The sequence below is a fragment of the Acinonyx jubatus genome, chromosome D3 (assembly GCF_027475565.1).
Source record: "Acinonyx jubatus isolate Ajub_Pintada_27869175 chromosome D3, VMU_Ajub_asm_v1.0, whole genome shotgun sequence".
NCBI classification, from domain to species: Eukaryota; Metazoa; Chordata; class Mammalia; order Carnivora; family Felidae; genus Acinonyx; species Acinonyx jubatus.
This window is the reverse complement of record NC_069392.1, coordinates 33,254,023-33,326,111: the sequence shown is the minus strand read 5'-3', so window position 1 is coordinate 33,326,111 and position 72,089 is coordinate 33,254,023. Positions and strand designations below refer to the sequence as shown.

At 46.0% G+C, this 72,089-nt stretch overlaps 1 long non-coding RNA gene across 1 annotated transcript; it reads right to left on the bottom strand.

Annotated features, from left to right (window-relative positions):
* Positions 1 to 38,578: 38,578 nt before the first annotated feature.
* LOC128312375 (uncharacterized) lies at positions 38,579 to 46,810 on the bottom strand. The gene is made up of 3 exons (XR_008291593.1): positions 46,577 to 46,810; positions 43,989 to 44,143; positions 38,579 to 40,630 (listed from the first exon to the last, which is right to left on the bottom strand). It is a non-coding gene; the product is annotated as an uncharacterized LOC128312375 (long non-coding RNA).
* Positions 46,811 to 72,089: the final 25,279 nt, after the last annotated feature.

The window sequence follows — 72,089 nt, the reverse complement described above, 5'->3', positions numbered from 1 at the left end:
GAAATGCACAATATAATGAAACAAACTTGCTTAACCTGCTGAGCGGTCTGAGATGGTGAAAAGGAGCTGGAATATCTCACTTTTTCCCACCTGACCCCCTACTGCTGACCCTCACCAGATGGTCCCATGGGGTGTGGGTGTAGGGGGCGACGAAGGAGGGGGAGGGAGAGGAGGATAAAAATGAAGAAGAAAGGAAAGAGGCAGCAAAGGAGAGGGGAGGAAAAAATAGATGAGAACACAGAGGGATGGGGGCGCGTGGATGGGAAGGGGGCAGATACGGGTGAGTGTGACAGAGGCTACAGAGAGAAGGATTTTGAACGTGTCCAGCTCTGTAAAGAAATTTAGCACACCATAAAACTCTTCTTTCTCCAAAAGCAATCAAATCAACAAATACACAAGAGCGTGACTCCCCCTTAGCCACACATGGCCACTCCCAATGCAGAGCAGAGTGGCCCGTGGCTGGGGAAGATGAGGTAAGACAGGGCCCTGGGGCTGTGGAGGCTGTTGGCCCCTTTCCGGGGAATCTAAGACTCTCCCAGAGCCCACAGGGTGGCGGGACAGGGGACAAAAATTCCTATCCAGTCTCTGTGCATTGGAGCTGGGCGTTCTGCCAAGAACGAGTTGTCTTCTCGGGCTGCTTCTTAAACAGAATTGGGTTCTGGGACTAGTGGCCCCGGGGGACGGGTGACCAGAACATAGACCGGCTCTTGAGGAGTCCTATGAGCAGATGCGGATTTGCTCAAAGTCATCAAGCACTTACCATGTGCCTGGCAGGGTCGCAAGCCCTCAGTGTGTTTTTATCTCTTTGGACCTCCTCACCCCCCCACTCCGGGGACCCTTTGGCAGTGGCTGCTGCCCCGTGTTGAGCCCAAATGGAACTGAGACTGTATTTGCCCGATTTGGACTCTCTTGGTCGCCGAATGGACACCATGACCGCAGGGTTGCGGATCTGGAAGGCAGGCTTTGGGGCTGCCTGGGGCTTGTAGCGCTTGACGTATGCAGGTGAACCAGCAAAACGGTGTCCCGAGCAGGCTGCACACACGTTAAGAATCCTAACGCAGGAGTGAGCGGTCTTCTTGGCGTTGGTGCCTCACTTTGACCAGGGTTTGCCGTCAGATCCCTGAGAGGGCAAAATGTTATCAGGAGATCAATCAACATGTCCCCTCTGCTCTGGCCAAAGCAGAAATCCCCAGTTTTGCAACATCCTTGTTCCTTTTTTGCACGCAGGGGGAGAAGGTGGGAGCTTTGCTTGGTCTCATTCTGATGTGATGGGCTGTGACCGCTGGTGGTACCTGCCGTATAAGAAATGGCTGGGAATGGTCATGGAGCATTTTCTTGATGGTATGACACAAGCCAAAAGTCTGCCGTGGTCCACCGTCAGTCCGTTTCCGGGACACCGATGAGCCAGACTGGGAGTCTCCAAAGGCCCTGGTTCTGATGCTGAATTCTGCTGGTTCCGTGGGCCCCCTGCTCCTGATTACTGGATGCAGGGATCCTCTCCTGCGTTCGGCTATGAAGGCATCTGATAAAGCCCGGCTGCTTTACTGCCTGGCTGATGCTGATCTGCGGAGAGTTTTTATTGCTTTACACGTCGGTGCTTATCCCTCTGGGCGATAAGAAACCAACAAGACTGTCTTGGCAGGAGGGGCCCAGAGCCACCAGCATTGTTCTCCACCTAAACCACTGGGTGTGACATGGGACTTTGGGTCACAGGTGGGGTCCATGTGTTCTCTGCTTGGAGGCCATGACCTCCTGTCCCTGGAGATGGGGTCCTCCAGGGCAGAGGTGCATAGAGCATTCTGGGGCAGCTGGAAAGGGGAGGCCACTGTGTTTTTTGTCCCGGGTCTTACCCCAGTGGCTGCTGGAGAGGGGCCTTGGGGGCAAGGAGATGTGGGGCAGGTCCTGGCCAAGTGGGAAGAAGCAAATTCACCTCCGAGGGGCCAGCCTCACCTCTCAGCCCTTCTCCTCCCCACCTTTCCCCCCTCTCTTCCCTGCTCGTCTGGGTCTCCCTCCTCCTCCTCCTTTTTTTCTGGCCTTTGTCCAACTTTCCAGGCACGTGATTTCCGTGTGCTCCTCACCCTGTGATATGCCACCCTCTGTGATATCAGGGCCTGTTCCCCCCAGCTCCTGTGTTCTCAAGGGGCCCCTGGACCAGCCCCACTGCCAGCTGCTCTCTCCTAGCCTGGGGGCAGGCCATTCATTAGCGGAGAGGGCCTTCCAAGGACCCATGGCTTCTTTGGAACTCACAACAAAACAGGTTCTGTAAGGATTAGTGAGGCACCAGCTTTTATGCAATAACAGCTAATCCCTTGTTTTCATAACAAGGTTGGGAGAATCTGTTTCTTGTTTCTCCAGCTTGTTTGTTGATTCTAAATAGCTGCAGTGCCCGTGGCAGGGATGGTTAAACTCCATCCATGACTCATTGGTACCCCTGTCTCTGCCTCACAGGTGTCACTGCTGTCCTTGGAGCTGGCCGTCCTCTGATCACTCATCTGTCCCCGGTCCTGGATGCATGTGGAAATCACCAGGCGCTTAAAAAATTACTGATGTCTGGTTCCGCCCCGAGGCTTCTGATTTAAGTGGTTTGGATGGTGGCCTGGGCATTGAGCTTTTTTTAAATATCTCCTGGTACTTCTCATATGCAACCATGAAGAAAACCATTGCTTTCTGTGAATCCAGGAAAGACTGAAGGTTGGTCAGGGGCCTGGAACAGGGTGGGGGAACAGACCCTTTGCAGTGTTCTCAAATGGTTTCACAAGAGTCCTGTCTCTCTAGGAGACCAACATCTTGCACTTCTCGTTTATTCACTCAACAAACGTGAGTTGAGACCTTAATAAGTGTTAGACATTAGGGAGACCCATGGAGAGGACACGAGGTGGCTGTCACAGAGTTTACCAGCTCTGGGGAAAACGGAGTTGAAAAGAGATAATTGGGACACTCTGCCATAACTATTTTAAAAGAGATTATGTATGAGCTCAGTGGAAGGAGGGCTGGGTTGGGGGTAGGGTTATAGCATGCTTTTTAGAAGTTATAATCCTTATTTGGCAGAGAGAGAGAGAGAGAGAGAGAGAGAGAGAGAGACTGAGCAGTTTAGCACAAGTTGCGTGCTCTCAGTTACTCAAGGTCAAGGGAGAGACAAGGTGTTGATTCCCCCAAGGTCTGTCTTCAGATGTGTCTGATAGGCTTCTCCCTCCACAGCTAAGGAGATGACCTACCATTGCATTATGGGATATTAGATATTATCTGGAGAATTAAAATGTTTTTACCTACTGTCCCATGGATCTGATACTCAGTTCTTAGGAATGCACTATGGGTCATTGCTATTGGACATGTGGCCTGTAGACCAGCAGTGGCAGGGTCACCTGGGAGCTTGTTAGAAATGTAAATTCTCAGGCTCCCTCTCAGACCTACTGAATCTGGATCTCTGGTAGTGGGGCCAGGAATTTGTATTTGATGAGTGCTGGAGGCAATTCTTATGAGGGCCGGTGTCTGAGAAACTCTACCAGAGGTCATTGACTCGGTTCCCAATGGGGTGATGTGATAGGTTGCATTGTTATTCCCGATCTTTCACCCTCTTGGGATCCACACCTTTTCCATGCGACTCTGCAGTTCTTGCCACTGGAGTAGAAGTATATTCCCTTGCTCTGACAGTTGACAATCTTTGGCAATAGAAAGCATTACATGTTTTTGCTGGCCCCTGTGGGAGCTTCCAGCTTTCACATGGAAAAAATGCCATCAAGAAGCTGCTGCCTCTTCAGCCTAAGGCGGCATGACTGCATGGAGCAGAGCTTCCCCAGCTGGCCTGTAGACTGTAGCCCAAAGCGGAATTTCCCTAGCTGAACTGTAGATCTCTGACCCTGAGAATAAATGCATAGTATTGCTTGCCACTGAGTTCCGGGATGGTTTGTTATGCAGCAATAGCTGACTGATACAGCTGATTGACATGGGTTTTATATATCCACACAGACAAGATTCAGCACCCCAGAGGTGAAGCTATTGGTACCAGGAAGTGAGGCCAGCGTCTGGGGTTGGGGGTCAGGGGAGGCTGTTTGTGCCCAGGGGCCCCGAGCTCTTTGCCTCATGCGTTCTCATTGGCTGTCCCTGAAGTTCCCTGCTTCATTCTCCTGGTATTATCCGTTCAGATCCCTAAGAGAATTTGATGAACTATGCCATTGGCCACAGGAACCATCATTTATCACTCACCTGAATTATGTAATGACTTCCCAATGGATCTCCTCGCTTCTACATCTTCTCCTAGTGTCTCCTCTCAATGGAGCAACCAGACCTATCCTTTTAAAATCTAAGTCAGATAGTGCCACTCTTTGGCTCCACACCTTTAAATGACTTCCCATTCTACTCAAAGCCAGAGCCCTTGCCATGCCTACATGAGCCTGTGTGTTATGGCTCCCTGTTCCCCAAGGATCTTCATTCCTATTATCATTCCTTTGTTCATTCTCTGGGCCCCTCTGGCTTCCTGAGGTTTCTTGACCAAACAAGCTTGCTCCACCTAAAGATTTTTGCAACCGTTGTTCCTCTCACAACCACACTTTCCCCTGGCTCTGGGAAATGCCCACACGGCCGTCTCCCTAATTTCTTCACTGTCTTGCTCAAATGTCACCTCACCAGAGAAACCTTTCCCTTGAGACATAGAAATGGCAATCCCTCCTTTGCCCCATATCACACTCTTTATCCTCCTTACCCTACTTTCATTTTCTGCTGAGTCTTTATATCCATCTGAGGTGTTATCTATTTATCTATTTTCATACTTATCAGCTGCTTTCCAGCCTCCAGAATACAATATTCATGACAGCAGGGAGTTTGTTCACTGCTCTATCCCCAGTGCCCATAACAGGCACATAGTAGGTGCTTAACAAATACTTGTAGAGAGGATGAATGAAAAAATGAATAAGTCATAAGCTAGACTGTGGTTTGGGTGGTCAGAACATGGCTGCCTAAATTGGCCCATCAGCCGGGCCTATGGGCAGGGACATTTCCCCTACAAGGGGCTAGAAGTATGCCAGAAGCCAGAACTGATTAGACTCTGTCACAGGAATGTTTGTTTGTTTGTTTGTTTTTTAAATGTTTATTTATTTATTTGAGAGAGAGAGAATGAGGTGGTGGGGGGAGAGGGGAAGAGGGAGAGAAAGAATCCCAAGTAGGCTCCACATGGTCAGCACAGAGCCCTACGTGGAGCTCAATCCCACAGACTGTGAGATCACAACCTAAGCTGAAACCAAGAGTAGGATGCTTAACTGACTGAGCCACTCAGGCGCTCCTTTCACAGATGTGTTTTAACTCAAAATTCATCTCATGTGATATCCTCTCCCTGTCAGTAAAACTGTATCAGATACCGAATCATAATTAGATTTTCGGTGAGCTGTGAATATGAACGAGGGACCCAGGATGAACTGGTAACTTAATAGTTTCAGGTAACTAGACAAGTTGACTGAATAATCGTATCAGTTTCTACCTCCTGGGAGACTTTCCAGTGGGAGCCAGAAAAGCTCCCAGGACGAAGCTCCCCCACCTTCCAGGACAGTGTTGGGTAGGGGCAGTGGCTGACAGTCTTGGGGACACTTATTCTCTGCTTTTGGGAAGGGCCTGTTGAAGTCTCAGGATAGGGTAGGCTTTGCTGGAGTTATAAACCCTGACGTGTCAGTGGCTTAACACAAACAAGTTGATTTCTTGCCCGCGCCGCATCTGAGGTGATCCGACGTCTCTCTCAGAGGCCCTTCTCCAACTGGGACTCAGGGACCCACAGAGATTCTCACTGCGGCTCTGCCCCCTGGGAGTTCTCTGCTTCCAACTGTGCAGATGTCAGTGGTCGTGGAGAAGGTACACCTGTTCCCCACTGCCCTGGTCTTGCTGGGGCGTTACTGCTGCTCACAGGCTCGTGAGGAAGGCTCAGGCATGCGGGTCAAACCCGACTTTCAGGGAGGCTGAGAAAGGTGTCTTCCAGCATTCCTGGACAACGGAGCTGGTGTGGGGAGCACACAGCGGTGTTTCTGTTATTCTTCTATGTACGTTAACATGTCTCTGCTGTAGGTCCATTGAATTATGTCATACTTTAGCTTTTACGTGGCAGTCTTATTTCTAACAAGGCAAGTAGCAACCAGGAACTCACTCCCGAAATAAATCAATAAAAGCTGAGCCACGTCAAGGAGTGAGGAGTGAGCGCTGGACAGTTGCTTGCAATGGCAAGTAAGCCCCTGGGAGGTGGGCATTGAGTGAAACATTCACAGATAGGTACAAACTTCCTGTTTGTGCAAATCTTTTAGATGCGTATGCAAGTCACTGAGATCTTTTTTTTTTTTTTTAATGAAATACGTGTTACCAATTCAGTTAAATGACTAGAACAGAGGTGACGTATTGCCAATTTTTGTTAGCAGTTTGCATTGCCTTAGCATTTCAGATCACTGGATCTTGAAGGATATGAGAGGTCACTAAATTGAATTCCTTGACTGTTAAATACGGGGTGACTGAGGCATGGGGATGGGAACGACGACCTCAAAATACAGCAGAGCTGGCCGGTTGACTGGCTCACTGAATCTTCCCGCCCCCACTCTGGGCTTCCTCTGGGACTTGGGTTCTTCGTCAGGTGCAAGGAGGGTTCCTGCCGAGGATGTCAAAGATGCCCCAGGGTATCGGTGAGCCTGAGGGGTTGTGCTTTCTTCTGATTTTTTAGCCATTGCCCCAAGGCGAACCTAGAAGGAGCGAGTGGCATTTGCACACACAATTTCCATGAGAGGGCAGAGACCTGTCTCCTCATCCTGTTGGGGCTCCCTTCCAGGTGGAACCGCAGGAAGCAGCAGGACCGCGTTCAATAGCCTTGGGGAAAAACACTGGGGCAAGATTTCTTTGTGTCTTTTTTGTGGCACTTGATTCACTTCCTTTGCTTTATATATAGTTTTCCAGGAATAGGAAGAGGTGCTTCTCACCACAAAGATATTAATACCCCGAGCAGAGAATTTGAAGGAAAACAACCAGGGATGGAAACATCAAGTTGGATGGAAGCAGGGTGGAGAAGGAGAGAGAGAGATTGAGAGAGAGAGAGTGTTTCACTATTGTGGAGGAAAGTTCAAAGAGAGAAGCCAAGGCCACTTTCCTGTGTAATCAAAGGGTCTGTTTTATTAGGATGGTATCCTCACAAGAATTTTCTATAGCCTACTAGGTGATACAAAACATAGCTTATTATTATTATATTATATACAGTATATAATATTATGATTATATATTTTATTATCTGCTATTAAACATGTCAGAATTAGCTGACTTTGGAAGAGCATTGGGAATAATTAGCAGTCATCCGCCATTCACCAGGCAAGTTGGCCATACCTCCCTGCTGCTAAGTCACGGTAGTGGCATCGAGAGAAGACACAATAATGAGCCCCAATAATAAGGCAGCCCAGAGTCAGAGCCGTCCTCCGGAGCCCAAGGCACCGTTTTAGGAGGACAATTTTGGGGCAACTCTATAATGGAATATCCCCAGTTCCGTGAGTATTCAGGGTTGAAATAAATGCAGATTTATTTCATCTAGGAAGTTTAATTACTAAGTGAAAAACGTAGCCTTTCTTCTGCAATTGGAAAATTTAACTAACATGGAACAAAGGAGAATTTCTTTTTTTGAAGCTAGCGAGGAAAACTACCAGTGTTTTGGTTTAGAGAAACCAGTCTTTTTTTTGTTTGTTTTTACTCTATTTCTGACAGAGAGAGAGAGAGAGAGATACAGAGTGTGAGTGGGGGAGGGGCAGACAGAGAGGGAGACACAGAATCCGAGGCAGGCTCCAGGCTCTGAGCTGTCAGCACAGAGCCCAATGTGGGGCTCGAGCCCACGAACTGAACCGTGAGATCATGACCTGAGCCAAAGTCGGATGCTTAACCGACTGAGCCACCCAGGCGCCCCGGGTAGCTGGTCTTTGACTTCATCCTAAAATGAAACCTGTCAGACCATAGCCGTAGACACGCAAACACATTTTTGCGCATCTTCATGTAAGTCCATAGAGGTGGGCTAAGGAGATATGTATATAAATGCTGGGGAAGGCAGGAATGTGGGGTTGCCGCATAGGGCTTTGCCAAAGGGATCTTAGGTACATGTGTGCATATCGGGAGAGAGGAAGATGGGCATCTGGGCTGGGCACCAGGATAGGAAAGAATATAGAGGGGGTCCGTCCCACCTCCAGGGACATCCTAACCTACAAGAGATGCTCCGTTGGGGGAGCATCAAGAGTAAGAGGGCCCGTGTTTTCTGAGGGTTTTGTGCACCTTGGAGGCATGGCGTGACGAGATGTCGTCTGAGAAGTGTTGTCACCTCTGGGAAACCTACCGCCTGGGATGTTTTAGAGGACAGTGTAGATGCCCAAAGTAAAAATGGTTTAGTAGATCTGCGTGAGCAGTACTTACTGTGTGTAGGACCTAACTTTGGCCATGTGGATGCAATGTCTTGTGCTTTTTTTTTTTTAAAGTAAAAGTTTGGATGGTGGTTGTAGATCTTGCAGAATCCCTGTGGGCTGGACAGTTGGTTGTCAGCAGTGATTGGGAGCCGGACTTGAGGAGGGCGTGGACCTTTGTTCTCTTTGGATCTAGGATGGCTGGGAAGTCACGCACCATGTGGACCTCTGAGATACAGTCAGTAAAACCCACCTGGGGAGCTTTCAAAAGTGCATATACCTGGATTCCATTCTAGCAAGACTAACGCTGAATCTCAGGAGGTAGAATGGGAATCTGGGCAACATGAGTCTGAAAGGAGCCTTCAAGGGCTTGCAAGGCCATTAAGGCTGAGAAATACTGTCAGAGGGCTTGGGGGATTGAAGCCTGTCCCCCCAGAATTCATGTTTACCCTGAACCAGAGGACGTGACCTTGTTTGGAATCAGGGTCCTTGCAGATGTAATTAGTTGAGTTCATGCTGGGGTAGGGAAGGCCCTGAGTCCAATGACTGGGGTCCTTATAGGAAGAGGTGAGCACGGAGGTGCACATAGAAGGAAAGGTCAGGTGAAGGTGGAGAGGACATTGGCATGACACCATGAACAGAGAATGCCTGAGGTCACCATAGGCTGGAGAGGCAAGGAAGGATCCTTACCCTAGAGCTTTCAGAGGGAGAACGGCCTGGCTGACATTTTGATTTCTAGCTTCTAGCCTCTAGGATTGTGAGAAAATAAATTTCTGTCATTTTAAGCCACCTAGGTTGCTGGTAGTTCCAGCAGCCGTAGGAAATGAAGGAAATGAATACAGAGGGGATTTGTAATACCTGACTTTAGGGCCTTTCTTTTTCTTTCTTCTTCTTCTTTTTTTTAACCAAGGTGCTAACGGATTTATATGCAAAGAATCTCATTAGGGACTCATGTTCCCCCAAGAGGGGAGCAGAGGCTAGGCAGCCTTTTTCTTTCTGGGTAGCTGCAGAGACTTAGTCTCCCCAATAAGCGACACTGTAGGGGTGAAAGACTGTCCAGACACGTAGTGGAAGATGCCCTTGGTGGATAAGAAGACATGTTTGGAGAACAGTCCATCACTCTGAGGAGTGTGCCCACCATTTGGCTTCTCAGAGCAAATGGAGGTGTGGCTGTGACTGCTCATCGGCAGGGAGGTTGACCCTAAAGCACAGCCACAGGTGCATACTGTAGATGTCCTTGGCCTTCTCCAGAGGGACGTGCAGCCATTTTGCAGGTGATTGCATGTTGAGGAAGGGGAACGAGTGAGACTTTGAGAGAATTGTTAGATACTGGCTGTGAAATGATACTACCTCTTAGGGACTCAAAAGGCTATGGCCCATCAGCCGGAGCAGGGGATTGTTACGGTCAAGCGATTAACAGGATTTTGACTCAGGTCCATTTCACAGTGGGCCAAGTGTATCTCTGAACCCATTCTATGCTTATATCTCCAGTTCTGGGCTACACAATTGGAAAAGACATACTCAGTAACTGGCAGAATCCCCACATTGGTTTCCTGACCCATGGGATGACCTAAGGGCTGTTATGGTGGGAAAGGCCAGGTGGAAGATTCTAGAACTGCCACAGAAGCATTACGGCATTCCTGGAGGGACTGCAGGTGTTAGCGCTACTATTAAGGACTTGAAAGTCAAAGTTAGCAAATTCGACAGTGTTTTCATTTAACTTTCCTGTTTGGCTTACGCAGACGACAGATGGATTTTAGGAGCCAACGGTGGGTCATTGTGCATTCAGTCACGTGGTGACTCCAATGGCAATTGTTATTCCACATGTGTACATTTTTCACATCTTCTAGCATCTGACATGCAGCTACCAAGATTTTGCAGATGCCTCTTCCCCTCTATACATGTTAGTGAAGGTTATCAGAAGCAGTGTGCGCTTAGCTGGCAGGGCTAACAATGTACCTTCACTGAAACAAACTCGTCTCAAGTCCTCTGTCATAATCTAATCCACAGGGCTCTTGCTCGTCCCTCTATCCCATGGGACATCATACTGATCTATTATACTGATGGCCATTGACAATATGCTGATTGGACCTAGTTGAGCGAGAAGTAAGTTGGGGGACACTGACCTAGACACTTCGGTGAGACATATGTGTAACTGAGGGTGGAAATGGATCCCATAGAAATTTAGGAGCTTTAGCTCAGGGAGACTTTCTAGGCGCCAAAACACGCTGAAAGAGAATTCTCCATATCTTGCGCTTCCTCCACGAAGGAGAAGACACAAGTCTAGTGGGTCTTTTTGGATGTTGAAGGCAGCATGCACTTCATTTGGTCATGTCATCTGCATCATTCATTGAAAGACTCCACAAGGTACCAGTTCTGAGTGGGTCCCCCAACAAAAGAAGGCTCTGTGGTAGATGGCTTGGCAAGCTGGGTTGCCAGGTTGACCTTGCGATAAAGGATATTCTATGACGCTTCATGTCTCTGACACATGGATGCTATCCTGAAACTTTGGCAGCTCCTTGTGAATGAATCAGAGAGAAGCTCTTTAGGATTTTGGAGCATAGCCATGCCGTTCTGCAGATGGCTCTTCATTTGAAAAATAGATTTTGGCTCATTACAAGACTCAGTCTCTATGTCTTTATAGAGCAGAGACTGAACACTTAACCACGGAATCCATACTGTCCATCATGAACTGAGTGTTTTCTGACAGACCAAGTCATAAAGTTGGGCAGGCACAGCTTTCTGTCATCAGTTGGATGTAACATGTACAGTATCAGTCTTGTGATAAGCCACATGTAAATTATACAAACAAATGGCTCAGATACTCATGGCTCCCAGTCCTGTTTTATTGCCTCTTCTTTCTCAGCATCCACATATGGCATCACTGGGGATTCGTTATGACCAGGTTAATGAGAGGAAAAAACTTCAGTCTTACCTTATAAAAGATTGCATGACGTGGTCCTCCAAATATGGATGAAGTAACAAATAGGATTTTGTATGCTGCTTTAGGGAGAGACTTAGTCTGTCGTTGGTCATGTGATGGTAGTTGCATCATTTTGGGCGAAAACATAGTTTTGTTATCATCCTTGCTTGGGAATTAAACATGATCTAAGGGGTGCCTGGTGGCTCAGTCTGTTAAGTGGCCAACTCTTGATTTTGGCTCAGGTCAGGATCTCCTGGTTGGTGAGATTGAGCCCCGTGTTAGGCTCTGCACTGACAGCATGGAGCCTGCTTGACATTCTCTCTCTCCCCCTCTCTGTCCCTCCCCTTCTTGTGTTCTCTCTCTCTCTCTGTCAAAATAAATAAGCTTAGAAAATGATTTCAAAAGGTATATATGGATGTCTCATTGAAAAAGGGTGGCCTGTGGTGGTTTTGTGCGGTGTTAACTTGGCTAAACTGGAAACATGTTCCCAAGGGTCATTGTGTGGATGTGAGTTAGACACACTCAAAGAGAAATCGTGTGATGTTTGAAAGGTGGAAAGAAAGCAGCAGCCATTACTTTCTGAAGATAGTTGTGGTTAGATGTGTTTAGAGACAAATGTAGAGACACGAGTGGATTCCGGGCTGTTCTTTCTGCTCCTCAGTGAGAGTCCGTCAGACCGTTGCTGGTGGGGCCCACACTATCCTTGCTGTGCCCCACTCCACATCCAACTCACCTTCCTGACAGCTGGCCCTGCTGGCCACCAGTGAGCGAGACCTGCCTTCCACAGCCTTCTCCACGGGCTCTTCTCTTGGGAGATGGGCATGCCTGGTCCCAGCAACTCTGGCAAGTACTGACTCGTCCATTGGTGCCATCCCTCTCCAGTTCCAGTTAAAGAATCCCTCTCTTGGAGCCTTATTTCCCTGGTTTTCCCATAATTGTATGAGGTGTTGTTTCTCTAATAAATAAGAATTGTTGGTGCCTCGAGCTTGGAAGGGAAGGAGAAAGTCCCCAAATCCTTGAAGAAATGAGGACAAATCTGGCCATTGTCAGGGAAGCACAGCAGGAACCAGGTCATTGACCCGTCTGCCTTCGCCACCTTTGCTGCTCTGCAGGCACACACCGAAACACATCTCAGTAGATGTCTTCAGCGTGAAGTTTCCACCTCAGTGACCTGAACCTTCAGTGTACACGTTTAGGCTGAGAGGCAATTGTGAATCCAGACATATTCACGGCTACACTTCAGAAGACAGTAGGAGCCCCATGCACCCGTCTTGGCAATCTGAGTTTGAGGGAAGTTATGTAATAGTGTCAACAGTAAAATCTTGTGTGTGGGATGGAGAGGGGAAGCTTCCAGAGTATGTCAGTGGGCGGGTTGTTGAGGTCGAAATCTCAAGCAGTCATATTAACTCACAGTTTAGCAGTAAGCAACATGTGAGTTGGGAGCCTCAGGGAAAACTGTCGAAACATGTGTCTGGAGTCTCCAAGTGCCACGAGGTAATCATTTGAAAACTTTTCACCCCCTAAAGAAATGCTTATGGAGCTGGGATCACAAAAGCAGACTTCTGAGATAAATTTGGAAATATTTCTTATCTAGACCCCCAAACAAACAAACAACCAAACAAACACAAAGCCCAGGTGCACTATGGGATTCTAGAAGGTCTTAGTTGCAGAGATCCTTAAACCTGGAACTTTTAGGAAATTAATTGAGCACCATTAAATGTGGCTATCTTTCCAGGGGGACTTTTTAATGGTTAAGTCATGGGGAGAGTTAGTTACTAAACCAGAAAGGTGGTGCTTTTTAAAGAACTCTGACAAAATCAGGAAATTTAAGTTCTCATCTGGGTGTTCCCAGAAGAGTCACTTATTCTCTTTAGGTCAAAGTTTATTCATCTGTAAAACAAACAGGTTGGGCTAGATCAGAGGATAGATTAATCTCCCGATTCAGCTCTAATCAACTGGAGACTTCAGGGCTGAGGGGAAGTGTTCTGGGAATGACGTCTGCCTTGGCCAGGCAGGAGCCTGTAATTGAACGAGAACCAAGCCTTTAGCCTGGGATCTTGGATGTTCAGCCTCACCACTTACCCAGCTTTGTGACTGAGCTTCCATTTCCTCACTTTCTGGTTCCCAAATGCCACTCTGCTCTGATGCCACAACCAACTGGGTGCATTTAAAAAATACTGATTTCTGAATTCCAAAATTGGAATTTCAACAGATACAGTTCTTTAGTTCAACAGATCCCGTTTGGAACAGGGATCTGTGTTTCTAGAAACCTTTTCAGGTAATAGTGACTGGTAGCCTTATTTCAAAATCCCTGCTCTAACCAACACACACACACACACACACACACACACACACACACTCAGGTTATTACACACTCCATGTATGTAATGAAGTCCATTTAAACACAGAATTCTAATTTGAAAAAGAGAGAATTCCTTAGTCTCATTAATAAAATGAGTTTATTCACTTATGTCCCTATCTCTGCTAAAGGGTTTGAAGTGCAGAAAGTCTCAGTTAGAAGTTCTTCATCTAGGGACACCTGGGTGGCTCAGTCGGTTGAGCCTCCGACTTTGGCTCGGGTCATGATCTCGTGGCCCATGGGTTCGAGCCCCGCGTTGGGCTCTGTGCTGAGAGCTCAGGGCCTAGAGCCTGCTTCTGATCCTGTGTCTCCCTTTCTCTCTGCTCCTCCCCCACTCACTGTCTGTCTCTCTTTCTCAAAAATAAATAAACGTTAAAAAAAAAACAAAAAAAAAAAAAAAAAGAAGTTCTTCATCTGACTTTCCAAAAGACTACAGGAAAGGCTCGCTTGGAGGAATACAGTGGAGACGTCCGGCATCTGGACATTCCTTCTGCGTGATGGCACACATCTGGCTCTTTGGAATGAGCAGGACGTTTCCTTTCCAGTTTCCCTCCAGATGTGTGAGGATGTGAAGATACAGCCCAAGAGGTGAGCAATTTATCAAGCGTCACTGACTAATTAAAAGCCAGGGCTCGGCAGAAACCTTGCCGGCTTCATTATCCTCATCATGTAAAAATGCCCAGGCTTTTTCATGCAGACACACGCTTCGGTCAATCAGACAGTGGACTTGTTTGCTCCCTTCGCTTTATCCATCCAGGCCTAAGAGGCCCACAACTAAGTGAGAGATTGGCGTGCACGTGCAAACGGATGTCCTGGAACAGAGGGGTGAAGAGGGGTTCTACAGAGGGGCTTCTATAGAATCCAAATTAAGCTAATGCCATTCAAACTCCTGCCCAGCTATGTTGGGCCTCCTCAAGGTTGCTGAAATTGAATTCAAAAGCCAAAAATGTATGCTAGCCCGGCTCGCAGAACAATTGCCGATTGCAAACACATGGTTTAGCAATGCGTAAGATGCTCTGGGGTGACACTTGGGGTTGTTGATTAAGTGGGATAATCAAAGAAACATCATTCCATACCCTTGCCCTTGCACACCCGCTCACATCCAAAATAATTTTTTTTTTTAGAAAAAGCACTAAGAAAAAAAATCACTAAGTGAAATAAAAATCTCTGATGAAAATACTTACTGGTCCCAAAGATGGAAATTAAACTTTGAATTTGATTTTTATAGATGTCCGCGGAAATGCCACATAAAGCAAGATGCTGTGCACTTAGGGATTCTTGCAGTTTTGGGTGCCATGTCTGAAACGAAGGAGGTTAAGATCCTCGGCCATGAAGAATCCAGTACAGATGTCTTTAGGGGACAGCAAAAGAAACAAACAAACAAATCACGCTGGAGACATGTCTGTTTCATCAGTCAAGGACGCCTGTGGACACTAGGCGAGGGCCAAACCAAATGCCTGCGCTCGGAAAATACACACTGGGCTGAGGAGGGGCAAGGGAGGAGGTGGTCAAAGATAGCCTGTAGGCCCCCCTCCAAAACCCCAGCTTGGAAATGCTTTGTTACAGGCAAGTGTTGGTGGCTTAGGTTCGAGTGGGTGAAACCTGGACCAAGAAGGTGGTCCTTCCTGCCGAGTGGAGGAGATGAAAATGTGCAGCACAGAAATCCTTATAAAGGGTGCTGGTGCTCAGGCAATTTCAGCGTTCTGGAGTATTTTCTTTTAGTGCGTGCTATTAGAAGAACTCCTGGCTGTAAGAGGCTGTGCAGATAGGCAGAGAGCACCCTGGCTCGGCTCTCCGGGTTTTGTGCTCAGCCTTGCTGTTAACTCCCTGCAACTTGGGGGACTCACTCCACCTTCCGAGTCTCCGGTTCTCCTTATCTTCGTCAGCAGATTCCCTTTGCAAGAGGAATTCCTGGCAGAGTTCTGCTTCTTTCCCCTCTCCTTCTCCTTTGTCTGTAACCACGTTCCTGCTGAATAAATCCGTCCCCATATCCTCACGGACACAGGCCTGAAACCCTTCGAGATGTACTAACAGCAGGCAGAGTGTGTTTGGGGAGGGGGTGGCTGGGTAACGCTGCTGCGTGTAGATTGCAAGGGGGACAAAAAACCGTGTAGACAGATGCTTTTCTCTTTCTGTTCTTCTCTGGTGGAGGTTTCCCCCAGGCTTGGCCTGGTTGGAGCAGAGCTGAGAATCAGGACCTTCTGAGTTCAGAAGGCAAGAAAGAAAATGCAATCGGCAAGGATTTTCTCTTGCTCACACCCCATCCTGAGTGCGGCCTGGTGGCGGGGACTGTGGTCTGAAGCAGCGCTTCCCAAAGTGTGCCCCATCCCCTCCACCTGGTTAGCAGCCAGCATTGCCCAGATTCAGATTCAGGGAAGGAGTGTGGGTACAGCGGCAGCGGTGGGGGGGGGGGGGGGGAGGGCATGCTCAGTCTTAGTTCATTTCCCAGTGGATTCTTGCTGTGTTTCTCAATCACTTTTTTCATTATCACCTCCCTTAGGAGAAAAATTAGCTTCGATTAAAGTTCTGCCTATTGAAGGAAATGAAATACTGAGAAGTAAGCTTTTGATGGGTAGCATTCACCTTTGGAAAGCCACAAACCGTGATAATATCTGTGGTTTTCGGCCCCCGAGAATTAATTTGTGCCCCATTAGGGGTGATGTCTCCCACCTTGAGAGGGCATGCTTTGGAGGTCCAAGCAGGTGTTTCAACAAAATTGCCTGGTTTCCAGAGGCCATACCTGGCGTCTCCTTCTTCTTTTCCTGGGACAGATGGGAAACTGTCCCAGGAAAAGAAACTCATTCCTAATTTGCTTGGAACCCGATCAGGTGTGTGATAGAGATAACAGATAGAAGAATTATTAGTGTATGGAGGGGATTTGGAATAGGTTTTAAGAGGAAGGGTTTACATTTTAGTTCTGCCAGTTGTTGGCTAGTTAACCTTAGGCAAGTTATGTAACCTCCCTGGGCTTCACTTTCTCAATCTGTAAATTGGAAATAGTATGACCTCACTGGGTTTTTGAGACTCTTTAATGATAAAGTACATGACATGTGCTTAAGAGAGTGCCTGGCACCTATTTACCTTTTATTGGAGTCCCCATTTGTTCATTTTCATGATTAATTTTTAATCTGATTACCCAATTTCAGGCATGTGAAGTGATAATAAGTAGGTGTTCCCAAATAACACTTTTATGTTTTTGCTTATTGGAGGGTGGAGTGGGTGGGGTGGTGCTGATTTCTCCTTTAAGGAATGATTAATGGCAAGAATTCTTGGCTCTTGACTTTGGTGAACAGGAGAGTAGCACTTTTCTACTCTCCCATTTAGGTCATCTTGTAAGCCATGAAGTTATTAGGAACCCACGTTTTAAATCTTGGCTCTATTGCTTGAAACCTGCGTGAGCCGAACAAGTTCCGAGACATTGCTGTGTCTCAGTTTCCTCTTCAGTGAAATGGGAGCAATCGTGCCTACCTCACACGTGGTGATTCGATGAGGTCATCCGTGCCAGATGGCAGAACTTGTTAGCAAGGGTGTCTGTCTAGTCTCGTTAGAAAACCGTCCAGGGAAGTCTACGTGTCTTAAGTGGTCTGACTTCACCCCTAATCGCAGTCCAAGCTGCTGTTGTCCGCAGGGCACTTCCCTGGGATGCGTGTAGGGAAGTGTGCTATCTCCCGCCAGGTTCGAACAAAAACACCCATGACCCCCGTCGCGGCTGGCAGCCGCTCTCACAGCCGTGGGGCCACCCGCTTAGGATGAAGCCGGCCGGGTGGGTGTGGGACAGGGAGAATAGGAAAGGCTTGCATTGCTGGTGGCTGTGCTGAGTCACTTATCAACCAGCCCTGATACTGTCCCTCCCACTGCACTTCCGGTTATGTGTCATAATAAGAAACAGCCTATTTCTTTATTGCGTGAGGAAGTCTGAGTGCAGGTTAAAAGCCCCCCAGTGAATACATCTAGTTTCCAAAAATCATTACAACTTTGGATTTTATTTAGCTCCTCTTTTATTTATCCACTCTTCTTTTTTTTAATTTTTTTTTTTTTATTTCTATTTGAGAGAGAGAGAGAGAGAGAGAGAGGAGAGAACATGAGCGGAGGGGGCAGAGACAGAGACAGAATCTGAAGCAAACTCCAGGCTTGGAGCTGCGGGCTGTCAGCACAGAGCCCAATGCAGGGCTTAGACTCTCGAGTGGTGACATCATGACCTGAGCTGAATGGAGTTGGACGCTTAACCGACCGAGCCACCCAGCTGCCCCTATTCATATTCACTTTTCTACTCATGCATTTAATTATTTTTCCTGAGCCTTTGTGTGAATAGCACCATGCCACGCAATGGGAAACACAAGAACTTAATGCTCTGCCTACCTCCCCAAGGAGCTTAGAGTAGATACGTACCTTCCTGTGAGGAGGAAGGTCACGGATGGAGCCACTAGTTGAGAAGACCCTTCAGGGAGGGGCTCCCACGAGACACGGCATCGAGGCAGGACCCCCTGGTTGAGTTTCTGGAGGACAATGGCCGGTCAGTTTGGTTGGAGAATTCATAGAAGACCGTTAAGACAAGAATCTAGGGAGTCTAGAATTAGCATGGCATTAGCCTAAAGAGTTTGCGTTGTTTTTTAAATACAAATAAGAACTCACTGAAGACTTGAGGTCTAGAGTGATAGGATGCAAATACCATTTTCGGAGGAGTAAGTTGACAGACTTGTGGAACCGAGATAAGGAGGTTGGAGGGAGAAGGGCCAGTTCGGAGGGTCTATTACCTAGGCCTCCCGCACCCACTCCTTTCAAAGTGACAGAGGTGTGCGGGACCCCCCAGGGGAACACTGGTTCTGTGTGTCTTGACTCCAGTCTTTCTGGAGACAGTCCCAGGTTATCAGTAAGACCCACTCTGGAGCCAAAGCGGGATACAAGGATGTGAGGTATTTTGTTTTGTAATGTGGGAGATTGGTGTTAATTTTATTTCATTTCTCCTTATGTCCAGTGCACAGAGTTGGGTTCATCACACTCCTCAGCTCATGGCCCCTGAGAGGATTGAAGGAAGGTTCTCAGTTTAATATTCTGAAGTAAACCAGCCCATAATTCAGATGGTTGGCCTCTCGATGGTCCTCATCTTTTCTGTTTTCGTCCGTATTCTTAAACATGTGAGATAACCCAAAAGTATTTAGACTATTGGCTCTGCCTTTAGTGAGGTGGGCCCGAGTCAGAACAAGGTCTACTCTTCCAGATCATCAGATCTTCAAAGCCCTGAGTATCTAATAATCACCTTCTAGTGTACTTCGTGGTCTGATTCGCTGTATTCATTATAAGTATGGGCGACTTTACTGTCATATCACTAAATAGTGTTCATCTGGTTTGGAAAAAAAAAAAAAACTCGAGGCTTTTCTGTAACTAATTAGCGATTGTAAATATGCCCATCTCCCACTCTTTTTAAAAAAATTTTTAATGTTTATTTATTTATTTTTTTCTGAGAGAGAGAGAAAAACAGAGCATGGAGCAGGGGAGGGGCAGAGAGAGAGAGGGAGACACAGAATCTGAAGCAGGCTCCAGGCTCTGAGCTGTCAGCACGGAGCCGGATGTGGGGCTTGAACTCGTGAATTGAGAGATCATGCCCTGAGTCGAAGTTGAACGCTTAACAGACTGAGCCACCCAGGCACCCCTCCCAGTCTTAATATAGACGGTCATATATTCAGCAGTGACAATAGTTCTACTTGCTTCTTTCCAAGTGTGTATTTATTCCCTCATTTACAGATGCAACAGACATTTGAGCGCCTACCGTGCGTTGCATTGTTTACCAAATGTGGCGGCCATTTGGAATCCACTGCATCCCTTCCCTTCCCTATTCAACATGTCTATAGTGCCTCCTGCTCCCCTGAGACCGCTCCCAGCTCTCAGACCCCATGGCATCCTTACCTTGCACCATGCCTCAGTGCTGCTGGGTTCTGTCGATCACCCCTCCCTGAACTGCTTCCCTTGACCGCTAATTTTTGCTATTCTTCTCTCCGATGACTTATCTCTTAGATGGAATTCTTCAGACTTCTGGCCTTGCTACTCTTTCTTTCTGAAGCCATATCCCTAGCTGGTTCGTCTCATCCTGTGTGTCCATGACTCTCCCATCTGTCTCTCAAGGCTGACCTTTCCCTGGAGATCTGTCCTCTGCCTCCACTCTACCCCTGGGGGCCACTTCTCAGTCTTTATCTGAAAAATGAAAACGTCATCCTCCCCCAGCCCCCTCTTTTCCCATATTTTTGCCCTGGCTAATGGAGCTCGTCACTAAAGTCAGCTGACCCACGTGGGGTGTATCCACAAGACAGAGGCTGCAGAAGATTCTTGCACCTCTGTTAACTTGCTTCTATTGACTGAGGTGTGGGTCACAGAGTTGTTCAGAGTAAAATGCTGAACGTTGGTCTCTTCTTATACATAAGAATGATTGTTCCCAAAGAACATGTCTCCTTAGCTTGAGATCTTTCTGGATGGACAGAAAAAGGGGTGGGGCTAAGGCCGCTTTGTCAGCAGTCCATGGGCGGTTTGCTTCTTTGGGTGACCTCTGTCCTGGATGTCAAGGAAGAGGAATATTTGGGAACCAGTCCCATTGTGGCTGTTCCTGGGAGTTTAATCAGATTAAGCACACTCAGAAGATGAAAACGGTGGTTTTTCAGGAGAGCTCTTGCCCCTGTGGCCTCATCTGTGGGTCCCCCAGAGGAGCCATTCCGAATAGCTTCTGACAGCACAGTTACACGGGCTGTGCTGTGCTTTAGTGCCTTTGCACAAATTGGAGTCTCTGCTGACAACGGTCGTTCATTCATTGGTCCCTCAAATATAAATGGAGAGATGACTCAGCAGCCCCACTCCTAGGTATATACCTGAAATAATTGAAAGCAGGGACTCAAGACGATACTTCTACACCCATGTTCATAGGCGCCCTTTTCACAGCAGCCAAAAGATGGAAGCAGGCCAAGTGTCCACCGACAGACGAACGGACACACAAAATGGGGGCGGGGGGGACGTACACACAAGGGGAAATTATTCAGTCTTAACAAAGAATGAAAATCTGATACATACACAACATGGATGAACCTCGAAAGCCTTATGCTAAGTGAAATAAGCCAGACAAGAAAGGAAAAGTATTGTGCAATTCCAACTTACATGGAGTATGTAGAATAGGCAAATTCAGAGAGACAGAAAGTGTGTAGAGGTTACCAGGGGCTGGGGGAGGGGTGGGGGAGCTATTGCGTAATGGGTACAGAGTTTCTGTGCAGGATGACGAAAAGTTTTGGACACAGTGGTGATGATTGCACAACACTGTGGATATAATTAATGCCCCTGAATAGAACACTTAAAAATGCTTAAAATGGCAAATTTTGTTATATATATTTTGCCACAATAAGAAAATGTATAAACGGAGAGAGAGCGTGCGCCAGGGTGCATTCACCAATGTGAATTTCTAGGGCAGGAACTTTGCCTGATCTGACTGTGTATCCTCTGAGCCCAGCACACAGGAAGCGCAACTAAGAAGGACCTTGAGGTTGGGTCTTGAAAAACTGAGAGATGAGAGGCAGTGGCACGTAAGTACATCTAATCTTTCTATTTTATTATCCCGGAACTTAGGTACTGTGCTGATTAGGTCCCTTTTTGCTCTAGAAGTTGTCCCCTTCTGGGTGGTAGGGGCGGAGAGAAGGATTGGCCGCAGCTCGGTGAAGTGTCGTCTGGTGACCCGCTTTGGACAAACCTGGAGGATACAGGGCATGGTTTGTTGGGGGCGCATGCGGGGACTGGATTTGGAAAGTCACGTGAAGAGGGGTTGGGGATGTCTCGATTCACAGCTCAGAGCTTTGAGGTGGAGAGGCCGAGGGCTCCTGGGCAGGGGAGTGTTATAAGAGAGTGTGGGTTGAGAGAGGTGACCTCTGGGGACCAGATGCACTCTTCCTGTGCAGGCTGGGCTCTTCCAGGCAGCCTCCAGCAGCCACATGTAGCCTTGTGGCTTCAGCGCACAGCTAGGCACGGCCCGTGCAAAGGTTGTGATTATGTGGATCAGAACCGGCTTTTCCCTGGGAGGAGGGGAAGGATGTCTCCTCTTTTTCTTCTTCAGTTTTTCCTGAAAAAAAGAAAACAACAACAACAACAACAACAACAAAAAACAACAACAACCAAACCCAAAAAACAAGGAAGTACTCCTCCCTGTGTCCTTCAAAGCGCTGTGGCATCTTCAGATCTGGGTACTTGAAAGCTAAAGCTGGTCATAATTTCCGATGGACATAATGTGCGTTTGAAATTCTTTTCCACATCAAATTAAATCTGTCTTGGACTGATTTCCTGGAAGTGTTTTTCATTAGAATAATAGTCCTCAGCTGAGAGATCAGATACCGCAGAAGGGGAAACAGGAACAGGGGACCATCAAGTACATCCTTCAGGGAGATACCCAGTGGTTGCCTCTGGGGGACTATTCGGGAGAGACCATCCCATCTCTAGGCCTGTGCCAGGGAAGACGTGCTGGTCTGGTGGCCCACCAGTTACTCCGGTGATACAATCTTTCTTTCTTTCTCTTTCTCTTTCTTTTCTTTTCTTTCTTTCTTTCTTTCTTTCTTTCTTTCTTTCTTTCTTTCTTTCTTCCTTTCCTCCTTTCTTTCTTCTTTCTTTCTTTCTTTCTTCCTTTCTTTCCTCCTTTCTTTCTTCTTTTTCTCTTTCTTTCTTTCTTTCTTCCTTTCCTCCTTTCTTTCTTCTTTTTCTTTCTCTTTCTTTCTTTCTTTCCTCCTTTCTTTCTTTCTTTCTTTCTTTCTTTCTTTCTTTCTTTCTTCCTTTCTTTCCTCCTTTCTTTCTTCTTTTTCTCTTTCTTTCTTTCTTTCTTCCTTTCCTCCTTTCTTCTTTTTCTTTCTCTTTCTTTCTTTCTTTCCTCCTTTCTTTCTTTCTTTCTTTCTTCCTTTTCTTTCTTTCTTCTTTTGAGACATAACCAGCAGGGGAGAGGGGCAGAAGGAGAGAGAGGGAGAATCCTAAACAGGCTCCACACTCAGCACAGACCCCAATGCAGGGCTCGATCCCACGACACTGGAATCATGACCTAAGCTGAAATCCAGAGTTGGACACTCACCCAACTGAGCCCCCTAGGCACCCCATTTTTAACTTAAAGTGTAAACAAAAAAGGAATTGGGTTCAACTGGGAAACCACCCACTAACCCCACCCCCACGCCCCCCACCCCCACCCCCAGCCAACTAAAATCCATTGTGTCCCTACTGGCTGCGCATCCTTCTGTGGTGCCAGGAATATAATGGTTAGTAAGACAAAGTCCTTGAAAGAGAATAAAGCTCACAGGAGGAAACCCCAGGGACCAAGACAAAGCTCCGGGAGTATCTGATGACTCTTTTTTCTGGTCTGAAATGTATCCTTCTGTGGAAGGCAGATATGCATCCTCTGTCTTACCTACAGAGGGTTCCAGACTGATGGAGGAAATCCTTCTGAAATTCTTTCCTCCTCCTCCTCTCTGAAACATGACTTGTTTACTGCAGGCTGTTAACGGCCTTGAGAGTGTCTTTAATCCTCAGCCAGGGTCTTTAAATATAATACATCAATAACAGGTAATTATTCTCTTTGAACTTTTTGCTCCTTTCCCCTATACCCTGCGGGGTGAGCTTGGAACTTTTAAGCACTGTAACAGATTCTTCCTATCAAAGTGTCAAAACTCATAAGGCATATGTCAAAGAATTCGTTTGCTTACTTTAATCTGCCTCCCCTCCTCCCTCCTTGTACTTCTAAGTCTCACCACAAGCTTTGTGGATTACTGTGCTGAGGGCCAGTCTTCAGCCTTGAAGCTTTTCTTTAAACCAGGACCACCTCGGACCCTGAAGAATTTGCCCCCACGCACCCAACCTCGTCGCCCTTAAGAACCTCATGCGGTTGAGTTTGTTGCTCCTGGCCTGTCACGTTATTCCTGTTTCGAACGTGTCCAGGAAAATCCTGTCAAATTCAAAACTTCCTTTTGCCCCAAACCTATCTTTGATCTGAGAGGCCTGGACACAACCGGCTCTGAGCAGCTCGCTCTGTGCACGCTGGGGCCCAGGAGCTCTTTTTGCAAGCATCTCAAGGAAACAAGAAATGGTTTATTTGTTCCGTTGGCCGGGGTGAGTGATGGATGGCCTGCTCCTTAGCTCTTGTGAACTCCTGGACCAGCCCTGTCCTGAAGCCAGCTTTGTCACCAGGGAGCTCTTGTCATCTCCTTGAGTACTCTCCGTGGGCTGTGGATTGGTCTGCTCCATGGAAGCCACTGGCACAGTTTTCCACTTTTTTTTTTTTTCTAACAGGTTGGAGTAGCCAAGTGACTGCTCTAACCTTATTGCTACATCATTGTGTTAAGGGTGTCAGTTTGGTTCTCTGTTCAAATAAACTCTTTATTGCCCACCCAAGGCTCTCGTGTATGTGTGAAGGGGATTTCCAGACATCAGCTAAAGTGGTACACAAATGAATATAAATGCTGTTCACTCAGAAATTGAATGCTTAGGTGTGCAGAGCAGATGGTCAAGGGGTTCTGTCAGAATTTCCTATCTCCGGCTAGCCCGAGGGAATGAAATCAATAGCAAACTAGGAACTCATGTTAGGTGTAAGGAATTAGCCAGATTTAACTAAAGAGAAACATCGAGGCTGTTACTTGACAGGGAGAAAGTTATCCACATTTCTATACCCCAAATAATCAAATTGGGTAATTGAATTCTGCGATGTTACTCAGATGGTTTCCTTGCTTGCTAAGGATAGAAATTCACTTTGAATGTAGACATAACAAGATCTAACAGGATGTTCTGGAGTCTCGCTGGGGAATAATGACTAACAAAGTGGAAACTTTCACTCTTAAATCTGATTTCATCCCTGACCTTGCTAGTGACCTTTGGCCTATGGCCTCCTCTTTCGATATCTGTTTCCCCATGATTATGATGGTTATACAGTATCAAAGGGGCCTTTACATGTCATGAAGAACTCATACGATAAGCAATACGTTTATAGTGAAGAACATCGAAGAATTTAGATTCTGTCTCTCCAGGATGTCAAAACGTCCTTATTTAAATCAATGTGGTTAAAAAAAAAAATCAGTGTCGGGATATCATGAAGATCAATGAACTAGCGAGCTGACTGTAGTTTTCCTTTATCCAACAGTTACTTTGGCAAAATGTGATAGAGCTTGAGTGCGCCATGTGCATAATTAACAATGGCTGAAAAACAAGGATAACGTTGTGCTAGTAACCTTCAGGGAGGGGCCGCGTGTTTGCCCTTGAATGAGCTCAGCCGGGAGGGTGGGCTGGGAGCTCTGTAAGGAAAGAAGTCAGATTGAAAGCTCCCGTGTTTTTGAAACTTCAGTGAGCAGAGGGACATCTGGTAGAGAAGATATCAACAGTTTCCTGTTCTCGGCTTTGTTATTTTTTCCCCCATTCTGATTACAGGTTAGGCTTTCACGGGCTGGCCTGGCCAGGGGCTGGGAGACGGAGAGTTACGGGAGTGGGTAGTTGATCACTTTAATTACAGGCCCAAGGGTCTTTGAGGGTATTTTTTTCCTTGGGATAATCTTCAGCAGCTTTGTTAGCATCTCAGACCCATGGATTCTTGTCATCACCACACTGGATTCCCACAACTGGCTAGCTTTCGAGGGAAAGAACTGTCAAAAAATGTGTAATTCATCAGCATGAATTCCTAAACAAGTATGAAGAGTAGCTGTAAATATTGATTGACTGGTAGTTTAGCGTCAAAATGAATTCCTTATCGCATTGGAATAATCAGACTATAGGGTATTAAATCAAATAGAGAGTTTGATAAATTTTAATCATTCAAGTTGATTTGTGAATAGAAAGACAATTCAACATAAACAGAAGGTAGCAGCATCTTTTTTTGTTCAGTAAAAATTGAACGAAGAGGTTACTAATTGCTTCAGGATGAATGCTTTTGATGAATCTAACTAGAAATAAGTAAGTATACATATTAAAAAAAATCTTCGGCTCTACATAGTGAGTACGTTTAAAAGGCAAGAAAAACTGGTGCCAGCTTCATTGACATGAAGGAATTTTAGCAAATCATAGGCACACTCCATATTGTAGACCCGGGGCTCCTTAGCGTCCCACACATTTGTAGGACTCAGATCACAGGAACGATGTTCTGGGTGGGTCAGACTATTGTTTCCAACTCTAGGTGCCATGTTTCTAGATGGATATTATGAGCTGGAGCGCAACAAGAAGGCGCAAGATAGTGAGGAGGTCTTGAGATCATCTCAAATAAGGAAGAGGTTGATGTATTCTGTGCTGGAGAAGACTGTGGGCATATCACATATTTGCCTTCAAACAGTTAAAAGACTCTTGTAGAGAAAGGAGGAGGCCTTTTTCATAGGAGATTGACTAACATTTCAGAAAGCGGCAATTCCTTTCAATATAGGAAATATCTGCCGAAGCACGTAGTTTCCCAACTTTGGAGTGGGCTGTCTTCTAACTAAGTTCCTGTTCCCTCATTACTTCTATAGGTAGGGATGCTGGACAAGAAGTATCATGTAGTATGAGGGAGTGCGTATAACGTGATTGAATCTATGTATGGGTTGGTGGTTCACTGTGTCTCCTTCTCCACTTGCTGGAAGGCCCCCATAAACCCTGCTCCCATCATTAATAGTACTATTCCAAAGATGAGATGAGTGTTAAAGGTTAAGTTTTAAAAGACAATCAAACCAGGACTCCCATATAATTTCAAAATGAACATGTCTCAAATTTGGACTTAGCTCATAGACACATGTGAGATTCACCGGATGTTAGGACTGGTTCAAGGGGCACACATCTAGGATCAGATAAGGAGCAAAGAAACGAATTTACAAATGGATGCAAAGCTGGCAAAACTGGGCAATATTCACGGGGCTGTAATCAATGGCATTCCATGGGATACAAGCTACATTTCTGTGGATAGGAATAAGTTGCGTTCCTCTCAGTTAATCTTCATCTCTACTGAGTCGTGAAAGAGTCTAGTCAAAGTCAAACATCCTCAGAGGAGTGTCTGTTATTCTAATGAAAAGGTGTTCAGCAATCTCTTCTGACTTCTTCAGTAATCTCAAAATCTTCCACAATGGTTTCCTACGTGAGTTAACATAGAAAAAGTTCTCCCTAGAGTGCCTGGAAAATGGTGAGTGTTCAATCAACATTACGTATTATTATCATTGCTGTTATTTTTACCCAAGTCCTGGGTAGATGAATCACCTAGTGGTTGATGTGAAAAACTCTTTGACCAAGGTCTTGACCACCATTTTTTTTCCCCTTTCCCTTTGGAGGTGACACACATCAGCTGCCATCTTTCATCTCTCACGAATCCATGCCTTTTGTGTTAGGAAATTTTTTTTTCAATGTGCACACCAAAAGCATCCTTATCCTTGATTCCTTCCAATTCCTAGTTACCTTTGGTAGGAAAATTTCTCTCTGACTCAAATGTGTAGTGAGGTGTAAGAAAAATTCTAATGACGTTCCTAAGTTAGGGAAAGGACAGACAGTAGGGTTTTACTAAAGTTATAAGTGATAAATTTTAGATTCAGTTGTCTCAGCAAACAGAAGCCAAATATCCATTGCTTAGGGTTGTTGAGTATTCAAACATAGACACAGGAATAATATAATTTAGACAATTTACACATAGAGTTGGCCCTTGAACTATGTGGGGGTTAGGAGTGCTATGCACCTACTCAGTCAGAAATCTTCGTATAACTTTTGTCTCTCCCAAAACTTAACTACTAAAAGCCCACTGTTGACCAGAGAAGCCCCACCGATAACATAAAGTTGATTAACACATATTTTGTATGTGATATGTATTATATTGTTACAATATAGTAAAGTATTCTTACAACAAAGTAAGCTAGAGAAAAGAAAATGTTAGGAAAATCAAAGGAAGAGAAAATACATTTACAGGACTGTAGTATATTTATTGAAAATAAAGTCTGTGTTAAGTTGACCTGTGTAGTTCAAACCCGTGTTGTTTAAGGGTCAACTACATATACGTATTATTTAACTTGCCTTTGTATGTATGTATGTATATATGTATATATGTCTCTATCTATCTATCTCTATCATCTATATCTATCTACCTATTTATCTCTATTATCTATCTATCTATCTATCTATCTATCTATCTATCTAATCTATCTATTTCCTAAGGATACCTGTCTATCTATCTATCTATCTATCTATCTATCTATCTATCATCTCTCTATATCATCGATTTACTAAGGAGATCTATCTATCTATCTATCTATCTATCTATCTTTATTCTATTCTATCTATCTATCTATCTATCTATCTGTCATCACATGTACCCACACGAGTATTTAACTCATCTATAGGCAAGTATGTGTATATGACTTGCCACCTCCACCTGAGTCCTGTCATCCATGGTTCTGAACCATGTTTTGTGATTGGAGGCACTGCTGTTGCTCGTAACCATGGTTCACAGGTGATATGTGTCCAGTCTTTCTCAAAAATCCAGACCCAGGTCAGGGGAGGCAACAGTGGGGAGGACAGAGGGAGCTGGAGCCAGAGGAGAGTGATAGCATGAGAGGATGGATGCCACACAGAAACAATTGCTCTGGAAAGATCGCTACCAAGAAATTTGGACAATGTTTCCCATTATGTCGATTTATCCAGAAAGAAACTCCTGCTGACCCCCATGGAGATATGCCATTACTAGGAGAAGTAAAATGTCTATGGAGCAAAACAAAGTTGTGCGAGAGTTGACGTGTGTGTGTGTGTGTGTGTGTGCGTGTGTCCACGTGGCAGGCAGACCAGCCAGGTGGCCTGAGGCAGTATTGACTGTTATCTTGCCCCAGAGAGCTTGTAGCTTCTGTTGGTCATCCTGATGAAAGTTGCAGCTTTTCATTGTTGCAAAACAATAGAATGGGAAAGTACATTCTATGATTTTTGTAACTTATATGCCTTTGATAATTCTATCCCATTCCTGACAATTATGCATGCTTTCCTTATCGGGCAGCTTGGAGGAAAGTACATCCCTGCTCCCCTGAGGCCCCATCTGTCACAGGTTTGTGTCCGATCTCATTGGTAGAAGCAGAGACCCTCCCTTGGGAACCTCAGGGATACATTGGAAAGATCCTAAAAATATCTGTAGGACTATGTAAGAACAGTATATAATTATGTGTTTTAGTGTTTAAAATGGAAGATGATTAAACTCTTAATCACCAACTTTTGGTTTAGGACTTATCTCTCACTTGAAAATATTTTAGGGGCACCCGGGTGGCTCAGTCCGTTAAAGTGTCCGACTTCAGCTCAGGTCATGGTCTCACGGTTCATGAGTCTGAGCCCTGCGTCAGGCTTTGTGCTGACAGCTTGGATCCTGGAGGCTGCTTCAGATTCTGTGTTTCCTCCCCACCTCCGCCCCACCCCTGCTTGTGCTCTGTCTCTCTCTGTCTTTCAAAAATGAATAAACATTAAAAAAAATTTTTTAAATAAAATATTTTAACAATGCTTCGTCTGTTGAAAATTTTCACAAAACATTTTCATTTGAAAACTTGCACATAAAATTTCCTGGGTCCAAGTCTAAATAGAAGCACTATGGCTACTCGTGTGTCAAATAAAGATCTGTTTATGTTCTTGTACTTTTCAGTGAGGACGTGTGTGTTTGGCTTGGGGGTTATTTTATATCACCCCCCCACTCCACTCAATTGCATATGAAAAATCACAGGATTAACCTCTGGGTGTGGATAAGGGCCAACTCAAAGGCCACTCCACCTATAAATCAGGGAACTGGAGGGCTTTATTTGATGTGCCCAAACCTCTCCCAGAGAGATGATGTGTGCATGCACACAGAGCAGACACTGAATGCCAAAAATGCTTCCCAGAGTGCTTTGGGACTTGGCCATCTCCTGAAGAATTCTAGACATCTATGTATTCTTTATTGAGCTGTGTTTATTTACTTTTCCATGGCAGTGAAATCTCTTTCAAGACCTTTAATGGCCTCAGCACCCTCTGTCCGGTGAGCTTTACGTGTGATCCTGGCTGGGATCTGCTGAGCCCATAGCACCTGGGTCACATAACTGTTCCTGGTGCCAACACACGTTTTCTTTCACATCGCCATTAACTCAGCAGTAAAGAAGGGAGATTGGCTGGTGAAAGTGTCCTGGGTCCTTCAAGTTTTACTCAGGTTTCACAGTCCCTGTAATCTGAGCTCCCTGTACTGAGTTATGGTAAGATGACTGCTTTATTCTGACCTGTCCACTAGACAGTCGTGTGTGTGTGTGTGTGTGTGTGTGTGTGTGTTTGCACAGCCTTATAATTGTTCTGACGGAGCTCAGAAAGGTCCCATGGAGGATGCCTCTACGTGGATAGGCACACACAGCCAGAATCTCCACCTGACACATAGCCAGCTTGCCCGATGCCCAGGCCTCCTGGTCACCCCGACCCCCCGCAAGAGAACGACGGTTCAGTGCATCCACAGCAGAAGCAACGCTTAGGTGGGCCACTGCCTCTACCTGGTCTGAAAGCATCATAGCTATCTTAGGGACATTGCAAGAAGGGTGTCTGTGACAAATAGGGGAGTTAGAGACCTCCCCTCTCAAGGCCTGGTGGCTGTGGAAGACACAGAGTTGTTCTGAAGTTTATGGAGGCAGCTATCTTGCACCCCACAGGCCATGGGCTGGGGAGGAATCAGAATACATGGAGGGTTTCATGCTCCTTTTAAGTAGTGCGTATATGCACATTTTTGGTGTAGCTATTTATAAGTACATTTATGTCTTAGTCGCTGTGCTTATTAAAGACATAAATATTTTACCTCTTAGCAAAGAAGAAAATAGTTTTCACAGATTTCCTGGCAGGCAACACCACCACCTCGCCAGCCCTTTTCATCTGCAGATTTCAACCTAATAAAGTATTGATCTAGGGAACAGAGCTTGTCTCAGTGTCACCCTCCTGAAAAGTGCAAAACCAGGTTGATCAGGGCGCAGGGGGGCTTGCCTCCAGCTGATGATGTTTTAAAATGTTACTGGGGAGATGTCAAAATAGAAAGCAGAAGTCGAATAACAAAGCTTAAATTCTCCAAGGTGTGAGAGTGCTTGACTGATGGGAAAACATCTTTCTTGCAGGTCGTCCGGTTACTCGTGTTAATTAGGTATTCGCCGTGTGGCAAAATTCTTCTGGCTCCAAGACCTCATAATGAGTTAGTTCTATACCCAAGCCTCAGAGTGAAAACCCTTCGGGTATTGTAGACACCTGCGGGCAACTGTGGGAAGTGGCTGGGTCTGAAGGCAGAAGACTGTCTTTAGGGGCACCTGGGTGGCTCAGTCAGTTAAGCGTCTGACTCTTGATTTCTGGCTCAGGCTATGGTCTCACGGTTCGTGAGTTCAAGACCTGTGTCGGGCTCTGTGCCGACGTGTGGAACCTGCTTGGGATTCTCTCTTTCCTGCTGTCTCTGCCCCTCCCCTGATCACATGATCTCTCTCTCTCTCTCAAAAATAAATACATTATATATAAAAAAAAGAATATTGTGTTTAAAGAAGGATTCTCCTGGGGGAGCTAGGGAAGGGGCAGGGATGACAGGAAGAAAGCCTGGGGGTGGATGTGTTGAAGGAGATGGTTGCTTAGCCAGCTGGGACTTACGAAGAAGGCAGACTAAGGAGGGTACTTCAAGGAGCAAGAAAGATAATCATCACTTCCTTTTCTTGACTGGGTCCCAGCCACTATGCTGGTACGTTTTTGGTTTCTTCTCACCAAATCCTCTCCACGACCCATGAGTGCGGCCTGGCAGGTGCATGGCTGCCCTCCTGGCCCACCCTCGCCCCACCGTCCTGCGGTGACACGGTTCTCTTTCTCTCCCCTCCGAGGTGAGGCTGCTTCTTTTTCTTCTCTGGCTCCGCCCACACGGGAACTGCAACTCCCTCTTCCCAGGCACTGCTGACACAGGGCATTGTGTGTAATTGGCTTTTATCACCGATTTGCCCATAGCAGCGGACAGAGATGCCGCACCCTTGCACAGCGCCCAGCCTCGGGTCGCCGACCGATGCTCCAGCTCTTAAAGCCTCCTGCCGCTTCTGCTTTTGCAGACTGGGCTCGGCTCCCTCTCATCTTATCCTTTGCTGACTCCTTGTCAGCTCTCTCACCGCAGCTTCCCTCTCTGAGTTAGAGAGAGAGAATCCTCCAGCTCCACCAGCCCTTATCCCTAAAACCAGGGCCTGGGGCTTCACATAACCGAAAGCCCCCAATTCCCTCTACTCCTCCATGGGGTCGGGGGCCTCCGCTTCCCCACCAGGTTGTCTTTCTGGAAGCGACACTTCTCAGTGTGTCAGTGACAGCTTCCACACCAAGTCCGGGGGTGGGGGACAGGGCCCAGCAGGCTGCTGAAGAGGGACGTAGGACACATATGGCCCTGGACCCTAAGTGTCTAACTTGGATAATAGCCAATTTGGTTTCAGGGAACCGGGGTCGCCTCCCATTGTCTGTTCCTCACCAGGTCTCACCAGCTGAAGACCCAAACAAATTCACAGTGAAGTTCCCACCGCAGTAATTTGAGGTCATTAACCCGGGCATTCAGCTGTTCACTTAAGAAACAGATAACGGAAAGTGGTGTAAGGGGGCCAATGCCATCGTTCTGCCATGCCAGCAGATACAATTATTATTGTTTTGTTTTGTTTTCCTGACCCATGCCTGTTGCAATTCAATCCAATTAGTGCTTCAATTACTAGAGAATGTAATTTTGCAACACACGCAGGGTAGGGCTATCCTCAAAAATCAAGGGCTTTTTGCCACCCCACCCCCCACCCCCCACTGGTTACCCTACTTTCCTCAGCCTGAGTCTGTTTGCTGCCCCAGGACCTTATGTTGGTCTGCGTGTTAGTGACAGAGAAACTGGCTCATCACAAACCCAAACCCAAAAGCTGGGTCTGGGAAGAACCTGAGAGTGAGGGATTTCCGAACGTCCATTGCCCTGGGATAAGGGCCCAGCCCAGCTATGCGGTTGATCACGGACTCTGAGAAAGATGCAAATTTCCAGAGATTCTTCCTCTTGCAAGATAGCTTAGACTCACTGAAAACAAACTTCTTGTTTAAATTGAAGAACGACACCCCCACGGAAAAGTGCATGTCTGTTGGGCGTACAACACAAGAACTTGTTACAACTGAACTTACCTGTGTAACCAGCTCCAGGATCAGGGAACAGAACATTCCAGAAACTCCTAGAGTCTCCTTTCAGTCATTACTGCCTTCCCTCCACGTGGCCACTGTCTTCCTTCTCTCACGTCATGCTTTTGTGATTCACCTGAGTTGCTGAGGTACATCAAGGTTGCTGTTTGGTGTACAAGTTCGCCATTTTTCATTCATTTATAGGCAGAATTTCATTGTGTAGATATACTATAGACACCCTATTAATTCATTCTCTAGTTGCCGGGCATTTTGATTGCTTCCTGTTCTGGAATGTTATGAATAAATTTGCTTTGAACATGTCTGCGGTGGTCATGTACACGTATTTCTGTTGCCTATGTATCTGAGTGCAATTGCTTGGTCATAGGGGATGTGCATGTTGAACTTCGGTGTGTATATCATCACACAGCTTTCAAAGGTCAGTTCCAACATATACACTCACTCAGCAGGGGTATGAGAGTTTCATATGCTCCATAGTCTTGCCAACCATTTGGCACTTGGCATGTCTGTCTTTAACTTTAGCCATTAAGTGGGGGTATGCCCTTAGCACCTCCCCGATTACTACTAAAATTCAGTATCGTTTTACAGGCCTAGTGACTATTTATATATTTTTTTCTGGTAGAGTGCCTGTTTAAGATTTTTGCCTATTCGGGCGCCTGGGTGGCTCAGTCGGTTAAGCGGCCGACTTCGGCTCAGGTCATGATCTCGCCGTCCGTGAGTTCGAGCCCCGCGTCGGACAGCTCAGAGCCTGAAGCCTGTTTCAGATTCTGTGTCTCCCTCTCTCTGACCCTCCCCCGTTCATGCTCTGTCTCTCTCTGTCTCAAAAATAAATAAACGTTAAAAAAAATTTTTAAAAAGATTTTTGCCTATTTAAAAAATAATTGTACTATCTTCTTTTTTTTTTTTATTTACTTGTAGAAGTCCTTCCTATATTCCAAATTTAAGAGTCCTTTGTCATATAGATGCATGAAAAGTAGCTTCTCCCACTCTATGGCTTGACTCCTTCCTTATCGAAACATTGGTAAAATGATTATTTTCTATTAGGCAAACTATTATGAAATTCTTCTTTATCTCTGGGAATGTTTCTTGCCTTAAAGTCTGTAATATTAAGACAGATATACCAACTTTTCTTTAGTTATTGTTTGCAGGCTTAATCCTTCCCCTCCTTTCAGTCTTTCTTTACTCATTTAAGGCATGGCTCTTGTAAGCATTAGTATTTTTTTTTCCCATTCCAGCTGATAATCTTTGTCTTTGAATTGAAATGTACATGTACATTTAGTGTAATTACTGATACAATTGGCTAAAATCTACCCTTTTTCCTATTTGTTTTCCATTTGCCTTCCTGTGTATGTTCCTTCTTCTTTCTTTTATTGCTTTTCTTTAGGTTAATATGTTTAAAAATTCAGCCCTCTCTTTTGTTAGTTTGTTAGTTACATATTGCTTTAGTGTTCTTTTAGTGGTTATTATAGAAATGATAATACCCTTCCCTGACTCACTAAAGTCTAATATAAATGAATTCTTTAGCCCTTTCTGAATGGAGTGCAGTCAGGATACTTTAACTCCATTGTTGTATGGATCTTAGTCTATTAATAGTGGCACTCTTGGTTATGGATGCCTGAGGACCTCATCTGGGCCAGTACGTCTGGTGGTGAGCTCTCACAGACATTTCCCCAGCTGCAACCAACGTTGTGGCTGGGCTGGCCCTTATGGTCCTTTTTAGGATTGCAAGATGCACCTCAGCAACAACCATCAGAAAACTTCGAAACATCAAAGTTTATTACTCACAAGTCCTGAAGGATGCACAACACGCCTAGGGCCACACAGTGAGGTCACTGGTGGGGAGGAAGAGGGAGAGAGGAGGGGAGTGAGAAATATAGAGCAGAACTGGGGCTCTACTGTATCGTCCAGAGGAATACTAACTATGGGACAGACACTCATACTAGGTATATACGCCTCTCAGAGGGAAAATGACAGGTAACAAACATCAAGTCAGTATTTTCACTTGGAATCGCAAATTCCCCAGGCCATCGGATTTTATTCCGTGGATGCTCATGTTTCTCAGGTTGAGGGTCTGGGCCTCTTTGGTGGGGGGGGGGGGGGGCAGCTATTCAGATTCCTGTTGTGTGCATCACCTGTGGTCATCCGGGGCCACACGCAGGTGCTGTTAGCCACGCCCTCCGCGTTGGATTATTTGCCACACGGACTTCTCTTGGAGGAGAAAAAGGAAAATGATGACTCTTGGTCTCTGAGTGACACCACGTTTCATGTCATTTTCTCTCCAACCGTGAGAGTCACCTCTGATCCCCAGTGCAAGCTACTCTGCTTCCACAGTGCATCTCCCAAGAATCTCCTTCCGGAGTCAATTTGAATCCTTACCTGTGCCCTCCGTACGTTACCGCACTAGGGAGGCAGGATGGCCAGATGCCAAAGTGCACATTCTGGCGTCAGAGAGACCCAGCTCTCCTCCAGCTCTGCCAGCTAATGGCTGTGTGAGCATGCGAAACTTACCTACCTCCATAGGCCTCAGTTTCCTCATCTGTTAAATGGGACAGGAATTTAGCATTACTGGAAAGTCTGATGAGGTAACAGTTGCAAAAGACCGACTACAGTGTCCCGCACAGAGTCAATGCTCAGTAAATAGTAGCTGCCGCTGTCGGCGTAGTAGTGTGAACCTCATTATCGACCTAAACTCAGATACTATTGCAGCCAAGCAAACAACTCTTTCCCCTTAAGTTTTGCACGAACACGTAAAAGTGTTTCAAGGCTGGCTCCTCTCATAACCTGCTCAGAACTTGTGTAAACAGGAGCCTGGGCTGCCTTCAAGTCTCCTCTCCTGATATCATCACTGGACGGCCAGTTCACATGCTCTCTCTTTGGAAACTTTCTTGGTAATTCGAGCAGACAGGCTCGTCCTCCCTCTTGAGCACTACTGTGCTCATTTTCCACCCCATCACAGGGAGCTGACAGTTTATGGGTAGAGCTCATTGCACAAGCAGACTATAGACTCCTCTCGGGCAATGGATTTTTCTGTAGGATGTTAGCGGGGTTGGATTCCTTCAGAACAGGCATTTTCTTTTGTCTTTCCAACAAGATGATCATTTAAAAGAGAGATCATGGTGGTTACAAATAGCCTTGATTGTTAAATGCATCTTAGATCATATTTATGTTCGGAAACAGACCATTCTAGTGGTTGGGGTGGAAACTTCCCAGGCGGATGATGGTGGGCAAAGGGTTGGGGTTGAAGCATGGAGTTGGGAGGGGGGAATCCTTAGGTCACCTGCTTCCTTTTGTAGGCCTGGAGTCAAATCCTATCGTGTCAATTATTATGTCTTAAAGAAGTGAGCTTAGGGTGGCTCCATCCTTGAGTGTCTGACTTGGGCTCAGGTTGTGATCTCCCAGTTTGTGAGTTCGAACCCCACGTCAGGCTTGCTGCTGTCAGCACAGAGCCTACTTCCGATTCCTCTGTCCTCCTCTCTCTGTGTCTTTCCTCTGCTCATGCCCTCTCTCTCCCAAAAATAAATAAACATTCAAAAAAAAAAGGTGAGCATAATGGTTCCTACTTCTCAGTGGGATGCTGTGGGGATTGAACAATAACCTGCAGGGCTGGCCACAAAGTAAGCGCTCAGTAAATAGTAACTAAAGTTAATAAGCATTGATTAATTAATTGCATTAACAAATTAATAGGAACACCTAACCTTTTGGACATTTCCTTTTAGGGTTTGTAGCCTAAATGGCAGCTTCCCTTTGACCAGATCCTATTCATCAAATACCTAAGTGAGCACGTGTTTAGCTGAGTGTCATCCAAGAAGAACTCTGTAGACCGGGCCTTTCCCTGCAGCCCTCACAGTCATTAAGCAAGTGCAAATGAATTAGCAAGACACCCTTATGAAAAACAGACCGGCCAAGAGGGGCCTCTCATGTTTAATACATTGCAGACCCAGTGAACTGTAAAAATAAATTAAGACCCACAATGCTATTGTTTTTTGAAGCCCTTAATAAAATTCCTTCCCTTTTTACTAAGGGGCGAGGACATATGTTTTAAAACTACGTGATGCTTTAAACATCACGGCACCTTCTTACAGTTTTTCTGATCACTTGCACCCGTCTTGAGAGCATCACAGGCATTTTCTTTTGTCTTCCCAACAAGATGGTTGTTTAAAAGGGAGATCATGATGGTTATAAACAGCTTTAATTGTTAAATGCATCTTAGATCATACTTATGTTCCGAAATGGAACATTCTCGTGGTCAGGGTGGAAACTTCCTGGGGAGGGGATGATGGTGGGCAAAGAGTTGGGGTTGCAGCATAGAGTTGGAAGGGGATTCCTTTGGTCAACTGCTTCCAGACTTTTCCTTTGGTGGCCTTGGACGTGGTGGTCTCAGTCTAGTCTGGCACTTCCCTTCAAGAGACAAGCTGCCCAAGATGGCTTGGCAATGCCAACAGGTTCCCAGACTTGGGACACAGTGATGAGGAGCTCTGTCTGCTTCCATGCAATAATAAAGGTCCCTAAGTTACGCTGCTTCTGAATTGGCCATCTTAAGTTTGTCTCATCCCACTTCCTTTCCTGCACAACCTGCCTATGTATCCTCACTGCCTGCCTCCAAATATATTGGTGCCATATAATGACTAAACGAATCCCGGTTTTAGCCTCATTTAGACATAGTCTGTGAGATGCACTTGCTATCAAATCACATGGGGAGATTTTCTCTGCCCCTGTGCTTCAGGTCTCAGGGGCTGCCTCCTCTTTCCTTCTTCATGCTTCCTTATCACTTCCGCTCTTCTCCATATCACTGGGCCAACATGAGCAGCATAAAGGATGATGGATTCGAGAATTGACCTTGAACAACAGGAGCGTGGACTGCGCGGGCCCACTTATACATGGATTTTCCCCATAAATATAGTACAGTGTTGTAAATGTATTTCTTCTTTATGATTTCCTTAATGACATTTTCTTTCCTCTACCTTACTTACTGTAAGAATACAGTATAGAATACGCATAACACACAAAATACCTGAGTCGACTGTTTCTGGTGTTAAGTAAGGCTTCTGATCAAGAGTAAGCTATTAAGGGGCACCTGGGGGGGCTCAGTCAATTAAGCGTTTGACTTCGGCTCAGGTCATGATCTTGCGGTCCGTGAGTTCGAGCCCCGCGTCGGGCTCTGTTCTGACAGCTCAGAGCCTGGAGCCTGCTTCGGATTCTGTCTCCCTCTCTCTGCCCCTCCCCTGCTCACACCCTGTCCTTCTCTCTCTCAAAAAGAAACATTAAACCAAATTGAGTAAGCTATTAGTAGTTAAGTTTTGGGGGGAGCCAAAAGTTAGATGCAGATTTTTGAGTGGGAGGGGGTTTGTGCCCCTAACCCCTGCGTGGTTCAAGGGTTAAGTAGTTAGAATCCTCCAGGTTATGTTCATTCCCTGGACACTGGAAAAGTGAGTGATATGAGGTGGGGACTTCTTAAATTTCCTCTAGCCAAGTCTGGTCTCACTTTTGTGTCTTTATAGCTGTTTTCTAGAGATAGCTCTCTGCTTCTCCCTGTATTACTCTTTCAGACCCACTTCATATCCTGTGTGTGCAATCTTGAGTGAACTCTATTCCTTCTCCATTCCATCCAGTTCAACCCTGTCTAGTTCAATTAATCCCAAACCAAGTGCTGTCAGCACTGGGAGCCAGCCACTGGGGCTATTTGGTCTCTGCCTTTGGGAGCTCAATTAACCATTGTAGCAATTTGTTAGTATGAATTTAACCCATGTTAATTTAGAAAACCTGAAAGCTAGAGCAAAGCACACCAAAAAATGGAAATAAAAATCACTTTTAATCACATTCAGAGATGACACCATGATAATTTTACTTTATACAGATGGGCATGTATATAGTACATACACGCAAATTTGGATTCTGATGTTCTAATTACATGTTCATTACACACGGCCTTGCATCATTTCCTCTTGCTTTATTTGTAAGAGTTCTGTCGGGACAAGGAGGCACAACACATTCTTCGCTTTTTGGAGTCTCAGTTTCTCCCAGGTCCAGGGCGTGTTGTCGGTCCACACAACCACGCAGGGGAGACTAATCATCCCCTACAGCCTGGCTTGCTGGGAGAGCCATCCTGTTAACCAGATAAAGGGTTAACCAGAGCAGAGTGTCAAAGGGCTCTCAAAAATGCAGCCCCTTTGCAGAGGGGCCTCAAAGCCTCTTCCCGAAGGAGGGAAGGAGCGGGCAGTTAAGAGGAGCCTTATCTGTGAGAGCGATCATCAGGAAAAGTTGTACGTTTTTTGCACTACAAAGGCGCTGCTTTCTTCTCTTAGGCTCTGACTGGAGCTCTTGAGATTGAAGAAAACTGTTGGCCACAGTTCTAAAAACTCCAGATAAAGGCTTTGATTTGTTAATTAAATTTTTACTATCTGCATTTGATATCTCAGCCAAATTGTATCCGCCGCAGGAACAACAAGAAAGTCCCTCACTTCAAAGGGGCGCCCACTCGGTGACCTGTAATTATGGAATTTACTGCGGGGTGAAGCGTTGTCTGGGGTGCACCTGCCTTCCTAGAGCCCTCCACGCGGCCCCCCAGGGACAGCCGCTCTTTCTGGCCCTGGCTCCTAGCAAAGGCACGGGGGCGGAGCCAGCACACCTGCCCGCGCTGGGCGGCGGGACCCTAGTGAGGAGCAGGTGTCAGCCGGGGTGGGGGGGCCCACCCCGCCCAAACCCGTCTCGGCCCCGCCCACAGACAACCCCCGCCCACCCTGAAAGCCTCCTGGACGCCTTGGTGAAACATGGCTTGTTTAATGAAAAAATTGAAAGGCCGGAGCCACTCTGGCTGCTGGTCCCAGGCAGAGTCTTTTCCTTTCCTGTGAGCTTGACCAGAATCTCCCTCTGCTTGGCAGGGGCCACACCACCATCAGGCCCTTTCATCCCCTCTGTGGCGTGGATATTATTAAAGGATATTTAGAGGTCCCTATACAGGGCTGCTTCCGCAGAACTTTCCCATTCAGCACTGGTCATTTCTTACACGCATATAATCGAAACCTGCAGATTTCCTTTATAGGCGGCCCTCTCCGGTGCTTGGCATAAGCTTTGCCTTGGCCATAAGCAGAGTAGAGCCAAGTTTTGAGATACCTTAAGCAATCCTGTAGGACTTTCTAGTGGACCACTTCCAATGCAAGCTTTGGTTTTACTAGTTTTTCCTATTTTCCTTCATTTTTGTTTTTAAAATTCAACGTTGGTACCATTGTGTTAGATACAAAGTGGCCTCCAACCCATTTATGAAAGATGCAGAAGTATATGGTAAAAAGTACAACGTTCAATTAAAACTACTTGGGGTCCATACAATTTTCACACAGGGGGTTCGGATAGATTTTTTTTTCCCCTCTCAGATGAAAGTCCTGGTTGTTTTGACTCAGGGTGGACCCAATCATGACTGCAGACTGATCTGTATAAGGGGGAATTTATGCCTACAAGAGGAAGGAAGGGGGAGGAAAGGACACTTTCTAGTGACCGTATGCTTTATCAAAGGGTGCGATCTAACCTGACATAAATGGACGTTGAGCTGTTGGCCTGAGTTTGAAAACGCAGGCTTGCTGATACTCAGACTCGTTCCAAGTCATCTTATCTCTCTTACCAACGGGTGCTACTTACCAGCCTCCATTTGTTGCCTGGGCTCTCTTCGGAGGAGGAATCTGCTTTCGTTCGCTCCTGCCGGGCTCTTTCTGAACAGTGGCATCTGAGTGTCACTGGAAACGTTTCACCAAAAAAGGATCTTAATGGTGTCAGCATATTCTAAGGTAGACCTTGCCACTCTGAGAACCTTCTAGAAACCACGAACTCTTTGTTATATCCTTGTCTGGAAGCCTAAAAGAGAACACATGGCACCACGTCAGGGAACCACAGAATTTAAGAATTTATCACGAAGAAGAGAAACCAATGGCAAGATGGCAGCAGTAGTACTGGGAAAGGGTGTGTATGACATCATGACATTCAATGTCTTATAGACCAAAGCCAATAATAATCTTTTTCGGATCATTAAAACGGTGCTTTCACTTCTATTGTTTATTAACACTTATACATTGCAGGCTCCGTACTGAGGAAACTCCTCCTGTATATTACTCCATTTAATCCTGACAATAACTTTGTGAGCCAGGTGATATTATAGCCAACGAACAAACAAAGGCTTGGAAAGGCCGACTTCTGACAAGGTCGCATGATGCCAAGGTTTGATCCCACGTATAGTCGGTACCTTTCTCTTCCATATTACACTATTCCCTAAAATGGACAGAATAGCCTTCATGGGAAATAAGGGTGTCTTTTGGACGCAATAAAATGTCAGAAGGTTGAGTTCCTCTTTGCTGAATGCTTTCTGAAGTGTTACAGAATGTAGGAGTAGCCAAGGTCACATTTGACCCAATATTGGAGGACACGTACTATTATTTTCTAACGAATTAACTTCATAAGCCCAGGAATTTCTGCTCCTCTCCCCCAGATAATAATGTTTATAATTTGTCTGTAACCTACGAGAGATTTCTTTTCGCCAAGGTCAAGAAATAATAGATAACTTCAGATCTAGAACAACAAAAATCACAGAAGGACTACTTACAGGAATGAAGAGAGGAGAATACAACAGCCCCACATTCAAAAGCTCAAGAGAAAAATAAACATGTCTTTTTAAAAATGTGCATAGAGTTGAGAGGCCATAAGGTAGAGAAATGAAGATTATGCTATAACATTTAGTCTATTGGTGGTCCCCAAACATCTTCCTGTAATTATTGGAATGAAATGAAGAGTGCCTTCAAAACCACATATGGAAACAGATGTATCTGGTGTGCTTTGCATCGTGAACGTTTCTTGTGGCTCTGAGTCCAGAGGTGGGTTAACTAATTATGCCTGTTGTGAGCTAAATGTAAATATTAGAATTGTGTTCATCCAAAGCCTGCCCATACGCTCTTACACACCACCCTGCATGATTCAACAAGGACGCATGGCATGCAGACAAGGTCAAGGACGCAGGGACTCCTGAGGTGAGGCTCTGTCTCCAAACACCTGAAAAGAGACACTTTCTCTAGAGGATTTTTACCATATGACACCACCCAGTGAAGGGGACAGCTGGCTTTTCCTGGGTCCCTTTCCCTTCCATTTGTCCCTAAAACAAATATGGACAAAACAACTCATAACTGAAAATTGTCACGTCTTTGGGCAGGGGAGGTGCTTTATGCAAACTGACCTGGTCTCCTGTATTCTTTTGCGACCACCACGAGGGGAATTGGTCACATATTCATATTATTTCTAATTTATGATCTTAGGTGACACTGTGGTTTAAGAGGAATAAGAGATCAGAGCTGCTGCAGAGTTAAAGTATAATCGTAGCGATTATTCCCATTATCTATTTGTGATCCCCGTATTCTACTTCTCACTCAACCCTGGGGGATTGAGGAGGTCTAAGAGTCATGTGATTATCTCCTGCCCCATCAGAGAAGAATCTGCTTTAACTGCTGTCATTCATGCTTCACAAAACGTCACGAAAACTTTGGGGTTATTTGACATGAGTTCTGGTTTCTTACGGGTCTGGGGGCTCGGAGATAACAACAGACCACTCGATTAAGATTTGTATCCTCCATAAGTGCTAGAAAACAAAGTTAAAAGTCCTTTGAAATCTGTCTAGTCATCAGCTCTTGAATGGCCAGGATGACAAATTAAGACGGATACGGATGGTCCAGGATCAATGTCAACAGGGCTGATAACCTTCATCCGCTCTCTGTGTCTCCAGGGTCTTTCATGAGGTGATCTGAATGTTCCAATAAAACGTGGCAGTGGACTGCTTCCAGATGCTGTTCTTCCAAGTTAAAGGCAAGCTGGAGGCTCTATCCTGCAGAGGATGTACCTAGCACAGGACTTCTTGACTCTCTTTTTCATTCTAGGGAACAAGTTAATGAAAACCGCATATGTGTGTTTTGACAGATCCTTGCAATTCACATCAGTTTGGCATATGCGGACTAGAGGTGACTCAAAGCTCCTTTAACACGAGGCTTGGGGAACTCCCCATCTTCAGCCTTCGTTCCTGATGACTGTAGAAAACAATTAGCCGATTGGACAGGAAATTCCTGGACAGACCATCTGAATGGGTCAGCGCAAATGGGAGGAACATGCAAACTTGGTTTGCTCATAAAAAAGAGAACAGATCACAGTGGAGGCATACGTGTGGAGAAGCCAGGGCAGTGCTGATGGGAGAAGGCGTGAGGTAGCACAGCTCTGAGCTTTCAAGGGAAGGAGGATGAGAGCATTAAGGCACAGAAGGTGAGCTAAGCAAGTTGTGCCTCCCTGGATCAGCAATGACGCAGCCCAGTGTCCTGGAGAAGCCAGGTACCCCTGGCACCCTCTGCCACACGTGTCTGGGTGGGAATCCCTACCCTGCCACTTAGGTGTCATACGACCTTGGGCAAGGTCGTCAGTGGTCAGATTGAGTTATTTCCCTATCTGATAAACAGGGGCTGGTGTCAATGTCCATTGCATAGTGGTTATCAAGAGGGTTAAATGAATTAGTATGTATATGTCCTGAGAAGACTTTCTGCTGTGTGCTTGTCGCTTTTGTGTTCATTATTATTACCAGATAAGAGACTGAATCTGTTTCTCGTGAACTTTTAATATCTCCTTAGCATGCCCTTCCGTTGATCGGAGAATCAATAGGGTAAAAGCAGGCCTCTATGGCAATCTGCCAAACGCACCACCATTGTCCCATCTAGATTTGGAGGGAACGACATGAGACAGGTGCACTGCATGTTGAGCGAATACGGGGTATGGAGTGTCTCCACCAGAGGGTCTATGTGTGGACCCTGAGAGGCCATCAGGACACAGACTTTGGCTCTCCCTGGAGCCAGTAAGGTGAAGAGCAGGAGTTCACATCTCAACTCTAGCTGTGTAACCTGGCACTTTACCAGCCAGTGCTCTAGGCTCCTCACCAGGAAAATAAGAGTAATAAATAGCGTTTCCCTCCGGGAGCACTTAGGGGGATTATGGGAGTTCATACACGTAAAACACCTAGAATAGTACTTGACATACTGTAAGCACCGTATGAATGTTAAGTATCCCTATTATTATTTTTATTAACGGCAAACAGGGACCCAGGTTCTTGGGGACATAGCCTCTGAATGCCAAGTGGGAGAGCTAGTATTCACTTATTGATCAGCCATTTAAAAATCTAACATTTAAAAGTATTTACTCCACCAGACACTCTGCTGGGCTGTGAGTACAGAAGTTAATGGGACTCGGGCCTTTGAGTAGCACCGGAGATGGGCGGAGAGGGTAGAGCTGGCTTCACCTAGGGGATGATGAACTGGTTCTTACACAATGGCAGGTGTGCACCAGGCAGGGAGGCTGAGAGAAAAGAGATGAAAACGATAGAGCGCATTAGGGTTTGAGGAAAAACAATTGTTTGTTAGGGCCAAAGCATGGAGTGGACGATAAAAGGTGATGAGGATGGGGAAAGAGAAGAGCCAGCTCAGTGGAGCATCTTTTTTTTTTTTTAATTTTTAAAAATTTTTTTTAACGTTTTTTATTTATTTTTGAGACAGAGAGAGACAGAGCATGAACGGGGGAGGGGCAGAGACAGAGGGAGACACAGAATCGGAAGCAGGCTCCAGGCTCTGAGCCATCAGCCCAGAGCCCGACGCGGGGCTCGAACTCACGGACCGCGAGATCGTGACCTGAGCTGAAGTCGGACGCTTAACCGACTGCGCCACCCAGGCGCCCCCAGTGGGGCATCTTTATGCCACATAGAGGTTGACCTTGTCCTGAGGCAATGGAAAGTCATCAAGGGCATTTAGAGGAGAGACATCAGATGCTCAAGGTTCTGACTTGGAGTTGGTGCCGAAAATGAGGCTGGAAGCAGGGAGAAGCAATGAGTCTAGGAGAGAAGGCAGCCTGACTGGACCAAGGCAGTTGCATCAGGGGAAGGGGGCAGATTCAAGAGATATTTATGAGAAAAGGGAGGTGTGGTTTCATGAGTAAGACGAATGAGAGAGAGACAGACAGAGACAGAGAGGGAGGGAGAAATCAAAAGTAAATTTCAGGTTTATAAAGAGGGATTAGTGAGTTTGTTTATTTATTTATTTATTTATTTATTTGTTTATGTTTTTATGTTTTTACTGCGTGGTGGCATTGGGGATAATTCAGAGGCAGTGAACTTTCAGAATGCTGAGTCTGATTAAAGTAGGCATTAACATCGGATCATCCTAGACTGGAGAACTACTTTTCAGTTCTTGAGTCTCCAGTTCTTAGGGGAGCCATTCTCCTGCCCCCATGAAGTATGCATGGCCATATGACTTCTTCAGGTTAACAACAGAACATTTTACTGCTGGCGCTCTTGTGTGTTCCTTTCCCTCTTCCTGCCATGGGAATGATGAGAGCCAAGAAGATATGGAATGTCCTAAGATTGGGCAAAACATGGGGGGCAGCTGCCGTGGACAGTCACCTAGACCTGCAGAGGACTTTGCATCAGTGAGAAACAAACTCTTGTTTTGTTGAGCCATTGAATGGGAAGGAGGGAGAAGATTTTTACTGCGGACTTAGAGCTGGCCCGGAGTCACGGGGTTCTTTTTCTCTCTGTGTGGAATCAGTGGGATTTCATAAGTTTGCTGATAAAGTTATAGTATTTTAAAAATCCTCAGAGACTGAAGTTTTTACCCCTAGGAATAGCAGCCAGGTGGTAGAAAAATCTGGAACACAGCAGATTCTCAACAAACGTTCCCCCCCTCCCTTTTTTTTCCAAGTTCCAACTAATACTTATCTGTTCTGACCAGAGAGAAGTACCTTTCCTCCCTTTGCCCAGACGTAACAAGTGCGGATTATATAGTCTTTATTTGTATGTTTCCATATATTTACTGTTTACTATCTCTGGCCTTCCATCTGGGAATATTTCCTTCTGCCGGAAGAGAGCCTCTCAGTATTTCATTTAGTGTGGGTCTACTTGCCACTTGCATACTTTGGCATCTGTTGGCATAAAAGTGTCTTTATTTAACTTTTACTCTTAACGAACATTTTCCCCAGGTGCAGTGTGCTACTTCCTCTCGCTTTTTGTATATATCATTCTGCCTTCCATTGTTTTTGTCAAAAATCAGACGTGAGTCTAGTTACTGCTTGTCAAAAATTATTTTGCCTTTTTTCCTCTGGCCGTTGGTCAGATTTCCTTTTTGTCTTTCTGGTGTTCTGTAGTTTTAGGGTTCATAAATAATCACTAATTAAGCAATTCATCATTCTCTTACTTAAAAAATATTTACTGAGCACATCCCCCACAGCTTGGCATCTAGCAGGGAGAAAAGACCAGACGGTCGGCAAGCTTAGTGTGGAGGATCACCGCGACCCTGGGGGCAAGCCCGGGTGCTTTGGGAAGATATGCTTCCGGGGTTGTGTTTTCGCCAAGCTCTGAAGGACCCAGTAGGGGATCAGCAGGTAATAATCAGTAAGGGATGAGCAGAAGCTAGAGAGAGAGAGAGAGAGAGAGAGAGAGAGAGAGAGACAGTGGTTCTGAATGTAGGGTCTGGATGCAAGGCTCCAAAAGAAGAGGGCCCGAGGGGCTTTGTGAAATTACAAGTAGGTCGGAGTGCCGCACAGCAAGAGGGTGTGGGCCATGAAGAAGAGTGGCCAGGCACGAGGCTTACTTATCAAATGCCCCCCTCTGGCTGCAGTGTCTGTTTTTAGCTTTAGACAGATGTTTACTTTCTACATGACATCTCTCCTAGGATGATTCAAACCCTCTCGAGCTCAGCTTGTCCAAGGATCTGGCTGGTATTTCCCCAACCTCAACCTCACCTGGAATGCCAGCCATGTTGGTTCAGTTGCGTGCAATGGAGAAGAGGGCATCGTTCTCCGTGTGGCCTGGGGGCCCGGTGGCCCGGTGTGATTTTGGCCCTCCTCATCACTGTGGTCTTAGCTCACACCGAACATCGTCTTGTCCTCTCCACTCCAGCTGTGGGGGCCTTGTTTTCAGTTTCTCAAGCACATGCTCCCTCCTAATCAGATAGATCTTATAATTGGTGTTCCCACTTTCTGGAAAGCTCCTCCCTCCACCTCATCACTTCCTTGGGGAAGCCATGCAGCCCTTCCCCCACCCCCATTACTCATTCTCATTCTGTATCACATTTCCGGTCACAGTGTACCACAGCTTGGGATTGGGCGTTGACGGGTGTGGCTCTGTGTGTGGTGCTGAATCCCCCGCTAGCCGAGTTTCAGGAGGGCAGAGACCACATGTGCCCTGTTTATTCTCAGGACCTGGCACGGAGAACCTACTTGATAAATCCTTGTTGAGTGAGTGCCCCGTAGCTCTATTAAGGAGTCTGTGTGTTATCTGTAGGGCATGGAGGAACCACCAGCGTTGCAAAAGGGAGGATGATTTCATGAGAGGTTTTGCACTGGGAAACCCACTTTTGACTACCCAGTGGACCAAGCATTGGATTGGGCCAAACCGAAAGGGAAAGAGCCTTAAGGGTTGTGGTATGGGTACCTGTCTGAGAGACAGTAGCAGTGGCTGTAGAGAGGAGGCTGGCAGGTGTGAGAAGTCCTAGCAAGCCCCACATGATGAGATCTGGGGACAGAATGGAGGGGACAGGATAATAGCTGGATCTCTGGCTTGAATCCATGGGCCAATGGCGGTTCCATTTATAAAACAGAGAGCAAATGGCAGAAGGAAGAGGAGTAGGAAAGGAATGGCTTATTGACTTGTTGAATCAGAATGTAGGTGCTTAGGAGGCCTCTGATCTTAGTCTCAGGTGAGAAACTGACCTTGAAGGTATGGGGTTGGGATTTGTTATAAAATCCATCATAGGATGCTTCATTTACAGTCTGCCTTAGCTCTGAATAGCTGACTAACCCCAAGGACTTACTCAAGAGTCACTTTATAAATCCTGACAGTCAAAATATATTTCTTGGGGTGTTTGTTTTTTTCATTTTTATAAGGAAATAACAGCTAAAATAAGTCAGAGGTCAGTCTTAATGTAAAACTTCCTGAAGTGATTTGAGCCTGGGAGCTCATTTGCCTTTGACTGATTCTGTCAGTTGAATATAGACTTTTCACCAAAGCTGGAGTGGGGCTGACAGTGGGGGTCAGAGAAAACTGGACTGGCCAAGTTGGCAAACACCATTCTCACCCAGTGGGACCCCAACCCCCTGCCGAGAACCGTCTACTTAGGCCACTCCGTTTTGCAAATAATTGCTGTTTGGTTTTCAGCTTTCGAGATGAAAGCACCTGAAAGATCAGTCATAGGGCAGATTCAACAAGGGAAACATTAACTAGATATCGACCTGGATCCCCTTCATGTTTGATGAGTAACGTATTGAACGGTCAAGCAGAGTTGTAACCAACCCAGAAAGTCGATACTGACTTTCGGGGGCGCTAATCAATGAGAAACGGAGACGTCCTAAAGGGGAACTGTTTTCACGCAGGTGGGTGAGTCAACTGTTCTGAGTACCATAGCTAATATGGCCAATGGACATGGTGACACCCACCCTGATTGGTTTGCATCAAGCAAGGTGAAGGGTACAGAGGCGTTCGTTTGGAAACAGCCGAATTCTCTTCCAGGTGCTGCTGCTGCTTAACATCCAGAGTTCTTGCTCTGTGAGAGCTCAGAATATTCGGCTGGGGTTTGAGTTAAAGGGAGAGATTTCATATCTTGCAGGGCGGCGGGCGCCCAGACAGAATTCTCACTGAGGAGGCACAGCACCCGCACGGGCACCAGCCACTCTCCTGGGAAACCAGGAGGTCCCGTCGATTTCCCAGAGTTGGATTTATCAGAGAAAAGTCATGCTAAGGAATCCTTTGCACATTCCTGGAGTCTCCCGAGACTTGGCTCTCCTCCTTGGGATTTTTTTTCTACTCAGTCCCTCAGGAGGCCACCAACACGCACCTACTCTGACTTTCCCACCTCGTGACATTGCAAGAGGTATCAGCATCTTGAGTCTGCGTATTGAGCACGTAAAAGGTTCCACTTTTTTTCTCATAAACCTTCCAAAAGTCACAAACTGATTTCATGACAAGATTCTCTTCTCTACTGTACTTTCTTTAGTTCCCAATTCTTCACTTTTATCGCTAGGGTCCGATAAATAATTCAGATTAGCAGCAACCATCGTATTTGGGCAGCTCAGAGAATTCTCACTTTCAAACCGCTTACAAGCATTGCCTGCTTGTGGTGAAGGAAAACCCTCAGAGCCCAACGTGATCGACACGCTGGTATTTTTCAGGTAGTGACATGGATGCAAATAGCCAAGTCTTCCCATTGCTCTGAGCCTCTCCCTGACAGACAATGCAGTCATAAAGGCTATTATGGTTTCATTGCCCAATATTGGAACATTATTCACCATCAAACTCACTTGGCTCTTGGTTGCGTTATTGAGAAATTTGAAAACAAGTTGCAATTAAAATTTATTTATCCATTGTCATCTATCTATTATCTATCTATCATCTATCTATCTATCTATGAAAGAGCTCTGGGTCATTAGATTTAAAAAGAACAACTAATCTGAGTTCCGACTTTTCCTTGTTTCACGGGACTAGTCATGTAAGCACGTGGCTTCAGTTTCTATGAAATGTAAAACAAAAATTGAGCATGTGATTTTTCAGGGTGATTTCCAACTTCTTCCGCCCCTCCCCAGTTTTGTGATTCTCAAACATTCCTGCTGCCTAGCCCTTGCCTCACCCCGTTCTCAAGCCCTCATCTTGCATTGGCCCAGCCTTTAGGGTTGTGCTTTGCCTGGCTGCCCTTCCTTGGGGTCTGCCCATTCAGGCAGCCATGGGGCCCTTTCCCCTTTATAACATGGGCACTTTCTCCTGAGACCACGCTCCTGGCTGAGGCCCAGTCACAGTGTTCCCATCACCCCTACTTTTGCAATTGCTGTCTCCACTTCTCCACTCAGCCAGCATAGGAAAAACACTTCGAGTAAGCCAAGTTTGTGTTCCACACCCCTGCACCTCGCCTGGTATGTTCCCTTTCCGGCCACCTCCAGCCTATCTTCCAAGCCCTGAGCCAGTGATCTTAATCTGCACAGACCCTCTTGTGAAAGAAGAAATTCACATGATGATCAAATTCACATGGAAATTCTAACAACAGTGCTATTTCCTCCTTGGGAGGATCTCGCATCTATTGTGCATCTCATGAGCACCAGGCTCGCCTAACCACGTGATGGGGTCAGTATTCTTGTCATAGCTCATATGATTGAAGCCCTGGGCAGCCCCCTCAGGACTGTTGTGGGACTCAACCAGCAATGATTGGACAGGGCTTTAAGATAAACCGTGGACTAATGTTTATGCAAGGTGTTCCTGGAGTGGTCCTTTGACACTTGGAGTCATGTAGTCTTAATATTAACATGACACAGAGGTGGCTTTCCTAGTTCTCTTTCAGCCTCTACCATTTAGTTCAGTCTTTGAGAGACCAGGTTCCCTGTAGCGTCTTGGGGGCCAGCTGGCTTCGCAGCGTCCTCCAAGATCCCTGGACGGGTCTCACGTAGCACAGGACCTGCTCCCCACAGTCAATCAGTCTCTTTCTGGTATGGCGAGTCCCTCACATGATTTTTAGTGTCGTTAGCTTTGCTAAGGTTCATTATGTTGATATCATAACTCGCTTCTGTAAAGCGAAGAAGAAAAGCATTCAGATGCCAAACATTTATTAGGTTCCTACAATGACACCTAAATATTCACTGCAGAATCTAAAAATGTGCAAATCCAAAATGGCAGCCTGCCAAACCAAGTGCGTTTGTTGGACTGTTGCTTGTCAAGCCAAGAGTGGATTCTGAGGCCATCAGTTTCAAGCCGTCTCTCTCCTTGTATTCGGATCTGGGCCGGGGCTGGTGCAAGCTTCCCTTTGGATAGCTACATTTTTGTGGGAAAGTGTCCTTAACTCAGAAGGGGGCACTGCTTTTCCAAGGGTGAGAGAGATCTTCACCACTGCCATCCTTTGCCAGATGGGTTGGTTTTGCCTGGTTTTCGACAGAGAAGATGAAATTGTGTCTGGGCATCTTAAAATCTACCTGGCGTGAAAAACAATCATTTACTTTGTTTTATGCCAGTTTTTAGTGAGGAGTTGCTATTTGAACTAACAGCTCGGGCTTGAGCAATGTGTTTGAGGGAAACAATAAGTAATTTGGGGAATGTGGGAAAGTTAGAAATTTTCATGTTACAGGAGGACCACCTGTTTTACTGGGGAGGCACAGAGAGTTTCTCCTTTAACCCAGTGTTTGAAATGAAAAATGAGATTAAATATGTCTGTTCGGGGCATTTTGAAATGAGTCTTATCAAAATAAGGGAGGTAACAGGAATGGAAGGGAGAGAGGAAAAAAATTTCTTGATTTTCTGTATCTCGGTAGGAACTGACATGCACTCAAATTAGTTGGGTCACAATGTTAGATGCCTTCGTGGTTGTTCACATCATAAGGAGACACTGCCGTGTGTGACACTAACCACATGCAAGTAATGTGTGATCAGATATATCCCAGGCCACAGACCGTCTGAAAGCTTCTGACTCATTTTGTTAGTTAACCTCTTGGAAGGCAATTTGGAAGCTACATTCGATTACAAAAAGCCCTTCTCTACTTAGGTACTTCAGTGGGGATTTGAAATTCTTTTGGTTTACTTCCATTTTCATGATTAACTCTTGATACTCGGGCGGTCGCCTTGTCCCAGCCACATGCACAGGTGCATTGAGCGCCAATTGGCGAGGCACCGCTTAGAAATTGGGCAAGGGACAGAGGTGAAATAGAGGGAGGCCAGTGGTCCCAGGAGACGTTAAGTCCTGAGCCCCAGCCTGTAGTGACGCTCAGAGGCAAGCATCTGGGCGCTTAGGACATCTGCAGTAGTCAAATCTGGTGTAAGTATCTACCAGCCTTGAAAAGGAAAGGTGCCGTCCCAAGTGTGCACAGCGGTCGTGTAGATGTCCCTCCTGAGTCTGACTGTGATGGCCACTGTCCTAACTGTTGGTCATTTGCTCAGACACAGGCCTGGCCTCGTAAGGGCAGAGGTGGGGAGAGGACATTTCAGTAAGGAGGCTGTCAGGTCAAAGTGAGAATCTTTCATTTGGGGTATGATCCAAAGGGCTCTCCCAGTCCCCGAGGCCAAGCTCCAGGGACACACTGCCAGCACATGCTGACATTTAAAAGCAACAGACAGCTTGAATTAATTACACATGAATGAAATCACAGCAGGCCTCAGAGTTGATACCTGAGCTCTCCTTTGGCAACTGAAGTCATAAAAAGCACACTGAAGAGGGGCCAAAGAGAGTGTTAAAAAACCTAAAAGGAATAAGAAAATGTTTTGAAGAGGAGTTTTTTGAAAAGGTGCCTTGACAAGGATTGGTGGATAATGAATAATCCAGTTGGCCCCTTACGTATCGTTCAAATGCAGGTCGTGAGCAAATCTGCTTGTAGTTAGTGCTATCCCTGGGGAGAGCAAATTGGGAGTGATTGCGACAGGCTAGTGCTTCTCAACCTTTCTGACTATGACTTACTCTAAGAAATACTTTCGCATCTTATCCTGATACACACACACGCGCGCACACACACACACACACAGTCTCTGTGTTAAACACATGCCGCCTCAAAAAGAATTTCATGAAACAATACTTGCCCTTCCTATACACTGTGACATTTTCTAGTCTAGTCTAGTCTTTTAGTCTTATCTCTTCGTGAAATCATTCAACAACTGCTGTGCAGCATTTTATCAAATTCATTTCCAGTGTATTTCACTGTCTGTTAATGTTTTGAAACCTTCCTTTGAAAATTAGAGTCTTGAGTGCTCAGACTCATGCACCCTGGGTTTACATCTTCTCCCACGGAAACGATCACTGGAAGAGATGGAGGGATCCGCAAACTAAGGTCCAGGGCGACAATCTGCCCTGTGGGCTGTGTGAGTTTCAAGGGCACACAGCCACGCCGTGCCTTCACCTGTTGTCTGCGGCCGCTTTTGTGCGACAGCTATGGTTGAATAGTTACAACAGAGCCCGTGTGACCTGCAAAGCTGAAAATATTTACTGTCTGGCCCTTCACAGAAAAAATTTGCTCACCCGCGTCAGTGCCTCAGAACGTCTGCCTCGAAACCACTCAGCTTAGCCCTTCTACAACTGTATCTCAGGCTGCAGGCTGACCTTTTGTGTTCTGTCTCCCTTTCTGGCCTTGAGGATAAGTTACCTTTTTTTTTTAGTGTTTATTTTTGAGAGACAGAGACAGCGGGGGAGGGGCAGAGAGAGAGGGAGACAGAGGATCTGAAGCGGGCTCTGTGCCGGCAGCAGCGAGCCCGATGTGGGGCTCAAACTCAGGAACTGTGAGAGCATGACCTGAACCAAAGTCAGACGCTTAACTGACTGAGCCAGTAAGACGCGCCAGTCAAATTGAACAACAACTTTGGGGTCAGTGGGGGACACCGAAGACAGAATTCCCCTCCCTGCTTCCCATACTCCTGCTAGGTGGCTACTGGAGTAATAGTTGGCCATGGGAAATCCAGTGACCGTGCTGCTGTTGGGTGATCGGGAAGCCGATGCTGAGGAGGAGTCTGGGGTGCAGGAGTAACATCTGTGGAAAGAAAGGCAAAGAAACAGGTGGGCAGAAGGAGTTGTTGAACTTCAGGGTAGGCCTGATGAAGCCTCAGCCAACCTGCCAGGGAATGCAGGAGGCAGAGTTGTCCTCGGGCAGGCGGGGTGCTCATTTCCATTCCTGCTTTGTCTGTTCCATGACTGGTGACCTCTGAATGGGCATGACCTCAGGTGAGGCCTGCTGACCTTGTGGATGGGAGCCCTTCTGGAAGGGCGATCCGGGCTGTGCATCTGTTGTTTCTCTGTCTACCTCCGTGCCACTCGATGGACCTGCCCACACTCTTGGGGGGCAACTCCTGCACAATCCGGGGCTCCTCTCTTTCTCAGGCGAAACAGAGCAAGGAGGCTCATGGGACATATTACAGCACCCACTGCCGCATTCCTTCATTTTCTGGAGTCTCAGCCACCACCTCTGTAGTCTTTGTGTCTCACCTGGGGGCTTGACTCTTAGAGACTCATTCCCGAGGTCCCGGTCACCACCTCTGTCTCCAGCCGGATTTGCTATCCTCGTCCACATCCAGTCACACACTGAGGGGCCAGACTACTCTTCTCGTCACCACTGTATACCAGCAACCTCACCTCTGCCTATGATCAGGCCCGGATGGTGACTCCTCTCCTTGACTGCGTAGGTGGCTGTTGAGGTTACGATTCACGGAGACTCTTGCGATGGTGTCCAAGTAAAAGTGCGCTCCCTGGAAGACCAAGACCCGTTGCCACGCAGAGCCCAGTGTTTTGGGCATGGGAGACAAAACCTCCCCTCGTGGGTCATTGGGGGTGATGGCAGGTGGGGCCACTCTTGCTATTATCCCTTGATTCCTGGACCCATATATTCACCCTTTTAGGGGTGCAGTGCAATATCAAGGTCTTTGATTCTGTGTGTATCCTGTGTGCCTGGGGTATGGCATGAGCCTTCATGAGTGTTGCTTCTGAGCTGGCCCTTCAGCTATGCCTTCAGCAGGCTGACCTCTGGGAGGGGAGATACGGGATGTGGACGCGGATCTCAAGGTCACGGGCCCAGTCCCACACCTTCTTTGCTGCAATGTGGGTCTCCTGGCCTGAAGCAATGGTGGATTAAATCTTGCATAAACGCTGGCACAGTAGTCTGGCTGAGGCTCTGAAGGGCAAAGCTAAACTCAGAATACTGGTTTATTCTTGTGAGAACAAGGTAGCTCAGCCCTGGTACTGTTCTATTGGCTTTTTGTCTGGATCATTCCTTGCTGTGTGCTGTTATGGATCGAATGTTTTCATTGCCCCAAATTCATATGTAGAAGTCCTCACCCTTGATGTCATGGTATTTGGATATGGGCATTTGGGGGGTGGCTAGGGCTGGATGAGTTCATGGGGATGGGGTTCTCATGATGGGATTAGCAGCCTCACAAGAAGAGACATTAAAGAAGTTGTTCTCAGGGCGCCTGGGTGGCTCAGCTGGTTGAGCTCCCAACTTCAGCTCAGGTCATGATCTTGCGGATCGTGGGTTTGGGCCCCGTATCAGGCTCTGTGCTGACAGCTTGGAGCCTGGAGCCTGCTTTAGATTCTGTCTCTGTCTCTCTTTGCTCCTCCCCTGCTCACACTCTGTGTCTCTCTGTCTCTCAAAAATGAACCAAACCTTTAACAATTTTTTTAAAAAAGGATTTTTAAAGAGGTTGTTGTCTCTCTCTGTCTACCCCCTGCCCTCTCTCTCTGAACCATGTGAGGATAAAGTGAGAAAGCAGCTGTCTGCAAGCCAGAAAGAGACTTCTCACCGCAAACCAAACCTTGTGGTCCCTTGATCTTGGACTTTTCAGCCTCCAGAGCTCTGAGAAAATAAATTTCCGTTGTTGAAGCCCCACAGTCTGGGGATTTGTTATGACAGCCTGGGCTAACACAATGTGCATTATTGGATGTTTGGCAACATCTTTGGTTTCTACCTACTGGATGCTGGTGGCATCCTCCAATGGTGACGATTAAAAATGTCTCTGGACCCTGCCAAATATCTCTGGGGACAAAATTGCCTCCAGTTGAGAACTACTGGGGTGCAGCCTAGGACTGTGCCTCTCACTTGTGTTCTTTAGCCTCTATGAGTTTGGGTTTGGCAGATTGGGGATGAGCGGAAGGGGGGATTCATTCTGGAAACTGGCTCTCACTTGGTCGCTTCTGGAGTCTCATTCTGTGACACTGTGATAGCCTGCAGGTAGCTGAAGAAGAAATGTCTGGGAGGAGAACAGGAACTACAATGAAACTGGTCAGGCTGGCACTGGCCCTTGGAAGGCACCTTTGCAGCTCTACACCACTTTGGAGGGACAGAGCCCTATGGTCCACCCTGGTCCTTTAACTCCTGCCTTCCTGAGTGTATTGCCACACTGGCTGGCAGAGAAACAAAGCTCAGTATCATTAATGACCTGATTTCTGCCCAAACTTTCATAAACGTTGTCTTGATTTGGCCATCGTTACCTGGAAACTTCTGACAAATGGATTTTGGAAAAGCACTTTTTTTTCTTTTCTTTCTTTCTTTTTCTTTAGACAAGCTTGGATGAGACAAGCTTTCAAATTTGGACTAAAATCAGAGAGAAGACTCTGGTTAATTGCCCTTACCTTACCTGGGACTTTTGAGATGCTGAAGACAGAAAATATTCCATAGCCATATACTGAGAAACCATTTCCATCTGAGGTGGTTTGGATGAACCATCTTTCCAAGAAAGGGATGATGTGTCTATTTCCAATGGTACTTTCCCCCCAAATGGACACAGCAATTGCAATATTTCATAACTTCCCTCTAGATATTAGTTTTAAGCATGCCCCTGCTCTTCTCCAGGCATTTGTGGAACCATTAGAAACACAAAGTCACATTCAGAGTTTATGGATGGGAAGGCACCACACAACACATGTGGATTGTTACATGGAGACCCCTACAAGGTGACAGGTGCCTGAGTGCAGACCCCACCCCCTCACAGCCACTGTGAATATACACGTGGGACCCAGGGCTGTGCGGATCTCCCTGTGCCAAGTTTCTTCATGGTCTTTATGGCAGATGTGATGGGTGGGAAGTGGACGGGAATCTTGTTCCACTGTCTTTCCTCTCCGCCTCCCTGGCTCTATGGAGCCATCAGCTCTTTACTTTTCTCAATAACTGTGTCTTGTCTGAGTTATTCTCAACCGCAGCCACACATACGGGGAGCTTGCATTGATGGGTTGCACCTTGTCTCTTGTGTTTGTCATTGTTGTTTGCTACTGATTTTTACTGCATCCTTCCTGGGTCCTCCAAAGACTGTCCCAGATTCCTCCAGCCCATCTACAGTGCTGTGTTGTCCCATCCCGATATACAGGCAGATGCTTTGGTGAGTGGCCCAACACGTCATGACCATCAGCCACCGTGCTTCCAGTACCTTCTTGATTTCTATTCTTTGACCTTTTCCTGCTCCACGGCCTCAGGTCTCATGTGTTCTGGGCATGTTTGCTCTCCACGGGCTGCTGCTTTGACTTGCCCCACTTCCTTTTCCTCCAAGACTTTGTCCTCGGTCATGTCACTGAGTCTGGCCAGCGTGGGCAAAAGTGAGGCCTTCCCAAATGTGATCCAAGCTCTCTCCTTCTGTCTTTTGCTGACCAGACGCAGGGAACCCTGGGGAAGACTCTAAGAGGTGAAGAGGGAGATGAAAGATGGAGGAAAGGAGGGACTCTGTGAGTCAAACGACTCAGACCATGCCTGCCTCCTCCACTGACCCACATGGGAAGAATATAAATGTCTGTTGGGCTGAGCCTCTAAGATCTGCTGGTTGTTTGTTACATAATTAGTCTACCCTGTTTCATGCCCCTTCATTCCCAGTCACCTGAAGCCACTGGTTGCCTTTTCTTAACTGTGGGCCCTGGACTAGCTCCCTGGGGTTCCCGGACACTGAGGGAGTTCTGTCCTCTGTGAGTTCATATCCATGGCACTTGGGTTCTATATTGGTATTTGCCCATTTCGTCAATGCCCAGAGGCGAGATATCTCCTTCCACCACTTTTCTTCTTCTTCTTCTTCCTTCTTCTATCTTCTTCTTCTTCTTCTTTTTTTTTTTTTTTTTTTTTTTTTTGCTTTATACCATTTGCATTGGTAGCATGCACATAGATTCCAGTATTATCCCCCTAATCCAGAGCCTGCCTCCCTCGTTCCAAATGTCTATTGTGGCTCCAGGCTGCCTGCGTGACTCTCCAGTTGTAGAATGTTGGAGGCTCCTGGACGCCCTGCCACCTGCTGGCCTCCTGGGAGCCTTGACATCAGCCTGCCGTTGCCATGAGCTGAACACCTCACAGTCCAGCGCTGTGCCCCAGTGCCCCAGCACTGCCACTGTCTGATCTACTTCCTGTAATACCTGGCTTTCATAATGGCGTTCACTCTCCAAGATCAATCATTGCCCCTCACAGGGGGACATTTGAACTCTAAGAGGAAGGGGGGAGACTTCTCTGGAAGGGCTGAATCACTCTGCATGGAAGGTCTGGCATCTGTGTGGTGGTGTCTCCGGGTTTGTGGTTGTGGAGGTGTGCCCTTGGTGTGTTTGTGTCTGTGTGGAGGTACCTCTGTCCATGTGGAGGCGTCTCTGAGCATGCTGGGGGCCTTCACAGCCACTCTCCCTCCTGGGCTCTCTCCTCCCCCATCAGCTATGAACTGCCACTTTCATAATACCCCAGATTCATTACAACTCTGAGTCTTTAAAGACATTTCCTTTTGGCCCATAATCCGATGAAATCATTTTTTATGTTAAATCTTGCTGTGTGTAAGTGTTGTGTCTGGTGTGGGAGAAACCAGATGAGAAAGCCCTAGGCCCTGTCTTTGAGGAGTTCACTACCTAGTGGAAGGGAAAGAGACACGCACACTAGCAACCTTTATGTAATGTGGCTTGTAGAAAAGTCAGCACGAAAAACAGAAACCAAAATACCATAGGGAAAAGCACAGTTAGATAGATAGGGTCTAGATGCACTTCCGGATTTTTGGCTGCACTTCTGGATTTTTGGCTGCATTCCTTTTGAGAGCTATCTGACCGCTCTCTCCTGGATCATGGTGGATGGAGTGGGTTTTTTGTCGTCCTTCACTGTGGTCTGGCCTTGCTCTTCAATGCACTCTTTGCGTTTCACTCTGCACCTAGGCTCTGCTTCCTTAGGCTTCGCTGGAGTAAATGCTTTGGTGAAACCATGCTTCGTCAGCAAGCAACTGGGCCTGTGCATTCCAGTCCTCCTGGGGATGTAAACTTGCTCACCTGCCTTTGATCCTGTCACCTGCTCTCCAACACACTCAGCTCGGCTGCCTTCAGTGTCTGTGCCTGCTCAGATCTGTGTGTGGACATCTGTTTCCCTGGCGAAACCCAACACTGGCTGCGGTGGTGAGATGTGGGATTGGACAGGCACCCAGAAAAGCGTAGAAATCATGTCAGTAGTAACCATAATAATAATTAATAGTCTGGATAGTAATCATCTAGCTGCATGGGCAATGCACTTGAAAGAATATTCTTTGGGTGTTTTTTTTTTTTAAATGTCCCAGATGGGACAGGAGAATTGGGCTTTTGAAGATACAAAAGAAACTCAAAAAGGACCAGTCTGGGATCTATGTTGATTTCACTCATGTTAATGACTATTTGGTTTCCAAACTTGGAGCCATTGAACTTTCTGGATTTTTTTTTTTTTTCTGAGATGGTCGAAAAGTACAACTGTGGAAAATGAAGTGATGAGGACAGACTGTGGGGCCCAGCTTTACTCACAGACTCCACCATGTCTTTCCTTCGAGATGGGGGGCACATGGCCTCTGTTGGCTCTGCCCTCCTGAGTTTTCAGATCCACACAGAAGATTTTAAGAAAATGTCAGTCGTGGGGCACCTGGGTGGCTCAGTCGGTTAAGCGTCCGACTTCGGCTCAGGTCATGATCTCACGGTCCGTGAGTTCGAGCCCCGCGTCGGGCTCTGGGCTGACAGCTCAGAGCCTGAAGCCTGTTTCAGATTCTGTGTCTCCCTCTCTCTCTGACCCTCCCCCGTTCATGCTCTGTCTCTCTCTGCCTCAGAAATAAATAAACATTAAAAAAAATTAAAAAAAAAAAAGAAAATGTCAGTTGTGAACTTTGGGTATGTGCCTATCTGACTCCAGATTTGGGCTTCCCTCCTCATAACCCAGCTGTCTCCTTGCTGCTGGAACCAGCTTCCACTTTTCAGGAGTATCGGATCATATAGGTGTCTGTCTTTCCCTCTGCATTCCTCTATTCTCGAAACCCTAACATTTATTCCAGTCTCTCTAGCATGGAAAGCTTGTCCTTTTTACTGCAGTCATGAGTTTATCCGAGCCTCCAGCCCATGATTCCAGAGAGGGGCCCAGCCACCTGCGGACTGACTCCCAGGCTGATGGCGCTCCGCCCCACCTGGCTTTCCACTTGCCCTGTTCCACCCGTCTGATGGGACAAAGTCAGGACAAGAATAGATGCTTGGGTTAGCCCCTGTTGACTGTGACTTCATTCTCTAGGTGTTTGTCTGGTTTTTCAACTTCTCAGCTTCTGCAGTTAAGCCTAGGTGACGGTCTGTGGGTTGGCTCCAGACTTTATACATTCCCCACTTTCTATAGTGATAGAAAAGTCCCAGTTTCTGATGGAACATGGCCAGAATAAAGACATTTCCTAGCCTCCTTTGAAGCTCTCATATGTGCAGAAGTAATATGGGAGACCTTCAGATAGTGCTCTAGACCGGGAGCTAGCAAGCTTTTCTTTTAAGGGGCTAGATAGTAAATATTTTAAGATCTGCAGGCCATACAGTCTCTGTCGCAGATACTCACCTCTGCCACTCTCGTGAGAAAGCAGTCAGAGAGAATAAGAATACAGAAATGAATGAGTATAGTTGCGTGGCAATACAACTTTATTTACAAAAACGAGCTGCGGGCCAGATCTGGGCTTATGGTTTGCTAATCCTTACGAGTACACCAGGCAAGATAGAGCAACAAGATAGAAGGGGTTTCGTTCTCCGACACCTTCAAGTTCCACATCCTGGAGTGCTTCCATGTAGACTTCTATGAGAAAGAAATAAATGTTTATCTTCCTCAAGCTACTGTTTTCATTCTCTGTAGTGCATTAAAGAGGGCTCCATATTCGTTGCTGCTCCTCCCACTGAGAAGTGGGGTCTAATTCCATTCCTCTCCAGTCTGCCCACATGACTTGTTTGACTAGTTGAGACTCTCTCTCTTGGATCCTTGAGCTATCACGAAGGAAGTCTGACCACCCTGATACTGCCATGCTGGTGGGCTTTAATGGGAGCTTAGGTGGGCCAGCTGAGCCAGCCTTCCACTGACCCTGCCCAAAGCCAATTTGTTCCCTCCAGACCAGCCCATCCACCCCTGAATGACCTCTGTTGATGCCCCGTTGGAAGGAAAAGAACAGCCAAGCCCTGCTTGAATTCCTGACTCACAAAATCATGAGATATATAACAAAATGGTTTGTTTGAAGCTATCTGAAACTTTCCTCTAACTTTTAGAGTAGCGACGTCAATGCCTCCCCTATCCTAGTTGGGCTGATCTTACCTTCTATTTCATCCTTTCTGTTTCTTTTGCTTCCTATTCCTCTTTTGCCACACTTAGATACTTAAGAAGCTAGAGAAAAGATTTGCTGTTTAAAATGCCGAGGGAAATGATGGTTCAATTGGGTCCTAATTATACAGAAGATGAAATTAGACATCTTCTAGAGGAAGTAACAATAGAGCCATAAAGCACGATACCAGTGCTTACTAAATAGTGCTTCAATGTCTGATTTGTTCTTTTAACTCTAAATTTCCATATGGGAAAAAGTAGAAAAGCATGGGCTTTGGAGTTAGACATAGTTTTGAATTCTGTCTAAATCACTCATGAACCACATAGTCCTGGGTCTCTTATTAGACTACTCCAGACCTTAGTGCCCTAGTTTTAAAAATGGGGATAACGTGGGGTGCCTGGGTGGCTTAGTCAGTGAAGTGTCCAACTTTGGCTCAGGTCATGATCTCACAGGTCGTGGGTTCGAGCCCCATGTCGGGTTCTGTGCTGACAGCTCAGAGCCTGGAGCCTGCTTCATATTCTGTCTCTCTCCCTCTCTCTCTCTGCCCCTCCCCTGCTCATGCTCTGTCTCTCAAAAATGAGTAAACATTAAAAAAAATTAAATTAAATTAAAAAAATGGAGACAACGTTATTTATCTCATAGTAGTGTTATGAGAATTAAGTATGCCAATTTATGCAAATGTCTGGCAAGCCAGTGGTCAATGAACATAATTTTCTCTACATCCCATTTCTGTGCTGTCCACCAGCCACATGTGGCTACTGAGCATTTGAAATGCAGCTAGTTGGAATTACAGTGTGCTAGCAAGGCAGAATGCATACTGGATTTTGAAGACTTTGTACAAAGAAAGGAAAATATTTAATTTTAAAATATATTGATTGCATAATAAAATAATATTTTGAGTATATTGGGGTAAATACAATATATTCTTTTTAAAATTTATTTATTTATTTTGAGAGAGAGAGAGAGCAGGGGAGGGGCAGAGAGAGAGAGGGAGAGAGAGAAGCCCAATAGGTTCCACACCGCCAGCGTGGAGCCCAATGCAGGGCTCGAACTCACAAACTGTGAGATCATGACCTGAGCTGAAGTCAAGAGCTGGAGGCTTAACCAACTGAGCCACCCATGTGCCCCTTCAATATATTCTCAAAATTAATCTTATTAGTTCTTTTTTACATTTTTCATATGGCTATATAGAAAGTTTAAAAGTACATACATGACTCACATCGATAGCTTGCATTATATTTGTCTTGAACAGTGCTGTTCTCGATGACTGGAAATCGAAGCTAGTTTTAGACACTTTTTGAGTGAGGGTATGATGATCTCATTTATACGCAATTTTATTATTTATATGTGGCAGATTTCCGGGGACCTTACATATCTTTTTCTCCTCCTATCCCCAACACACAAGAAGACGACAATTCTATGCAGCGACATTCAATTGACTGTGAGACCTTCTACAACTTTTGTATCCCTTGCAGAGTTAGCGACAGAAGTGTCGTCTCTCAGCCTGGAGTATTGAGCCACTGCGTGAAGGTAGATGCTCTGAAGAGTTGCCTGGATCTGGAGTAGAATTTGCATGAATGAAAAATAAACCATTGTCTTGTTAAGTCATTGAAGTTTGGGCGTATTTGTAGCCATAGCATAACCCAACGTTTTCTAATACGTGTGTTTTCTGATGAACAAATTCAAATGGTCAACTTGCTTTATTTCTAATTTACCTTGTGCACATAGATTCAAAGAGAATTTTGGAAAAGCAAAGAGAATTTTTTGAAAAATTGGATTAAAAATTATTTTGTAGTGTAGTTGACATCTGACATTATATAAGTTTCAGGTGTACAACATAGTGAAAAAGTCGATTTTTGATGAGTAATATTTTATGGGGAGAAAGCTTGGCTGGGACTTTGAAATCTATGGACAAAAAATAGAGCAAAGGGTGAGAAGCATTGTTGTCTAACCAAAGGAAGAGTGTTTAGCTCAAGTCCATCTTGTCTCGTTTTCAGACTTTAATAGGCTGATAGAAAAATCACAGGACCGAGTGATGTATGTTCTAACATGTGACACCCAAGTAAGAAGTTTACAGGTAGTGTGAAAGATAACACAAAAATCAGAATGTCTAGGGATGTGGCAGATTGTCTCTTTGGAAACAGTGTTGGCATCTCCACAGGGAGAACCATAACTGGCTTTCTGTGCAGGTATCAGGTTCGGGAATCACTGGAGATCAATTTTGAAATAGGCCACGTCTATTATAATCCTCCTTATGGATTTTACTTTGTCTTTTTCCTTCCATGTAGGAATGTCAGTTGGTCCTCAAAAGGTACAAACTTCCAGTTATAAGATAAATAAGTACTAGGGACGTTGCCATGGACAACATGGTCACTGCAGCTAACACTGCTGGGGGAGATGCAGCAAAGTTGCTAAAAGGGTAGATCTTGAGCGTTCTCACCACCAGAAAACAATACTGATTTTTTTCTTGCTTCTTTTTGTATCTGTATGAAACGAGAGGTGCTAACTAAACTTATTATGGCGGACATTTCATGATACATGTAAATCGTTACACTGGACGCTTTCAACGTCTACAGTGCTGTATGTAACCATATCTCAGTAAAACTGGAAAATAAAAAAATGCTGCTACTTGGAATTCCTTGTGTGGTCTGGAATTTGGAGCCAAGGATTAGGACTTGAGTTTTAACACGGAAACCTTCCCTACTCCGGTTCCTTACCGTATCTCCTTCCGAAGGAGAATGCAGGCCCTGGGAGCTCTTCAAAGAGTGGGGGCAGGGGTGAGGATGTTATTCCTGTTGCTTCGGGGTGGAGTCAAGAGGGCTGACCGTTCTGGATGTGAAATGAATGCAGTTAAGTCTCCCTACTGATGGCAATTGTGCAGAGCTTGGATAATATGTAAGCCAGAGTTCAATCATTTGTAAACACAAATCCATGAAGCACAAGAATGATGTAATCAAGGCAGTTATCAAATGAAGTTATAAATACTCCTGTTATTTTTAAGACGCAAAAGGTCGAGCAGGATGTTCCCAATGGAGAAATGTGAAAGACACCATCGAGCAATCGCAGTTTGTTTACAGGGTCCTTTTTGAGAGAAAGGAGTGCCGTCCTCCATCTGATGAGTGTTCATTTCTGGTCTTGTGAGAAACATCAGCAGAGCCAGTCTATAGGAAGTCATGTGGCTTTAGGACCATTAACATGAGGGTAAATATTGCCTTTCTTAAAAAGGAACCACAAAAATGATGGAGTCCTTCCTAGTAATTCACATGGTAGCAGGGACGTTAGAGTCTAAAAATGCAAATATTTTGTCAATAACTTTTTTATTTAAAGCAATTTTTTAATGTTTATTTATTTTGAGAGAGAGAGAGAGAGAGAGAAAGAGTGTGTGTGTGTGAATGCGTGAATGAGAGGGGAGGGGCAGAGAGAGAGGGAGAGAGAGAATCCCAAGCAGACTCCATGCTGCCAAGGCAGAACCCAATGTGGGCCTTGAACTCATGAAACCGTGAGCAAAATCAAGAATTGGATGCTTAACTGACTGAATCACCCAAGTGCCTCTTGTCGATAATTTTTTTTTTAACGTTTATTTATTTTTGAGACAGAGAGAGACAGAGCGTGAACAGGGGAGGGGCAGAGAGAGAGGGAGACACAGAATCTGAAACAGGCTCCAGGCTCTGAGCTGTCAGCACAGAGCCCGACGAGGGGCTCGAACTCAACGGACCGTGAGATCATGACCTGAGCCGAAGTCGGACGCTTAACCGACCGAGCCACCCAGGCGCCCCTTGTCGATAATTTTTAAAGTCCATACATTTCTTTTTGGTATTGGAACAGTTTGATTTAGTGAATTTACTCTTGTGTATTTTTTTTATTGTTGTAAAAGTAATATTTTAAATATTTAAAGCAAGAAGTTAAGATTTTTAAAATGTTTTTGTGTTCTGTTCTAGTATTTGTTCACATGCATACTTATTTCTAGATGATTGTACAAAAACGTTTGTATTTTTTCTTCACACTTATCATAAAGATTCTCCAGGGTTCCTTAATATTTATAATTATAATTATAGTTTTCAATGGCTAGACAGCAATGGTAAAGTACATTTACCGCAATTTATGTAACTGTTGTAGACACTTAAATTGTTTCGCATGTTGTGCTGGATAGGAAACTTCAATAAACATCTCACAGATGACTAAAATTTGTTTAACATTCTCTAAGCTCAACTCCCCATGGGCCCCATATACTGACTTATCCACCATAAATTACTGTGGGAATAGGCCACATCTAACTACTGTCTCCCCATCAAAGTGGACTATTCCTATGCTCTTTTTCTTTGGTCCCGTTTTTGACAAGAGCCTTAAGACAACGTGGACAGACCTAGAGGGTATTATGCTAGATGAAATAAACCAGACAGACAGAGAAATATTGTGTGCTTTCACTTATACGTGGAATTAAAAACAAAGAAAGAAACAAAGAACAACGGAGAGAGAAACAGACTCATAAACACGGAGAACAGGCTGGTGGTGGCCAGAGAGGTGGAGGGTGGGAGGATGGGTGAAATGGGCGAAGGGGATTAAGAGGTACAGACTTCCAGTTATACAATAAATAAGTCACAGGAATGAAAAGTACAGCCTAGGAAATATATTCAATAATACCCTAATACACTTATTGTGGCGAGTGTTTCATAATGTATATAATTGTTCAATCACTATGTTATACACTTGAAACTACTGTAATATTATATGTCAGCTCTGCTTCAATTTTTAAAGCAGAGCCTTCCTATACCAGTTTGAGCTAAGATACCTATGTTAGTCAGCCTCTACTAGGCAAGCTGTTCTAACAAGTAAGCCCCAAACCTCAGGGGCCTTCAGCAACAAAAGTTCACTTTCGCTTATCTTACTTTTGATGAGGTAATAGATTTAGTCTCTTTTTTATTTTACAAAAAGACCAGAGAAGGAGTGCGCACTAAGAGAAAGAACGTTGCTTCTCTGCTCCTCAAAGAAACGATCTTACCTGGTTTGTGTCTCAGGACGGTGTACAAAAAGATGAAAAGTACTATTGTTAGGTGATTTGGACAAATGGGGTCGCCTGCGCTTTGTGTTCTTTGAGGAGCAAGAAGAGTATGGCGATCCCTTCTTTCCTCCTTTTGCCTCTGTACCGAGGTGACCTCAGGGGTACAACAGCCCTGGCCATGCTCCAGACCCACTGTGGAATCCTACCCCAGGGGAGGATACTGGTATGAATGAGCTCAACTTGTATCAGTGGAATAATATGAGCTATCTCGGAGCCCACTTACAGCGCTTAATATTTTTTTCCATTTTCCATAAAGCTGGCATCACATACCACAATAACCAGGGGAATAGGAACTATTTTCATAGTTTACATGTTACAGCCACACAAAGGTATCGAGAGCATTATCAACAATTCGAGGGATTACTTAAAAGACAACCGACTATCCCCGTGTAGATTTCTTGTCTGTCTGTCTCTCTTTCCTCCATTTGTTTTGTGAGCGTTAGGGGAATAAAAAAGAACAACAACAACAACAACACAGGTGCCTTTTCTTCTCTGTTGCCCCAGGCCTCCTGGAAAAGCCTATCATTGACTCCCTGGGACAGAAGCACCATATCTAGAAGCCGCCTGCCCAATTGGAGGTGCTGATGAACAGCCGTGGACACGAGCAGCCCTGTCTGCTGGGCTTGGTCTGCATGGTGTGACTGTGAACTGGGGGGTTTGAGGCCCTAAGGGAGGGTGAGCACTTGGGGAAGTGAGCCGAAGCTCTCAGACCTTGGCCCGTGCACTGAAGGAGGCTGAATGTAGCAGTGATGCTGCTGGCTCCAACTGTTGGGGCTTTCCCGGGGAAAGACTGCACCTGACATCTCTTTTCTCCAGTTCGCAGGTCGTAGACTTGCGTGGCGTTTGCATGCCACGAATCATTTAGGCAACTGAAAAGAAAAGATAGCCATCACAAACCACACACTTCAAAAACAAGGTTGGGGCGCCTGGGTGGCTCAGTCGGTTAAGTGTCTGACTTCGGCTCAGGTCATGATCTCACAGTTCCTAAGTTCTAGCCCTGTGTTGGGCTCTGGGCTGACAGCTCAGAGCCTGGAGCCTGCTTCAGATTCTGTGTCTCCCTCTCTCTCTGTCCCTCCCCCACTCACACTCCGTCTCTCTCTCTCTCTCTCTCTCTCTCTCTCTCTCAAAAATAAACATTTAAACAAATTAAACGAAAACAAAAACAACAATGTATTCTGATTACAAGATTTCCTTATCGTTCAACACATTTTAGTGAATTAGAACATGTTCAACATAGATATCTTCCAGATCTGAAAACAGTGAATAAAAGGAACCTGGGTCTCCCACTGCCCTTGCTGGCCAGGGATATGTAGGCAACAGCTTCTACATTCTTTGCAAATGGATTTCAAGCCATCCTTGGATTCCTGCGTCAAGTGCAACATCTTTATGATTTCATCTGCTTGTTCATACTGTGAACTTAGTTTGCCAATGTTTTGAGATCTGTGCTTTCATAAATGTGACTGGGCTGTAAATGTTTTGCACTATACTCCCCTGGAAAGCCACTGGGGGCTGGTGTCTTTTGGGTGTGAGACTTTTGATTTCTAGATCAGTTTCTGAAATGGTTATGTGATCACTTGGGTTTTCTATTTCTTCTTGAATAAAATTTTCATTCATATTTACATTTGATTTAGATGTATGTGTAACTTTATATTTTTCTGGGAAGTTGGCCATTTCTTCCAAGTTTTTCAAGTTGGAAGTATGAAAGTATAAAAAGTATTCATTGTTTCTTACTGGAATTTTAAAAATCTTTATAGTATCCACTTTTGTATTACTAATCTTAGTAATTTTGGTTTTTTTCCTCTTCGTTTAGGTAAGTCTGGTTGGATGTTTGTCCTACTTAGTTTTTTCAAAGGGTAGCTTTGGTTTTTGTTGATCTCTATTATATATTTGTTTCCTATTTCATCAATTCCTGCTCTTATCTTTTTATTTTATTTTATTAAAAGGTTTTTTTTACTGTTTATTTATTTTTGAGAGAGAGAGAGAGAGTGAGCGAGGCAGAGAGAGGGAGACACAGAATCTGAAGCAGGCTCCAGGTTCTGAGCTGTCAGCACAGAGCCCATTGCAGGGCTTGAACCCATGAACTATGAGATCATGACCTGAGCCGAAGTCAGACACATAACCAACTGAGCCACCCAGGCGCCCCTCCTGCTCTTATCTTTATTGTTTACATCTCATGACTTCTTCAAGTTTTTGAATTGAGCAATTAGTCCACTGACATGGATTCATTTTTTTTTTAATTTTTTTAATACCTACTTCAAGGCAATAAATATTCCTTTATGCATCACTTTTAATACACACTGAAATACTTTCATTTCCATACTAAATATGTTATAATTTCTATTAAGACTTCTCTTAACCTGGAGTTATATAAGAGTGCAATTTTAGTGTTTTCAAATATATCTATTTAAACGAACTTTCAGTGTGGGTTTCTAAAATAATTGCCAATTTGTCAGAAAAAATTCTCTTCCATTTATTAACACTTCTTTTGAACTTAATGTGTGTGTGTGTGTGTGTGTGTGTGTGTGTGTATGTATTTTCCAAATCTTTGATGTGTACTTGAAAAGAATTTATTCGTTGGGTAAACAATAATTATATTTATTTATAATATTCAACCAACCTCTTAGATTTTATTACTATATCATATGTCAATAGCCCACTTAACTTTTGTTGATTTATTTATTAATTTCTCAGACAGGCATGCCATGTATCCTGCTATAATAACAAATTTGTCCATTTCTCTTGAAACTTCTGAACACTTTGCTTTGGAGGAGGGCGGCTATGTTGGCTCATGATTGCTGTATCTTTCTGATGGATCATACTTTATATTTTACAGATATGCATGCTGTCATTGTCAGAAACGACTTATCTTTCACACACTGCATTTCAATTTCTCGTCTCAGAGCCTGGATGAGAAGGTCAACCCCATTTATTCACGGTGTTCGGCAGACACATATGGTGGCGGATGCCAGCAGAAGGGGGGGGGGGCGGCATTTCTTCACGCCACACTGGGTCCCGTAGATGTTTTCCCGGAGCGTCCCAGACAGCAGAGCTTGAGGCAGGTGCTGTCACTGAGCGACTTCCCTCTTGACGTGTGTGTGTCTCTCTATAAACGCAGAGGCTCCAATAGGTTTCTGAAACAAATCAAACGTTGAGCAGCTGGCGACCCCAAGCCCTTCCGGGATCAGAGCAGCCACACCGTGAGGGCGGGCTCCTCGCAGGACCGCACCTTGGTTGATCCTCACAAGTACTATCGGTGGAACCAGAAAATAGCGGGTTTGGGTTTCCTTGCTAATCCCTCCAACCAGTGTTACTGTTACCATGCTTGGCCTGGTGACGCACGGATCACTTTCCCAGGAGCTGATGAGATTCATTTTGTGAGCCCGTCCCCTTCACTCCGGGGAGAAAGGAAAGCAAGTCAGCTGGACGCTGATTTGGCGCCAGCTGCTGTGTTTGCTAGAGCAGGGGCTGGGACAGAGGTCCCTTGGGAACTCGGTAATGGCCATCCGCAAGCCCAACGGGGAATGGTCCGGGATTTGTTGTTTCCAGTACTTACATGTGGAACATCTCTCAGCTGATCGGTGACCACTCAGCAAGCACCTTGGAGACCTGGTCCCAACAGGTGCCCTCCTCAATGCCCATCACCCACCCTTCTCTCCCTCCCACCCCCCATCAACCCTCAGTGTATTCTCAGTTTTTAAGACTCTCTTATGGTTTGGCTCCCTCCTTCTCTAACTATTATTTTTTCCTCCCCCTCCCCCATGGTCTTCTGTTAAGTTTCTCAGGATCCACATAAGACTGAAAACGTATGGTAAAGTTTCTATGGAACCACGAAAGACCCCGAATAGCCAAAGTCATGTTGAAGAAGAAGACCAAGGTGGGAGGCGTCACAATCCCAGACTTTAGCCTCTACTGCAAAGCTGTAATCATCAAGACAGCATGGCATTGGCACAGAAACAGACACATAGACCAACGGGATAGAACAGAGACTCCAGAATTGGAAGTCAGCTGGATGTGTGCTGAGTGCAGCCAAAGGGCCCCGAGGGCTCTGTGCTTGTGGTGATCCAGGCCCGGGCTCAGGAGACCTGTGGAAACACCCCATGATGGACACAGCAGGCACCCGAAGATTGCTTCCATATCTCTTTTCTTCTCTGAGGAAGTGTCTCTCTAAAGGCCGGGTTTTCGTACCCTGGTATAAGGCTATGTCTGTTAAATTCTGCCCAGTCCACGTTACCAAGGAACGGTCCGCACACCCTCTGTGCTTCCTGTGTAAGCCCCACGGATGAATGTGCTGCAGAGCCTGTGGCCAGAAGATGAGGGTCTAGGGCAGGGTCTGGGGGGGGGGGGGACCAGGAGGCAGCTACGGTGCAGAGTTTCCATCGAGAATGCACAACACTGAGGGGACAGCCGAGCAGGGAAGCCATAAAGACAGAGGTGTTCTAGTGGCTGGAATGGCGTGAGCAAAAAAACAAAAACAAAAACAAAAATGGCAGAGGCAGGAGAGTGCCGAGCGTGCAGAGAGAACTATATGCCAGTTGTCCAGAACACACGGAGGGGCGTCAGGGGTGGTCTGCAGCAAGAGGGTAGATGGGTGGTCAGGAACCTGGCCTGGCCTCGTTGCTGAAGGGTCATGGGCAGACTTACATGCAAGAAAGATTATTCGGGGCTGCGGTGTGCAGATAGAGTGGAGGGCAAGGCAATCCTATCCAGTCAGGCCGTCACTCCTGATGTGTGGGCGGGGGTGGGGGTGGCGGAGGGGTCTCACCGAACTCTCTAGTCCTGGCTGAAGTCTAAGCTTTGCAAATGTGCTCCTTGGAGCCTAGGTCCAACGGCCGGTGTTCCAGCCTGAGCCCCACAGCTTAGGGGCCCCCACTCTTGTTGTTCTTCTTGCTGGGCCCCTCTCACGGTGGGGAGGGGTTTGAAACGCCACGGAGACGTGCCCACCCAGAGCCTGTGCCCCGTCCTCTAGACCATGTTTCTGGTCCCCAGGGCTGCAAGCTGACCCCAAAGGCAGGGGCTGTTCACAGGCCAGTGTGCCCGCAGGCATGTGTGCACTTCTCTGGGAGGGCCGGGATGGACGGAGGTGGGAAGAACAGGCCTCCATTGTACCCTTGCTCCAGCCTTGCCCACGGGGTGGGTGGGCCTGCCTCAGGCCTGGGGTAGGGGGGCAGGATCCCGTGAGCACCCGGGTTCCAGTCCCACTTGCCTGTTTCCAACCATGGCTGTACCACTTTGCACCTGTTCTATCCCCAGGCCTTGGGCTAAGACGTAGCCTGAATAACCACTCCGAGGCGGGGCAAAATGCATTTGCAAAACCACTGGCCGAAATAAACTTCCCTGGCTTGTCCAAGTAGAAAATCCAATTTGATAAGGTTTAGGCAAAAGCTGAATCGGAAATGTCATCAAAGCATCTGCCACCCCTGCATTTCTCCAGCCACGGCGGGATCTTTATCAACAAAGTGAGGCTTTGTCTCCTCCACATTTCTGCAAGATTTTGAGGAGCTTTTGATCTCGTGGTCGCCACGTCTCACTCTGATTTCTTGTCCCCTTGAATTCCCGATGGCTTTCAGGATTTGCCTTCTGTGGAGATTCGCTGGGTTTTGGGTTTTTTTTTTCCTCAGTGTTGACTTCAAGTTGGGACAAAGCCCTTTTCCTTCTAGTCCCCAGGCAACTGCAACCCAGGCTGTTGTGTGGGTGAAGATCGGGGTGACGAGGGGGCACAGTGAGCCCATGGCAGGTGCAGGTGTTCTTTGGTCACTGGATCACCCCAGACAGGATTAGGCGCTGGCTGACGTCCTCTTCAGGGTCCTGACTGCTGCCACGGTGCTCAGAACCCCGTGGTTCTGCCCCAAACCCCTCACATCTCCTGCCTTCTTCCTATTTGTTGGTTTCTTTCTTGTCCTTTTACAAATTTTCTTTAGCTTGAGAGATAGGCTTCAAAGCCTGATAGGTGAATTTCAGCCCCTACCAGAATCTCTGCAGGAAAGTTACTTAGAAGGAATCACAAATCCGATGTACAAAACGCTAGGACAGCTACAATTCCTCTTTTGGCCTTTTCCAAAATCTCTTCTACCTATCATCTGTAGGTAGATCATCTTCTACCTATCATCTACCTTAAAACCTCTCTGTTCCTTCTTCCTTCCAGGGAACGATGTCTCTGTACTCGTTCATGCTCATTCACACTGACACACGTT